The 70438-nt window shown below is 33.7% G+C and overlaps 9 protein-coding genes and 1 pseudogene across 10 annotated transcripts in view; 7 read left to right on the forward strand and 3 right to left on the reverse strand.

The window, feature by feature from the left end:
- Positions 1 to 8992: 8992 nt before the first annotated feature.
- LOC145617823 (DEAD-box ATP-dependent RNA helicase 41-like) lies at positions 8993 to 12086 on the forward strand. The gene is made up of 2 exons (XM_081672575.1): positions 8993 to 9153; positions 9534 to 12086. The coding sequence occupies exons 1-2, from the start codon at positions 9084 to 9086 to the stop codon at positions 11081 to 11083; spliced, it is 1620 nt and encodes a 539-aa protein (XP_081528701.1). The 5' UTR covers positions 8993 to 9083; the 3' UTR covers positions 11084 to 12086.
- A 214-nt stretch (positions 12087 to 12300) lies between these two features.
- On the reverse strand, positions 12301 to 12891 carry LOC145616762 (putative ripening-related protein 1; the record flags this gene model as incomplete). The annotated part of the gene is made up of 1 exon (XM_081671492.1): positions 12301 to 12891. A coding segment is annotated over one exon (570 nt), but the record flags the coding sequence as incomplete, so codon positions are not given.
- Positions 12892 to 16408: 3517 nt separating this feature from the next.
- LOC145617596 (UV-B-induced protein At3g17800, chloroplastic-like) lies at positions 16409 to 20372 on the forward strand. Its single transcript, XM_081672311.1, has 2 exons — positions 16409 to 16867; positions 19337 to 20372. Exons 1-2 carry the CDS (start codon positions 16542 to 16544, stop codon positions 20121 to 20123), a joined length of 1113 nt encoding a protein of 370 aa, XP_081528437.1. The 5' UTR covers positions 16409 to 16541; the 3' UTR covers positions 20124 to 20372.
- Positions 20373 to 27159: 6787 nt separating this feature from the next.
- Positions 27160 to 30388, forward strand: LOC145616365 (quinone-oxidoreductase homolog, chloroplastic-like). The gene is made up of 4 exons (XM_081671075.1): positions 27160 to 27571; positions 28532 to 28673; positions 29204 to 29295; positions 29408 to 30388. Exons 1-4 carry the CDS (start codon positions 27506 to 27508, stop codon positions 30092 to 30094), a joined length of 987 nt encoding a protein of 328 aa, XP_081527201.1. The 5' UTR covers positions 27160 to 27505; the 3' UTR covers positions 30095 to 30388.
- Positions 30389 to 30517: 129 nt separating this feature from the next.
- Positions 30518 to 34138, forward strand: LOC145616364 (quinone-oxidoreductase homolog, chloroplastic-like). The gene is made up of 4 exons (XM_081671074.1): positions 30518 to 30785; positions 32002 to 32143; positions 33024 to 33115; positions 33298 to 34138. The coding sequence occupies exons 1-4, from the start codon at positions 30720 to 30722 to the stop codon at positions 33985 to 33987; spliced, it is 990 nt and encodes a 329-aa protein (XP_081527200.1). The 5' UTR covers positions 30518 to 30719; the 3' UTR covers positions 33988 to 34138.
- A 2212-nt stretch (positions 34139 to 36350) lies between these two features.
- LOC145617983 (quinone-oxidoreductase homolog, chloroplastic pseudogene) lies at positions 36351 to 37380 on the forward strand (annotated as a pseudogene).
- Positions 37381 to 38383: 1003 nt separating this feature from the next.
- Positions 38384 to 42743, forward strand: LOC145616440 (quinone-oxidoreductase homolog, chloroplastic-like). The gene is made up of 4 exons (XM_081671154.1): positions 38384 to 38628; positions 40123 to 40264; positions 41609 to 41700; positions 41885 to 42743. The coding sequence occupies exons 1-4, from the start codon at positions 38563 to 38565 to the stop codon at positions 42572 to 42574; spliced, it is 990 nt and encodes a 329-aa protein (XP_081527280.1). The 5' UTR covers positions 38384 to 38562; the 3' UTR covers positions 42575 to 42743.
- Positions 42744 to 43160: 417 nt separating this feature from the next.
- Positions 43161 to 45181, reverse strand: LOC145616763 (uncharacterized). The gene is made up of 5 exons (XM_081671493.1): positions 44605 to 45181; positions 44223 to 44518; positions 43829 to 44107; positions 43551 to 43742; positions 43161 to 43436 (listed from the first exon to the last, which is right to left on the reverse strand). Exons 1-5 carry the CDS (start codon positions 45179 to 45181, stop codon positions 43161 to 43163), a joined length of 1620 nt encoding a protein of 539 aa, XP_081527619.1.
- Positions 45182 to 52464: 7283 nt separating this feature from the next.
- Positions 52465 to 54513, reverse strand: LOC145616764 (putative F-box/FBD/LRR-repeat protein At5g56810). The gene is made up of 4 exons (XM_081671494.1): positions 53737 to 54513; positions 53126 to 53641; positions 52844 to 53035; positions 52465 to 52728 (listed from the first exon to the last, which is right to left on the reverse strand). Exons 1-4 carry the CDS (start codon positions 54511 to 54513, stop codon positions 52465 to 52467), a joined length of 1749 nt encoding a protein of 582 aa, XP_081527620.1.
- A 9400-nt stretch (positions 54514 to 63913) lies between these two features.
- Positions 63914 to 70438, forward strand: part of LOC145618678 (serine/threonine-protein kinase MHK-like) — a 6581-nt gene continuing 56 nt past the window's right edge. Inside the window, exons 1-17 of one of the 2 annotated variants that reach the window (XM_081673455.1) lie at positions 63914 to 64178; positions 65085 to 65468; positions 65566 to 65644; positions 65757 to 65825; positions 65944 to 66033; positions 66430 to 66568; positions 66713 to 66815; positions 67004 to 67056; positions 67484 to 67550; positions 68568 to 68676; positions 68765 to 68830; positions 68961 to 69029; positions 69105 to 69165; positions 69250 to 69354; positions 69780 to 69814; positions 69916 to 70037; positions 70161 to 70438. The exon at positions 70161 to 70438 is cut by the window's right edge and continues 56 nt beyond it. In XM_081673455.1, the coding sequence (XP_081529581.1) occupies positions 65461 to 65468; positions 65566 to 65644; positions 65757 to 65825; positions 65944 to 66033; positions 66430 to 66568; positions 66713 to 66815; positions 67004 to 67056; positions 67484 to 67550; positions 68568 to 68676; positions 68765 to 68830; positions 68961 to 69029; positions 69105 to 69165; positions 69250 to 69354; positions 69780 to 69814; positions 69916 to 70037; positions 70161 to 70236 (1251 nt within the window). In that variant the 5' untranslated portion in view covers positions 63914 to 64178; positions 65085 to 65460 and the 3' untranslated portion in view covers positions 70237 to 70438. The remainder of the gene's footprint in view (positions 64179 to 65084; positions 65469 to 65565; positions 65645 to 65756; positions 65826 to 65943; positions 66034 to 66429; positions 66569 to 66712; positions 66816 to 67003; positions 67057 to 67483; positions 67551 to 68567; positions 68677 to 68764; positions 68831 to 68960; positions 69030 to 69104; positions 69166 to 69249; positions 69355 to 69779; positions 69815 to 69915; positions 70038 to 70160) is intronic. The other variant, XM_081673456.1, reaches the window with a different exon arrangement.

The raw sequence follows: 70438 nt of genomic DNA on the forward strand, positions 1-70438 counted from the left end.
TAAATTTAACATTTTATTGGGAGAAACACCATTATCAAAGCTTTACAGGTATTAGCTACCTCTAAACTTGTTTATTAATTAATTTTATTTATTTATTAAGTGCGTAATTAATTTGTAAATGACTATTAGTATAAGTGTTTTCATGTCAACATTATACGTATAAATGTTCATGTTCTACTCTTATTATAAAATTTTCCATTGAAACAAAAAAAAAAAAAAAAAAAAAAAAAAAAAAAAAAAAAAAACATTATGTTTGTATATTAACGTGGGATACTTCATTCTTCAAACTCTAATTAAAATCTGATTGTTGGGCATTCGATCTTAAGGATTGGTAGACAAAGATTTTCTAAACATTGCATCTTAATTATCTATCTATTTTTTTGACAAATTATTGCTAATCATAGGCAATAAAATATTACAAAATATATTAATGAATTAATATGTTTGACATATTTAGATTCTCAAATATTACGGGCAGCGGGTAGATAATTTGCCTTGGAAATAGTTTTTTTTGCCTTGGCAATATCAGCACCCTATAAATTATAGATGTTAATTTGAATTTTGTTTCTTATAAGTGTTTATCAAGAAACAGTTTATAGAAAACAATTTTATTTTAAGGAATGTACGTTGTATTCCAGAAGGTTAGCTAAACAATTGGTTAAGTGGCCATATATCAGTACGCAAATAGCCTTATATCAATACATAAATACCAACAATGTGTTAGCTCATTTGGTAGATTTTAAATGTATGGGTATTACTTGGATATGTTGGGTTAGGAATTTTCTTGCTCTCCCCTCTACTCTCAAGTGCTTGGCTCGATGAGGGTTGATGTTTAGTTAGGAATTTAGGATCCTCCTTAAAAAATAAAAAATAAAAAAAACGCTAATGACAAGTTACCTTCAGATATTGGATTTTTCTGCAGTACTAATTTTTTTTATGTGATAAAATTGGAGGGAAAAGGGGTGCAAATAGGAGAAATAGGTGTCACGTGCAGCTAACGTGGAAGTCAACGCCGGATTCCGGTGGGTCAATGCCTGAAAGTGGGGGTTTGTCGTCCTCAACAAAAAAATAATTTATTAGGGTCTGACTTTGTCAAAAAAAATTTAAAAGGTTGTTCCAGATAAAAATTGTCTTTAAAAAGATTGTAGTGTGCTGGCGCGAAGAGCGGGGCATGCCAACCAATGGAACAGTGACAAGAAGCAAGGAGGATGAAACAAATGCAACACAGTGGGATGTCTGCAATGACCTGGAAGGATTCTAAATCTTCCCTTCTACTGCCTCGCAGAGGACTAAGGTCGACAGATAGGGATAGGCCAGCAAATGCAATGACAAAATTTCCTAATTTTTTTTGTCAACTTATACCTTGAAATAAATTTTGTTTTAAAAATGACACCTTAATGACATATTTTGGCCAAAAAGTTAAGTTTTCGGCGTTTGACTTTCAATCTCCCTCTGTCTTTCTGTGAGTGTAATGTACTCTATTGAATGAGGAGAGGGTAAAATTAAGGTATAAATGATTTGAATTTCCTATTTTACTTGGATGACTCTCACAAGCTACATTTTTGGTCGGAGGGATTTATAATCAGTGGAAAGATGAAAATCAAGCGCCGAAAACTTGACTTATTGGCTAGAATCTAGCATTAAGGTGTCATTTGATACTTGTTTCTACAATCTATCAAATAACTTGAATAGTCTAAAGTTTCTCTTCTCTCGTGAGGTAAATTATGCTGCAATGTTGTACCTTTACGTAGCATAGTACTTCGTATATTTATCTCTCATAGGAAATTATGGCTCTGTAGACTCTGAAGCAGTAGTGCGCATGTTAGGAGAGGAAAGTTCTCCTAATTCCCTTTATATTCATGTAATCAAGCAATATCAAAACACTTATTTCTCGGATCAAGATTGTGAGGTAATCATACAACATTGTATAGAGAAGCTAACAAGGCGGCTAATTGGCTAGCGAATTATGGTGTTTTCTCTAACCAAAAAGTTGGTGTTACTTGAGGCGGTCCCAAAGGACCTTTGTGTTATTTTATTGGAAGATATAAGTGGGGGTGGCCTGGGCTCGTAGGGTGCTGGATGAAGCTTGAGAAGGTCCTGCTGTGGCTAGCTGGGTCTGTTGTTTGCGGTGCCTTTTCTCTTTTGCTTTTCTGTTTGTTTTATTTCTGTGTATCTCTTTCTAGCTTTAGTAGCTTGTAGTTCTTATGTTCTTTGGGCCTTGCCCCTCTCGTTCACCAAAAACCCAAAGAAATAAAAATAAAATGCAATTATACCGTAATAATTCACATATTACTTCCCTCTATTAATATAATGCAACAATTTAAAATGTACTTTTACGCGATTCATATGATAACCTTAATTGATTATTACTTTGACTTTAGATAAATAAAATAAAACTCATTTTATTACGTACTCTGTATTGTTATATTCTTTTTTTTTATTATTATTTTATTTATTTATTTTATTTATTTATTTATTTTTTTTTTTTTTTGTGTTTGAAGAGCCACAAGGGCGGGGGTGAGAATCGATCTTAGGATCTCTTGGAACCGAGAGAAAAACTCTAACCACTTGAGCTATCCCTCACTCTCATTATATTCTTATATTAGTCACTAACTCACTGTATATATGTACAATATCAACCTATTACATATTACTATATTAGAGATATTAATAGGAATTATTATCATCAATTTCTTTCATCTTTCATATAATACGATATTATGTTATGTGAATATTTTTGATACGGAGTATGATATTTTGCAATCACTTATTACATTATTTGATATCGAATCATAGAGATTGTATTAGGATTACTCACATATTTTTATTGATTAACTGATATTTGATATTATATATTGTAATTACTTGTTATATTATTTGATATTAAATTTATAATCACATATTGATATATTATATTATTTGATTCTAAGAATCACAAAGATTGTATTATATCAAAGATAAAAGGGTATGATAATAATACTGATATCAAGAGAAATTCTCTTAATATCTCTAATATTATGATATCTAATATGAATAAGATACCATTGCGGCTTTACACACATATGTTAAAGGTTATTATGTATTGATAGAAGTCTTGATATAGAATTAATGGGGGTTAATTCTCTAATTTTATGCTATCTCTTTCATAAAGGTTGTCAACTTTAAGGATTGACGGATCATTATCTTTCTTATCCTATCTAATTTATCGAGTTTAGAATCCTTCATTTTGCACCAATAAATTAAAAATAGAAATTCACCTAATGTTTGACTATCTAAAACGTTGGTGGATTAAAAACAGCCAACTTATACCTCTTATTAAAATCTTTCATTGCACTAATATATAAAGCTTATAAATAATAATAATTGTTCCATTATCTTCACAACATTAATTTAAGCTGAAAAAAAGATTCAAACTTATTATTTGAATCTCACTCTCTTATTTCATTACACCAAAAGAAATGAAGCCAATATTCACATTGTTTTTATATTTAATTATTAGCATGGTGCTAATAACAGATAGCCAATCTATTCCAAATTCAAATTTACAGACTGATAAAGTAGACTACATTAATATGGATCCATGCAAAAGAGCCAATCCACCTGTGGAGTGCCAGGCTAACCCAAAAGGCAGGCTGACTGATAGCCAGGCTAACCCTTATACTCGCGGTTGTTTAAAAGCTACTAGGTGCTCTAGAGGTGGCTAATCAATCGAGCTAGCTACACTACTGGCCATTGAAAGGCCCTAACTAGCTTAGGCTTCATGTAACAAAATAACTGATGTGATGAAATTAAATGTTGTGTGTATTTTGAAATAATGGGATTTTAAATTTATGATTCAAAGCATGTATGTGTACCTTAACTTGCATAATAGGCGTCGTATGAGTTCGTATGTACATCCGCTTAAGCATGAATATTGATTTTAATTTGCAAATGTTTTAATGTATGGTTGTTTTCTGGTATATATAGCTAGCCACTCCGCACAAATTAAATTACATACACTATGGAATGTTGTTAAAGACGGTTTGGTTGATTATTTCGAATGATTAGATTGTGCAATAAACTTTTATCTATATGCCAAATGTTGAAATATATAATTGATACAAAATTAGATAGGAATTGATGTGCTTTTTGTGACAATTTAAATAATGTTGTAGGTATGTAATGAATAATAATAATACTGGTGAAAATGTTCGAGTTAAAGAATTATTTTAAAAAAAGGCAAAGTAGGCTTGAAATATTAAAAATTTCTAAAATTGATGAGCCAAAAATAAAATAAATTAAAAATATTCTAAGCCTGTTGGGTTGATCCGAACCCAAAATTTTAGGTTAGGGTTGAACAATTCTTGACCCGTGACCTGTCGTAGTGACCCGACTCGTAATGCCCCGTGACCGACCCGATTGACAGGTCTACGTATAGGAACAAAATTATATTATATTTTGAGGTATTTTATTTCAATCGTTTAGAATAGATTATAATATCCTCAAAAACAAAAAGAATATATTATAAATGGATGTGGCATTTTGAATTACTTTAGTCGCTACGCTTGTTTAGGGTAAAAATACCCCTAACACGTGGTCCAATTCCATAGTGACAAGTGGCCCAATTAAAACACGTGTCTCTATAGGAAGATGAAGGCTAAAAAAGAGCACCTGAAATGAGAGGAAAAGGGTCTTTCTTACATCAGGCCTAAATCCCGAAAAATACCGAAGAATGCCGCAAAACGGCGCCCCCATCTGACCCATGTCGTCACCTGATTGCTTAGCCAATCAAAAATCTAGGGTAAAAACCCTAAAGGGACACAGATCTCCACTCCTATAAATACCCCAATCATTTATGATGGGAGGGGTGGATTGTGAATTTGTGACATAACATTCAATAGAGCACTAAATAGCTCCAACTTTTCCCTACTTTCTCTCTCTAGCTTTTCCGTTTTCGGTCACTAACTTGATCGTCGGAGGCGAATATTCCGGTAAAGGAATATTCGTTCATTTTGCAGGTGTTCGAGGCTACTTGCCTGAAGAGCGCGACCAGTGTCCGAGAGATTCCAAAAATCACCCGAATCAACGCTTATAACAATATTTATTGAGAGTTATAATTTAATATATTTTTTGAATAAAATTATACCTTAATTTGTACATATATTGATATTTTATCGAAAATGAAACTCTAAACTAACATCCAAAAATTGTCTCCAATAAATTTTATTGAATATTAAATTTTTATACTAACTTTTTTTATTCTAAAAAGTCTATCTAAATCTATCTAATTTTTTATTAAACAAACAAATCATATGTGTCAAAGTAATCTTTATACATCACAAACGTGGCATGACACTTGTCGAAAAGTTAGAACGCCAAGTGACGTTGTTTCATGGTCTGACTAAAAATTTAGCTTTATATATTAGTTATATGATGTGATAATTATCTTTTAACTTATACGTGCAAGTCGTTTGAACAATAATAATCAAGAAAATTCCTGACATTGGAAGAAATTAGAAGATAATTCATGATAACTCTAATACATTATAGAATTATGGCTACAAGAGTGATGTAGCTAGGGAGTTGAAATCTTCCAGTTATTTCTTTCAACCTTCATCTCAAGTATAAATATTAGTCATGGCGGCCTCATGGGCATTCAGCCGAGAAACACAAGAGAAGTCCTACTCGTATTATTATAGCCTTCCAACATATTCGCTCCTGTATTATTTTAGGTACCATTTCTGTTTTTCATATAGTGGATTACTTTGAGTGCTCCTCGTCTGTAGATTTATGTAATTTTTTAACTATTTTTCTCATGTTAAATATAGTGGGCCCCTTTTATCTTTTACTATTAATACTCTTCTCAATCTCTACCACGTTAATTTTCTTTCGCAAAGGATCACTTTAACAAAATAATATAAATATTTATATAATGAATGAACCTTGGACTTTTGCTAAAATAGAACTTTTAAAGGCATGCAACCTACTTTCATTCAATAATATGAAGAATAACTTTTGAAGGTGGTCATATATACTATCATTAATACAAAACTCTCAAGAACAATTTGTATTTCGAAACATGTTCTTGTCTACTTGATTCATAATTTTAAGTATCAATTTCTTTCAAATTCATCCAAACATTTTTGTTAGATCTAAAAGTAATTTAATATTAGTATTGTAGTATTTGATTATGTAATTAAGAATTACTTAATTTTTACATATTTTGTTGATTATTTTCTTCTTTTTAAATTGTCAAAGTTGTGATAATGTGGAAAGTTTTATTATTTAGTTTAGTTTTTTTTTTTTTATTTGATTTTAGTGCCTTTATTAATTATTTTTTGTATTTAATTTTATTTTTTCTTGTATTTTAATAATCACATTTTGATTTTATTTATTATAAGCTTACAACCTTGAAATTTCATTTACATGTATCTTTTTTTCCCTACATGCGTGTCCTTATAAAAAATGTCAAAATGGAAACATTTTTTTTTTTTTTTGCACGGGAAACTTATTCTTAGAGCAGCATCCATTGAGACGAATCCATCGAGAATCCATTTGAATATGTTTTATCTATATTGAGAATAATTTAAACACAAATTCTTCAAAAAGGCATTAATACATTAATTTATTATAAAACGGGTTAACTTTAGCTTAAAAGTATTTAAACTTAACCTTTAGGTTACAAAATTTTAATTTTATTAATAATGAATTTTATCATTACTAAATATTTATAATGTATTCGATTAATTATAGTATGTAATCATGAATCTATAAGAAGTTATAGATTAAATAAAATTTAAACCAACGACAAATTAAAGTTACGCTTTAAGGGATACGGTTAAAGTTACTATAAAGATAGTTAAAGTTATCCTCAAATTAATCGCCTTCAACAAAATTAATGTACCTGCCTTACATAAGAGTTATTGTAATTTAGAAGATTTTTTTAATTCCGTATATAATATCAAAATTCTGCACTAAACAATATATTATTCGTGATGTCAACTTTTAATAGTCATAATTTTACTAATATACAATTATAAATATCAAATTAGTGATCAAAGTTATTATGCCTTGGCATTAATCTGGTCATCTCTTTCTAATCCTAGCTAATAGCTCGATTAGGATTTTTCAACCCTTCATTTTGCACCAATCTATTAACTATTACTAAAACAAAAGTTGCTGACGTCACTATTGTCCATGTGTCGCTTTCTCAACGAAAATTTTCCTGCCTAAATGCAATGATGATGTCATCTCCTTTTTTTTTATCAATTTATCTTAGGAAATTGAAACAATTTTAAATAATACACTAATAAATGACCTCCTTCATTGAACTATGAATTAGACAACGTTGAGCAGATACTATATCATAATTTTAATGAAAATGAAAAATTTTAAAATTACAAAATATACGTAATTCACTAATTCTTATTTATATTCATGTATAATAGCGATTTATTTTTAAAATGTACAAATTAAAAATAGGTTTTATATAAACCGTGCATCGCTCGGGTTATAACTTAGTAAATTAATAATATATAACAAGTCAATCATTCTAAATTTTGACCTTTTAAAACTTTGGTGGTTAAAAATCAACCATTGTGTACCTAAATCTATTATTAGTTACGGAGCATTACAATCAATCAATGATCTACCCTAATCAGAAAACATATTTATAAATAGAGAATTTATTGATGATGGTCCTAGAAAATAATCTTCAAAGATTAAAAGTTGAGAAAAATCAAACTTATTTGAATCTCATATTCTCATTCTCTAATTTCATTACCAAAAAAGAAAATGAAGCCAATAATCGCGATGTACCTAGGTTTGATTATTAGCATGGTGCTTTTAACAAATAGCCAATCCCTTCCAAATACACAATTAGAGACTAATAATGCAAATTTCATTAATATAGATCCATGTAAAAGCGCGAATCCACCTCCGGACTGCCAGTCAGACCCTAACGCCAAGCTAACCGATAGCCAGGCTAACCCGTATATGCGTGGATGCTCGGCAACTAATGGGTGCAAAAGGGGCGACTAATCGATCGAGCTAGCTACATTACTTGCTATCGAAAGGCGCTACACAAAACCTGGCGTGTGTGTTGAAATAATGAAATTTTGATGAAATCAAATAAAACATGCATGTGTATGACGACCTTGCGTGTGTACGTCCTCTTAAGCATAATATTTTGATTTAAATAAATTTGCAAATATTTTAATGTATCAATTTTAATTATTTGTGGTACTGCCAATTTGCCACTGCAAATAATTTACACTTGTATTCAATGTTATATACATTTGGTTGATCATCCCAATTATGAATGTATGATTTGATTTTCCATGAATTCAACTACCCTATTATCGATGCGTTGGTAAAGATTTATGCGAGACCATACGATTGTCAAATTTTCAAATACGTTCAAAAGAATTAGATGAAAATCATCTTCGCGTCTACAACGAATTGTTAAAACCATCTTTAAAAAAAAGCTACATATTTCAGTAATGTGTGTGAGGGATGTATCATAGTGCAAGAACTATTCAACAGCTTTGATTGAGGAAACCTTTATTTGATTCTAATTTGCGTATGTATTGGTAAAGTTTAGATTTAATTAGTAGATATCATATGATTTCTTATTAATGAATTGATTTAAATAAAAAAAGTTAAATTAGACCATATTAAATTGAATTAGTTTTAAAAAAATAAATTAGATTATGTGAATGTGAACATAAAGTACTTCGTAGTATGGAGCAATTTCAAAGTTAGAAAGAAAATGGAGCAAATAAATTCTATTTCAAAGACTATTGCGGAACACGCCCAACATAATACTTGTACTCCTTTTATGGAGTACTCATTGGTGTTGATTTCTTGAGAGAGAAGCTTTAACCACTTAAGCTAACCTTCATTCTCAGTAGTCATGTTTGTGTAATTATGTAGGTCAGTAGGTGGATATGGATAAACCGATAAAGTCGGAGTTTGTAACACGCCCAAATGCCCAATTACGGGTCGGGTCGTTTTCTAATTGGTACTCAACCCACCAATAATTCAGGAGTTGCCGAATTCGATTGAATGGGAAGTGAGAGAATTCTTGATTCGAATTTCCAGCTATGAATTTGACGAATCATCAATCGGAATGTACAAACCCTAATTTTAGAAATGATGATGATGACGATTCAGGTAAATATTTTATTATGCATTATTCTTGTTCATCATAAGATCCATGCTTTCCTGTTTTGTGAATTTTTGCTGTAATTTGATTAATCTCTATTGATAAAACTAAGAGTTTGTTGATAATTACAATATTCAAAGTTTGATTTTTTCTGGAATTTTGACCACAAAACTGAATATTTTAGATACATTTCTGGTAATTTGTTGAGTTATTTAGATGAATGTTCATAAAACTGAGTATATAAGATGAATTCTGGTAATTCGTGGAATAATTTTGATGAACTTTCTTGTAATTTAACCACAAAACTCAGTTAAGATTAAATTTTGGTAAATTGTGGAGTAGTTTAGATGAATTTTGTGGTAATTTGATCACAAATCAATTATTATAGATGAAGTGAAAGTAAGATGCTGGGATCAAAGAGAAGCAGAACCAGGGGAACCTCGTTGTGTAATTTGTGGTAGGTATGGGGAGTACATTTGTGATGAGACAGATGATGATGTTTGTAGCTTGGAATGTAAGAAGAATCTTCTAGAAAGGATTGCCAAGGCAAAGTTGCCCTCCACTCTTCCTGTGCCGAATCCAATACGATTGCCTGTTACTGATGAGTGCATCTATGTTAAAGGTTCGGGGTCCGAAAATGGGCTGAACTCTTGTGGTCTGTCTGATAAACAGACTGCAGTGCTGAGGGAAAGACTTGATGTTTCGGTTAAGTGTGGCTCTGTCCCTCCACCTGTTTTGTCATTTTCGTCGTGTGATCTTCCGGTAAAGCTACTTCAGAACATTGAATCTGTTGGGTATGAAGTTCCGACACCGGTACAAATGCAAGCGATACCTGCTGCATTGGATGGGGGTAGCCTTCTTGTTTCTGCTGAGACAGGTTCTGGGAAAACTGCTTCGTATTTGATTCCAATTATTGCTCGTTGTGTGAATTCGTCGTGTGATGGATTGACTGAGAAGAAGCCGTTGGCAATGGTTCTTACTCCGACTAGGGAGCTGTGTGTGCAAGTTGAGGAAGAAGCAAAGCTGCTTGGAAAGGGTTTGCCTTTTAAGACTGCACTTGTGATTGGGGGTGATGCTATGGCAGGTCAGGTTTACCGCATTCAACAAGGTGTTGAACTGATTGTAGGAACGCCGGGTAGGCTGGTTGATCTGCTAACGAAGCATGATATGGAGCTGGATAGTATATCTATCTTTGTGGTTGATGAAGTAGACTGTATGCTTCAGAGAGGCTTCCGTGATCAGGTGATGGAGCTCTTTAGGGCTCTATCATCCCCTCAGGTTCTGATGTTTTCTGCTACAATGTCTGCTGAAGTTGAGAAGACGGCACACTCAATGGCAAAGGCCTTGGCGATTGTCTTTGTTGGAAAGCCAAATAAGCCAAACGTTGCTGTAAAGCAGATAGCTATATGGGTGGAATCAAAACACAAAAAGCAAAAGCTTTTTGACGTATTGATGAGCAAGCAGCATTTTAGGCCCCCTGTGGTTGTATTTGTGGCTTCAAGGCTGGGTGCAGATCTCTTAGCTGAGGCAATCAGCGTTACAACTAAGATCAAAGCTCTCTCCATCCATGGGGAGAAATCCATGAATGAAAGGAGAAAGATAATAAGAAGTTTTTTAATGGGTGAGGTATCTGTGCTAGTAGCAACAGGGTTATTGGGCCGTGGGGTGGATCTCGTGAGCGTGAGGCAGGTCATAGTGTTTGACTTGCCAAATTCAATCAAGGAGTATGTCCACTTAATAGGCAGGGCCTCTCGACATGGAGGGGAGGGGAATGCAATCGTGTTCATAAATGAGGAAAACAAGAAATTGTTCCCAGAAATTGTTGATGTGTTTAAATCAGCTGGAACTGTTGTCCCAAAGGAGCTTGCCAATTCAAAGTACACAGCGCGTCCTGTTTCCATTAGCAAGAACCTGAAGAAAAGGAAATATGGTGGTTGAGATTTGTATATTTGGTCCAAAGGCCTTATTTGGCAACTTACAATGATCTTGGTGGCTGAGATACAATAGTTGCCCATCACCTGGCCAGATGTACATCAATGTGGTACTCTAAAAATTTGGAGTTCCAGAAATGCAATTTTGCAATGTAAATACTGCAAGTATGGCTTCTACCTTTGAGCTTTCAGTACTGATTGTCTATTTGACATACTACACATTGTAGAAGTCATTTCCCCTTTGGGGTGCATGCCATTAGGCTATTCTTTGGGAAATCTGAAATGTGAAGCTGATTGTGGCGCACCATGGAGACAAGGTTGATAATTGCTGGTCAAGCATCTGCCTTTCACTCTTTCCTGGAGTGGGTCAAGATGGAGATGCAGCGCATAAATGCCACTGCTTTGCTAAACTTTAATTCTATACGGAGTAATTTTTATCAGCGCTGTTGCGACTTGTGAGCCTCAAAATCAATGGATTTTTTATGTGAGTGCTATATATCAGTAAGATGGTCTGTAGACAATTTTGGATGTGAGTTGCAAGGCTGATGGGTCCCTAACAGCCGTCGATGATACTTGAAGAAGATGTTAATGCTTCATAAATCATCTAGGTGTCCAAGGAATTGCTGATTTTAAGTTCGATGAAGAATCCATAAATGGAAGCAAACTTCATCATCTTCAACCTTGTTGTTTCCGGTATCTATCAGTAGATTTGACTGTTGGCAAGAAAATTGTAGTTGATTTCTTTCTGCTAGTTTTGAGAGCTTATGTCTATTTGTCTAGTTTAAGCTGTTTGCTTGGTCATGGGCTCATGGCAATGTAGGTAATGTTAAGATTGTTTAGTTAACATTCAATGCCTTGAGTTATCGTTGACACAGCGACCTTATACCATACCCGCCTGCTAGTTATGTTTGTAAAGAGAGCATGATTTTGCTGGTGCTTGCAACAGCTACCACATACTACTTGTCTATTACATCTGTAATATTCGGAACTTGACTTTACTAAATCTGAGCTACACGGAGGTATTATATGCATTCATAGTTTGGTTCTTCAGGAAGAGTTTATTGCTTTAACTTACTAGTGCTCTTGTTTATTGCCAGTTTGGATGGAATTGGAGTAGTGGAAATACATGATAATTTGTTTTGTGATGAAATTGAGCTTTCTAGCCATATTTACTACTTTATTTTAGCTCACATGTTCCGTTACAATTATAATTTTCAATATAGATTGCCACAAATCATAATAGATCTAATTTATCATCCCAAGTTCAGTCCATTTGATATTAATCGGGGCGCCCCATAGTCTCTGTGGGATTCCCAGAGCCTGCCAAACGGCCACAGATGCAGCAACAATGTCACGCCCACAAGGAGGATGATAACCCTCTTCTGCATTACATCCCTTTGTAGAATCACACTCATCAACTACTTTAGCTACCACAATCTGCCTATTGCCCATTATCACGATCCGGTTCCCACATCGAGCCCCACCTTTGTACCACCCAGTTGATAGTGCAACCACCAGTGACCTGTCCGAGTGGTTGTTAGTGTTGTTGCACTTCGACTGGCTATTCTGAAAGCTTTTCAAAGCGAGGATTCCCTCTGTTTGAGGGGTTACTACCAGGGAACATTCAAAGGTGAAGTAAACATTGTTTTCGACACAGCACTTGTGTGTGCATTCCCCTGGTGGAGGGCTTTGAGCCCTAAAGTGGCCTGTTGATCTGCAATCTTGCCCTTCAACTTGTACACTAAAAATTATGAGTAACAATACAAATGAAAACCATTTGCTAATACAAGTGTTATTTAACATGGCAGTCAGTATTGATTTTTAGTCAATGCTTTGATGTTTGATACAAAGGGATATACCCATATACATATATATACTCCTCAAAGGAGTGGACTTGAAATAATTTGCTACATTTGCACATTACTTCACTTCTTATTACTGTATTATACTACTCCCTCCGTCCCAAAAAGAACGATCCATTTGGCCAAAATTTTGTCCCAAAAAAAATGACCCATTTGCATTAAAACACCCACCAATTTGCTACAATATTTGTGCAAAATTAGCTTCCCATATAAAAATTTGATTTTTCATGTTATTTTATTACTTTCTCTCTCTATTTTTTTACAAACCCCATGTAAATTTATCTTTCCAATATACTTTTACTTCTTTTTACTTAACTTCCTTAATACCCGCGTAATCAACCTAAATGGGTCGTTCTTTTTGGGACGGAGGGAGTATGATTAATGGGTAGTCTTTAGTATTATTGCACATTATAGTCAACTTTTGGGGAGCTGCGTTACATTACTCCAGAGTCAGATCTTGATGAAATAAAACAATGTGTGTTCAGGGCCAAAACACCCTTTCTTTTCGATTTAGGAGTATGTTATAATTCTGTAGGCATGAAAAGTTTATATAAGTGCCACATCAGATATTATACGGGTCAAAAGTCAAATCATTGACTTAATGGTTTGACTATTATTTTAAATTATTCAATTTGGGTGAAATATATTGAAATAGCCAATTTTATTTAATTAAATTATAAAATCCAATATATAAGCTAGACCATCATAAATGGGTTATATGGTCAAACCCAATCTCCAATGTACATCTAACCCTAACCCTAGGGGTGTCTCACCCTCTCTACTTCATTTGAAAGAGAAGAAAACTTAGAGATAAAAAGGAGAATCAAAATACAGAGAAAGCCTCTCATATACTCTAAACCTCTCCAGAGAAAAACATCTCATATACTCTAAACCTCTCCAACCTTTCATCAAATACTCCAATCAAAGCATCAACCTAAAAGAAGAACAACAAGCATTTGACGTGTCGTTCTACTCTAGAAAATCACCCGTGGAAGAGATCAAGTCTCATGGCCCTCAACACGAAGAAAAGAAGGAATTCAAATCATCAAGAACACCAGTTCAACCTCTACATCAAATAGTCATTGATCGAGATCAAGCCTCGTCGTCGGTCCTCGAATCAAGAATTCAAATCAAAGGTCTACATCAACATAAGTCAAATATCTGCATCAAATCTTCGATCAAGATCAAGCTTCGACGACCCTCATTCGAAAATCAAGTCAATATGTGAATTACGTCAAAGTCAAAGTGGAGATCGAATCAGAGGAGCACATTAGAGGTTGTATCCAAAATTATTAAATTAATAAAATTAATACTTTGTTGCACTTGTTTTGAATCTATATATTTGCAGAGTTAAAACTTGTGTTTACAAATTCATATCTCAATAAAAATTAAATACAAATATGCCCTCTAAACTCCATATCACAATCCTCCGTAAGGTTTATCCCAATAATTCATAAACTTAATAACTGATTATCCGGCCTGAAATATAATCCATTTTAAGTACACAAACTACACATTAAAGTTTTGAAATATAATCCATTCAAACCAAAACCAATTAACTTCTTATCAACACTTAAATTTGACTTTGGGTTTGTTATTATATTACTCGGTATTATGTAAGAATGTGATTGGTCACTCCGTCACTGTCTCAAGTTGAACACAACTGAAAAAAAGAGTTATAGTTTTAAAATCATCCAGCATGACTTGCACAGGCGAATGATAAGTCATGAATCATGATGTATACCGGGGGCATAATTCAAGGTGCAAGCCCACAGGTTGAATTTTGGGGATTACTTGTCAAATTATACTTTTGACTTTACTATTAGACCCTCTTCAATTGTGAGACTCAAGTGAGTATTTTTAGGAGAGAGAGAATTTTTTATAATGTATATCAATAAATTTCTAAGTTTAGATACTCAGGATTGAGTCTCATTTGACAAAAAGTGTGGGCCCTTGTCAATAATATATTTTGTAATTTGTATTTAAGTTTTGCCTTTCGTTTTATTATTTTTAATCTTATAATAATTGATGAGTCATAAATTGAAAGTGACATTTATATATTTTTAGAGTCTCACCATTGAGAATTTAGACTTCATATGAGTTGCTAATTGAAAAGTGGATATGGTATCATCATTGAAGGTAAAAAAATAACTCATTTTGTATTTCAATACTCAAACTTGAGTCTCACTATTGAAGATGGTCTTATCAAAATAACACGTTGACATGTATCACCAAATTTTACAATCTTACTAAGAATTCTAATTAAAATACAACTTTGAACATAGAATAGTAGATGTAGACGACGGGTTAACGTGGTTAATAATTTAGAGACGAGAAAAGTGATCCGCTAACTACGAGTAACGGAGTAAGATAAGTGGTAATCATTGATGATAGACTGATAGTGAAAAGCAGAATTGTAGATCACTTATCCACTTATCCTTGCGCCCACAATAACCTATGCTATGACCGTCTTAGGCGTCTATTGTGCATCTTGTCTATTATTCCCCAAATATCCTTTGTGCTTTTTTTTTTTTATTTTTATTTATTTTTATTTATTTAGCAAATATCCTTTGTGCATTTTTTTTTTTTTTTTAGCAAATATCCTTTGTGCTTTGGATGTTCTCATATTTTATTTATTTGTATAATTAATTTTGTTTTGAATAAAATTCAATGAATTGTTTAAATTTTTTGTTTCCGTAATAAGGAAAAGAGACTAAATATAGGTAAGAAGAAGGATTTTATAAGCCCAAAATCTTTCATATGTAAACCTAATCCTGATTAGGTCTTTTGAAAGTAGGGGGAATGTAGAAGGATAAGGGAATCCTAACGTTAAGGTGCCTCTAAAAGGACTTAAGGAGTTTAATTTAGGTTGTGACTCTTGTGAGATGACAAACCCTTTTACTAGACTAAGCTTTGCTTGGTAATAAATTATTTATTATTTTTCTTAGTTTTGTTATTTTGATTTTGAGAAATACAAGTTTAGAAAAATTCAATAATTCATGTTATTCAAGTACGCATTAAAACTAAAATATTCTGTAAATTTTTATGAGCTTTAATAACTTCAGATATTTCATGAAAATCAGGTGAATAGAACACACCCTAAAAAACTCATTTGATATTACATACTCGTCCGATTTTTTAGGGAGAATTTGTATTACTAATTATTTATAAATTTATTATTAATTTTAAATTTCCGTCAATTTTTTTTAAATTGTATGTCATAATTTTATATTGCAAGTAACTTGTCAACCTTACCTAATATTCCTTGTTGACACACAAACCTCATCATAAAACCAAATCACATCATATCTATACTAACCTATAGTTATCCATTAAAAACTAAAAGCATAAAATAAATTATCATCGATTCAATTATCTCTAGAATCTCTTAAAAATAGCTCCCACAACCTACTCCTAATAATAAAAATATATCATCAATCATTGAAATAATTTAAGATAAATTTCACCTCTTTAAAACCAACACAAATCCTATCACCTTACGACACTTATTCACTCTCATCCCCCACCTCCACCAAACCCCTTTAAATCCCCCACTAAATTTCCTCCTTTTATTATCCTTTTAAAAAAATTAAACATTAATTAATGGCAACTTCAATTTCTCAAACTAAACCCAATTTCTCTCTCCTCTCTTCTTCTTCTTCGTCTCGTAAACCTCTCAGTTTTAATAATCAATGTTTTCCGGTTAATCGGCGCCGGAAAACGCAGGGTTTTCCGGTGAAGTGTTGCCTGAACTTGCCTTTAGAGCCTCAATCGGAGTTAGGAAGATCGTTGAGTAGTGTTGTTCTGAATCAACCTCATTCTTTCTACGACGTCGTTTCGGTTGAGTTGAATCGTGTTGTTGAAGATCGTGATGCTGCTTTTGCTCGTTTTAATCTTAGCTTGGGCTCTTCTGAGGCTTCGCTTCATAGGTTTCTCTCTCCTCTCTTTATTTAATTTTAGTGTTATTTAATTAATGAATTTTGCTTGGATTTTTGTTAATTATGATATGATAATTGATAAGTGATAAGTAATTATCTAAATTTTGGTTGATAAATTAATGCTTATTTGATGTTGTTAATTTATTGGTCAAAATATAGCTTGACTTGACCTTATCCTTTTTTCGTGTTTTCTCTTTCCTATTGTTTAATTGAGGGTTTTGTCGTACTGTACTCTCTCTTTTCAAATTAATTTGTGCGACGCTTTATGATATGGAACGTGAGATATTTTGTGACCTTTAAGGTCCTTAACTTTTTCGTAGTGGGAATTCGATATTATTAATCAATAGTGGAAGTGTCAAACCTGAGTAGACCAATACTCCGTATATGGATAACTTTGGGGACAAGTGTCCACATGTTGCAATTAATATGAAATAACGGGTGCAATTAATATGAAATAGAGAAATTAAATGTTAACAAGTTATCTTTGCGTTTTGTAATTGATAAGTATATGCTCTTTTCAACTAGTTTTGGTTGAATTAAACTAATTTTTTGTTTTTAATGGAACTGTTTTGTCGTTTTCATATTTTAAAATTAAACTTGTGTTTGTTGAAATTTACAACATTATTTTGGTAAAGTATTTTATTTCAAGTTGAACTATTTAGTGTTGAATCTCTCCGTTCCCAAGGCTTTTTCACATGGAAGTTATCTTGAATGAAGAAAACAAGAAGTGTTGAGTTAGGGCCTGTTCTCTTACGTTGAAATTCAGTTCAGTTCAGCCGAGTTCAGCTCAATTCAGTTCAGTTTAGCTCCTAATTTCCTTCTCTTATAAAATATTCATTTCAGTTCAGCTGAGTTCAGCTCAATTCAGCTGAGTTCAGTCAATGAGAACAGGCCCTTAATACGAATTACTCCATTAATTATGATTTATTATTACTTATTGATAAATGGTATCGAATCAAGAAAGCAACCTGAGTTATAGAGGGAGTTGATTTCAAATTTTGATGCGTCTCCACATGGAAGCGCATTAAGGCAAGCTCAAGCCAGGAAACTTCTTATTTACTTATTTAGGTATTAAAACACTAAAAGACTCTATATTACAAGAGTGGTTGTTGAACACGCCCTGCATCTAAATTATGACCAACCTATACAAATTTATCTAATCTTTTGCTTCTTTCTATCCTCGAAAGTTTTGTATGTGGTATGACTCATGACATAGAGGGCTTAAGATAGTCTTTTCTTAGCCACCAAAGCAATGGAGGGTTAGCAGGAGTAGTAGTAGGGATTTGAGGTAGGGTTATGTATTCTAATGTCCTAAAATTTGTGTAGTTTCATTCGGCTTGAATTTAAGTCAAATTTTATTGATGCACAAGACGTACACAAGCCACTCTCTGCACCTTAAGTACTTGGTATTACATGCCATTCCATTCCCTAATCAGCATTTGTAATGATCTATAAAGACTCGTGAATTTAACCTTTTTTAGAATTTCCCTCGTCTTCATTGATTGCGACTAGCAAGGTAGTTACAGAGGAGATGAAATTTTAATTTTGATTGCTTGCAAGTGATATTTACAATTACAACACTGACGTAATCAACTCAAGTCACCTGAATGAAATCAAATGATCAAGCATATTTGTTTCATTCTTCTACATTCATATTAGTGATATTATTTGATTGATTCTTGAATGCTGCATAACTCTTGTATTTGCCATCTTGATATTCTGTCATGATGTGTTGGTTCATCTTACCTGGAAGATATCAACAAAGTTGTCCATCAAATATTTGCATGATGGAATAATTTTGTATGAATAATATGTTGTTACTTACAATGAACTTTATTCGCAGAGTTTTGTACTGGAATTTTTCATATTTATTAACCCATCGTTGATATCATGAAATCAACAACTTCAATAGTTCTTTGCTGGACGCTAAATCTGAGCAATCCAGTAGAGTGAAGTGGCTGATAAGGATTAATAGCCAATATGATGTTGTGCCCGCTGTAGATTCACATGTCTGTTAAAAGGTATCAAAGGTAAGGTGATTACGAAATGGGGGTAATGTTATTAGGGCCCTATAATCTTGTCCACCATGGATTGCATTAATAATTCAAAGCCTTGAACAGAGTGCAATATGCGACAACTGTCAGCCGTTGTCACATATCCCTTCTTGGCGTTATGGAGGTGTGATTGGAGTTGAGCATCAAGATTGTTCAATTTATCTTTAGCATGGGAAATTTTCAATCAGCTTCACTTTGGGCCTCTATAACACAATGCTTCAATGGTCAACAAAAATCCCAGCCTTGATAAGTTGCCAGCTATTCTCTAGCTTGATGAATCTATGTTTACCTGTGAATGTGCTTTAAATTGCTATTTCAGATTGTGCTAATGCTTCTGTGTCTTTTCATTCCAAGTACATTTTGATTATATATATCTGATACCATTCATTATTTTTTGAATTATCAGGAGGATCGCGAAATTGAAAAAGGACGAGTGTCAACTTGCTGTTGAAGATGTCTTGTACATGATAATCTTGTACAAATTCTCTCAGATTAGAGTGCCTCTTGTTCCTAGTCTCTCTGAATGCCTCTACAATGGAAGACTGGAGATTCTACCTTCCAAGGACTGGGAGCTAGAGTCTATTCATAACCCAGAGGTCTTGGAGATGGTTAGGGAACATTTGAGTACCGCCCTTGGATGGAAGGCAGGCTCCAGTGTTGCTGTCAACTGGTCCCCAACTAAAATCCGGAGACAACATCTTAGCCAAATTTATGCAACATCAATCGTGTATGGCTACTTCTTGAAATCTGCTTCTCTGAGGCTTGATTTGGAGCAAAGCATATCACCAACCTACCAAAATGTTCCTTTTGGCAGTTGGACTCCTCCAGAATTTGAGTCATACGGCTCTGAGAATGTCATGCTTGGTCAACTGGTTACCCCAAGTTCCACTACATTAAGCCAGGTCACTAGAAGACCCAGGAAGAAAGAGTCGAATTTAAGGGGCTATGTGACAGGTTTTGACACGCTGACTACGGAGCAATGTGCAAAACTGAAATCAGAGGAGTCTTCTGAACTTATTGTCAAGCATTGTCGGGCACTATTTGGGAATACTAATGCTGAAAACAATGATATGATCTTAACTTCTTTGTCAAGCATGAAGCGATTGGTGTTGGAGGCAGTAGCTTTTGGGTGTTTCTTATGGGATGCAGAAGAGTGTGTCAACAGGATATATACTCTCAATTCTCAAGGATAGATGTAGAAGTGCTTTTAGGCTGATTTTGTATATATGGAGCTGTTTGGCTTTCGCTCTTAGCCCACTATTAGACATACAATGACTTGAACAAGCAGCGTTCTGCTGCTTCAGCTTCTTTTGTTCTGCTCTGCTCGCTTCGGGGTGTATAGTATGACAGTTATGTACTAGATAAAATATGTGTTGTTGGGTGATGTAAATATTCTCCTTCATCTTCCACTTTGGCAATCCATTGAACAGTTTTAAATCGTATGTGATCAGAATTGAGTAAATATCTTTTGTTTGTTTGGGCCACCCTTTTTTTTTTTTGGTCTCGTTAGCCCATACTTCAAGACTGGCCCAAATATAAAGCATTAGTAACGTACTGACGCACTTATGCTTGTGATTTTTTGACGTAAAGAGTTGGGACTTGGGACTTGGGACTTGGGACTTGGGACTTGGGAGTAGCATGAACTCATGAAGTATTATCTTCATTCTTTACACAATTACACCATATTCAAGTCGTTCACTATACCAATCGCAAACCTAGGTGGGCTAGGTCATGAGTTGGAGCCTCGTAAATTACATAACTGGTCAAACTGGACTGACTTGTGAAACTCTACTTGTAGAAGATATCAATTTATTTTATTGATGCACACACTACAAGGTTCATTTTTTTTGGCGATTATTGCAACATAAAATACTAATTATAATTGTGATGAAAACATTCACAACAAAATCTTCATTCCGTACAAGATCCATTGTTGCCATAGCTTTGGTGTTGATTACTAGGTTAAACACTACGAAAAGTTACCTAATAATCTGATAATCTCCTATTATAGAGATAATTTTCTCCATACATTCTTAATAATGACAACTTGTACATAAACTAGTTAATGTGGCAAATGAATTGATGCGAAAGCTTCGTTATGGTATTGTCGTATTGAATATAGTCGATATCATTAGTTGATTATGGCAGATTGGCAGCATATGTAAACAATACTATGGAGTGTTTGATTCTCTTTTTTTTCATAGCAAAATTAATTTATCCTATTGGTCATAAAATCAACTCAAATACTGGACACAATAGCAAGGATAGGATAATTGAGAGTTTATAGCGCCAATTATAATCACAACCATAAAGTCAAATAGTTTGTTGCATTAATTACAATTACAATCACAATTATGGAGTCAATTTAATTGTAGCATTTAGTGTAATAGTGCTTTACATGGTAATTGCAAAGTGACAGTGTAATGTACAATATTTCACTAATAATACTCTATACACAGATACACTTAATGTCACGAATAAGAAATCGCTATGAAATACTTGCACTAAAAAAAGCTTAAGCATAGTTTGTTATAAAATACTCCGTACTGTACTAATTTAAAATTGATTTTTTTTACTATGTATAAATACAATAATACAATCAATTTAAAGTGAAAATAATAAGACTTTAATTACGAGATTTTAAAAGTGAAAAACTCACTCCTTATCATCATAACAACATTACGGGCCTTGAAGATTTGCATCATTTTTGGTGTACAAAGGAGACAATGTTGCACCTACATTCAACCGTAATTGGGGTCCCCTGAATACATGCCAGTTTTGGTGCATCTGTAGTCAGTAGCTCACACTACTCAAGTAGTGTAATGTCCTTTTTTATTGGATTCTTTGGATTTTATCAATTTACTCGTATCACCGTGCATGTACCAAATGTGCAATGATTTTTCATTCAGAATGTTAAATTCAATTTCAGATGTCAAAAATGAATAAGAAAATAATTAAATAGGATGAATTTCTATTTAAGTACTCCAAATCTCCCATCTATTTGGAGGTATTGTTCATGTATAAACACCAAGTAGGCTACATCTATGTGCCACATGCATCACACGTAAGCGACATAATACAAAGAAGATTTTATTTTCATAGTATTCCCTCAAGGTAAGCGACATATAATTAAGGTTAACTCAAGGTTGGAAGTTACCAAACATGTGTCATGCATGTTACTAACAATGTTGCTATGTGTATGTGTGGCACTGTGGCACACATAGAAATCAAATTCTACTTCGTAATTTTTAAACATGGTTTATTTTCTAACACAAACAATCAATAAAAACTTGTCAAAATGACCAAGTAAAACATCCAATAGGCAAATCAAACAAATACATAGTTTTACAATTATATCAAAATCTTGATTGTGTTAAATGGTTAATATTGACTTTTAAACTCAAGGGATTGTTGCCTTAACATAACTTAAATTAATAATAATCCCGAACATAATAGTTGGTTCGTGGAGGCGGATGCACGATCCACATGGTGCATCCGCTCCAAAATACAAAAACGCGGAAAGAACATTCAGATATATACTAATGAACATGGTCATATAAAAGAACATAGTAGTCATTTATAATGTACATGGACATATACATAAAAGAACATAGTGTTCATTTATAATGTACATCAGTTTTTTATGTAACAATTTTGTATATTTTTTTTTAAATGAAATTTTGTATAATGAAATAGATAAATAGTACTAATTATTATTTTTTACCATATATTAATTACAAATCATTTCAATTTTTTTTTTTTACCAAAATTTCACTTTCTCTCTCCAAACAAAACTTCAAACCCATTTAAATTCCTCAAACCTCAAACAAAATTTCAAGAAATTCGAAATTTTGAGCCCAAAACTGTTCAAGATGACAAATAAAAACCAAAGGTAAGACCAAATTCGACATTTATACTTGTTTATTTGACATTCATACTTGTTTATTTTGAGTTTGAGTGTTTGTTTTTTATAAATTTGATTGAAAATTGTAATATTTGATTTTATTGAAAATTAATTGCGATTTTGATATAATTTTGTTGTTGCAATGAGAAGTAAAATGAAATTCTTGAAGAAGATCAACCGATTAATATATTTTGGAAGAAGAAAGCAAGCAAATAGACAAATTTAGAAAAAGTTGTAGATCCAAATAATACAATGTACATTAAAATACAGTAAAATGTTCTTTTTTCATATACTTATATGATGCAAATAATACAATGTATATAAAACATGTAACCAACATTATAACATATATGTTCATTAGAATATAATACAATGTACATTATAATACAGTAAAATGTACATTTTCATATATATACATGATCATTTATACCAAATGTACATTTACTATATGAATAACATTCTTTAATATTATCATGTTCTTTACTAAAATTACAAATGTTCTTTAGATTTACAAAAAAACATATAAAACTGGATGTTCTTTATAAAATAGCTATATGTTCTTTACAAAACAACTATATGTTCTTTACTGAATAGCTGAATGTTCATTCCGCCTTTTATTAAAGAACATTGGTTGCACCAAGTATGGTGCATCCGCCTCCATAGAAAAAATTTCATCCCGAACATGCCCTAAAATAAAATGATACTCTCCTCGCTTCACTTTTTATAATACAAGTAGTATATTTTATTACGAAGTATACATACAAATATTTATTTTACAATTTAAAAAAAAAATAATTAAAAGAAGTTGAAAGGAACAGAAAGAAAACCTGATGAATTGAAAATGACTGGACTTGGGTGTCAAATTCAGGGACCAACTAGAAAACTTTCACGGCAAGACAAAAATAGATGGAGATGGAGTGTATTTAGCTATGTTGCTTTGGCGTGTTAACTTGGCATCATGCTCATTGGCCCCAAACATTCACTACTCCACTACACTTATAAACCATTAATACATTCATCTATATTGTTATCCGACTTTCTTTCATTTTTATGTAGAAATTCTACAAAGATTTAATACTCATAGAGTCATACGGCAATTAAACATTAAAATGGGACAAATAATTTGAGACGGCGAGAAAGTTGAAATAAATTTACAAAAGTATTGAAACCTTCAATAAGGATCAAATTATAATTAGAATATTAATCTCCTTTTTAGATTGTGAGTTGAATTTAATTGGTACTATGATTATTATCTGATGACACAATGTTATAAAGTATTAATTGGTCCGACTGGCATCTTTTTGTGGGTGACTCAACTCTGTATTGAGTATTTAATCAATTTTCTTTTGTATATGGCAAATTGGCATGCATGCCAAAATGATTCAACTACTCTTCAAGAGATTACAAAATCTAATACTTTTGCTGAGATCAGCTAACTAATACTCAAACTTCTATAAACTGAGGATAATTAAGAGTTAAGGCTTGTTTTGCTCCGTATAATATTGTATACTTAGCTTCCTCCTACCAATTCAATGCAATTCGATCAATCTTAAAAGTTGTAAATGTTTATGTCAATAATAATGAAGGTAAGATTTTGATTGTAATTCATTGACCTTAAACCCCATATTTTGTTAATATTATATATACATCAATAAAAATTACCTATAGTGGTTGAGGTAATGAAGTAGTGACATCGCTCTCCACCTTAAATCCTCGAAGTTCAAATCTTATGTGACTCGTTTGAGGTATTTCAATTCCTTTTTCTCCCTCTCAAGTGAGTCAACCATCCATAATTTATAAATTAATTAAGAGAAATTTACAAGTAATACCGAGTACACTAAAAAAATAAAATAAAAAAATTAGTCACTTGTATATAGCTATCACAATAAAACCTACCCTTAAATTAAAAAAGACCATTATCACCACCAAAACCAAACTACCATATCTTTCAACGGTTTAAACTATACTTAAAATACAGTATTTGTACCTATCTATGAATCACCCTTATTACTTTCTTCCAAAAACAAACTACATTTTCCTTCATTTTACAAACAAACCAAATATAAATATTGCATTATTCTTCTCAAAACTTCTTCCTTTATTTCTCTCCCACTTCTCAAACAAATTAAAAAAAAAAAAGTTCCTTCATTTACTTGAATTAAAGTAAATTAAAGATACTAATCTAACATGTTAACTCCCTTAATAAAGCTAATCTTCTTAATAATAAACACCTTTTGCAACGTAATTACCAAAGTAATATTCTCAACAACAGCCTATTTCGTCGTTCTCATAATCCATGCATTAAAGGTTCCAGGAGAGGCCACCAAGGGGATCCTAGAGCAAGCAGCCGACGCCTTCCGTTCCGTCCTCGAGTCCGTGTTCGGGTTTATAATAGAGGTGATCATAACCATAATTTCTACCATTTTTGATAAGATTAAAGATGGGATTATTGAGTCTATTGTTTCGGGTTCGTCTGCTATAGGAGAAATGATTGATCAAACAAAGAATTCTTTTGAAGGTTTGTTAAATGATGTTCCTGAGATTATTCAAGGGTTTTCTGAGATGATTGTTACTATGATTACTGATTTGTTGAATAATTGTATGGGAGCTTTAGGAATTGTTCAAGAAAATGCTTGAATTAATGCAATGTATTACGTACGTATGTACATTTTTTTTTAATTAGTTTTTGGATGTCATGTAATTAATTATGTGATTAATTTGGTGGTGGAAAGTAACATTTTTGTCTAATTAGATTTATTACCAGCTCACACGTATAATCAAGTAAATTAACCATTTCATTAATTAATTAATTGGTTGCTTGGAAGCTTCGTTACGTTCATTTATAAACAACCATATGCATGAAATAATAATATACATGAGGTTTGGTTTGACCAACTCTTATATTAATGTTTGTCTTCTAATTTTTAATTTCTTGGTCATTTTAGTCTTGACTTGCTTCCCCAACTTTGGGGAAATTGTTCGATATAATTGTTGAATAGCTTGTGAGACACGGGTGCAGAACCAATTATTAATTACTTACTCTGTTTCATAATATTTTCTGATCTAATTAGTACTCCGTAATTTGGGTATTATGAAAAAGATTTATCGATCTTTATATGATTTTAATTGATTTAATTTTATGTAAAATGTTTGGTTTTAAACCAATTACCATTGGATTTAATCTAGGAAAAGTTAATGCATGTTTCTATGTTAGTTATAATATTTTAAATCTGACAAATGGCATTGACGATTGACCCCATCGGATTAATCTAGGAGAAATTAATGCATTAGTAGTGTAATTATGTAAAATCTGACTATGAAAATTATTGTGTACGGAGTACACATTAAATAGATGAACCTTGCAGAATAGCAAGGGGATGTATATGTTGATAAAACAAAGTAGTATCACTAGTATGTAGAAGTGTTTCAATTCAATGTGCATGTAAATGTGTAATCATGCATTCGTGCATGGCATGTATGAAGTCAAACTCTGCTCCAAGGCGGGTGTTCTTAGCGCAAAGCAATAATGAAGTATTATCATTGTCCATGCTTTTAATTATTGCCACTTTTTTATCAATCACACATTGTGTATTTCATCTATCTCAATAAGCCGGTTTCATGAGCAAATTACACAATTTTTACTATAAGAGAAATTTGGATGATTGGATTTGGGACCTGATATAAATATAGAATAGATAGAGTGATACAATATAATTGATCCTATGCTATAGAATAAATAGAGTGATACAATATAATTGAGCCTCTTCATTGAAGAGATATTTTTTAATTATTACTTCGTATTAACTATCTCTCACATTTCATGTTTTTAAATAACTAATTATCTTTCTCGGTACTATGAAGTACAAGGACAATATAAGAATTTGTGCTTATATATTACAAAGTATTTTATTTCAGCAAATTTAACTTAAATTTCTACTCCACATGAATACATGTCGACCATAAATGACTTGATAGAACCCTAAATCCTAAATGCTCAAATATACAAAGATTTATCCAATGCAATAATCCGAAATAACTTGATCATGTATTGGCTTAAAGCCCTAACACAATACTGCTCCCAAGAGTCCCAACCCAAAATTCATGGAAGCTATCAAACCTGAATAAACTCAACCTAAAATTGAAATGATCAAACCTGGAGCGAGAGTCACTTTGAAACTATTACCTAAACTTTTTCAATAACACGAATTAATTATCGTATTATTCATATCATTCTAAATTTCTAATGTGCTTAGTAATATATCAATTAAACTTTCAAAAACTAATGCATCAGTCACAAACACAAACACAAAGTCTCAAAACAACACACCAAAATAGAGCTAACCAAAGGTGGCTCAGCCCGATTTAAACGGGTTTTGGTCAGATTGTTCCAACCCGAACCTATTTTTGAGCGAGTTTGCACACTGTCTTTTGGCCCGAAGTTTGACCCGAACTGAGAAATGGGCTGATTATTTGGCCTTGGCCCGGCCCGCCCAATGATCGCAACTACACCAAAATGGTTGCGCGCCTTGATCCTGAAACTTCCAGTGATTGTCAATGTTCTTCTATGGCGGCAGAGACGACTGAACATTCCACTTTGAAATTTCATATCGCAAATTGCAGTCATTTTCTGAATAAATACCCAATTAATCCTCTTCCAAGTGCAGTGGAGCAATGGCACCCAAATTAATGAATGTTATTCAGTATTTTGGCTATGGTGGTGGAGCTGCTGCATTAAAGGTATATTTTTTCCCTTTTTTGGGTTTATTATAGTAATTAATTTTGCAATTTCTGTAATTTAAATGATTTTGCACTTGGGTTTTTATCATACTTTATTAATCTCTGATTTTCTATCTGGGTTTTTGATTCCTAGGTAAGGAGATTCTCCCCTTTTTTGGGGGGTTTCTTATTGTAATTAATTTTGCAATTTCTGTAATTTATAGTATGATTTTGCACTTGGGTTCTTATAATACTTTGTTAATCTCTGATTTTTTATCTGGGTTTGTAATTCTTATATGTAAGGAGATGAATTGGAGTTAGAATAAAGATGCTAATTTTATGATTTTTAGGAGTAGAGAATTAGCAAACTACAATTTCAATTGTGTGCTGTTGTATTAATGGAGAGATGATAGAAAAACTTGGAAAAATAGAATGTTCTTGGTTTGTAAGGTTGAAGCCCGGGATTTGTTTATAAATTATAATTATGTACTATATCAATTTGAATACTGGAATGAATATATCACTATATTCGCAAAGTATCTGTATATTGAACATATCATCAATTAGCTATATTAAAGATAAGTGTGATGGTTATTTTTTGATCTTAGCTTACAACATTTTTGATGTTATTTATGTATAAATTAATGCTCGAATATACAATAAAAACAATGGTACAAATGATTCTTGTCCCTCTTATGAATAGGTCACCCTCGAATAAGTGTTGTACAAAACTACAAAGTATAATCTGAAAAGATATGGTTAGGAGCTTTAGGACTAAGGAGTAAAGGATCATTAACGCTTGTCTGTTCTAATCTCATTTTTGGACCGAAAGTTTCTGATATATGAGCTTGAAAATGTGGTGATTAGAGCTCAGAACAATTGTTACTTGTCTGTTGGGTTAATTCCTTATGATGTAGGTTTTTAACTTCTTATACCTGCCTTCAGCAAGTCTTCTCATGGGGGTTGTTATTTATGTTTCAGCGTGTTAAGGTTGCTGTTCCTGATCCTAAGGCTGATGAGGTTTTGTTAAAAGTTGAGGCTGTATCTTTAAATGCATTTGATTGGAAGATACAAGAGGGTATACCTCGGCCCATATTACCCCGAAAGTTCCCTTATATACCAGGTTTGTCATACTGCATTGCTTTCTTAATTAAATTCTTTCCTTGAGGTTTACCTTAATGCTGTTAAGATTGCTTACTTATTATACAGTTTAATTGTCATCTTCGTGCGCCTCTTATTTTTCCGTTGACATAACTAATTGTTTTGTTCTCAAACCCCCCTCTTTCCTTTGAGAAAGCTGTGGAGGATGTGATTCAATGACTTTTAATGGAGATCTCAAGGTTTGAACCATATAATCTTATAGTATTAAATAAGTGTCTAAATGTTCAGATTTCAGAACAATAAATACTTAATTCAGGACACACATTTAGTTTTGAATTGCTATGTTATTGTCCATATCATTATTATTCTCCTGGAAACGCCATGGCCACACCCAATTTCTTAAAAAAATGCTCTCATTGCATGGTGTAAAACTTTGAAAAGCTTATAACTGTCACTACCTTTACGAAATAATGATTTTTATTTAAGACAAGATGATAACCTTGCAAGATTCTTCAATATATTGCTGAAGACCATTTCTTTTCGTGGGTTCAGGAACTGATGTTGCAGGGGAGGTAGTCCAGGCTGGATCTTCTGTAAAGAAGTTTAAAGTTGGTGACAATGTCCTGGCCCTGTTTAGCCACGCTGTAAGTTTATTGCTGAGTTGCTTCTAATATCCTTGTGCTTTCAATTGGAAATAGTTTCTTAAACGATGTGGGGAAAACTAAAGTTGTGACTGATTTTTGTTGCGACTGACAGACTGGTGGTGCACTGGCTGAATATGCTGTGGCAAAGGAGAACATGGCAGTTGCTAGACCCTCAGAATTATCAGTACCTGAAGGTGCAGGCTTGCCTCTGTCTGCCCTTACTGCTCACCTAGCACTTACCCATGCTGGCATCAAGTTTGATGGAAGTGGTGAAAGGAAGAACATATTGATCACGGCTGCATCAGGGGGTGTGGGTCACTATGCACTGCAGATGGCAAAACTTGGAAACACGCATGTAACGGCAACATGTGGGGCCCGTAATCTAGATTTAGTTAAGGGCTTGGGCGCTGATGAAGTTCTTGATTATAAGACCTCAGAAGGAGCTTCCTTGAAAAGCCCATCAGGAAAGAAATACGACTATGTGATCCATTGTGCTATGGGCATCCCTTGGGCCACATTTGAGCCTAATTTGAGTGCAACTGGTAAGGTGATAGACTTGACTCCTGGCCTTGGTGCGATGATGATGTTTGCTATGCAGAAACTAACATTCTCTAAGAAGCAATTGGTGCCTCTAATTCTGTCTCCAAAGATAGAGAACTTTGAATATGTTGTGAATTTGGCAAAGGATAGAAAGATTAAAACAGTCATAGACTCAAAACATCCCTGGAGTAAAGCTGAAGATGCTTGGAGTAGGATAATGAGTGGACATGCCACGGGAAAGGTTATAATAGAGCTTTGAATAGAAATTACATATAGACAGATACTACTACTGGCTTAAAGATTTCAGAGCTTTAGGTATGTAATACGAAGCACTTCATACTGCCATACTAGTATATATTCCTCTACTTGGGTTTGTGTGAATTCCCTCAATAACTCCGATTAGGGTTCATGTCGTTTCATAAGTCACCAGCTCTAGTTCTTTAAGTCTATGTTACGCATATCATTGTTCTAAGTATATACACGTATGTAGCAACTTATCAAACTAATAAATGGTTTTTTTTTTTTCTTTCTAATATTCAACTTATTTCTATCATTGGACTAAGATTATTTTTTATCTTAAGATTTTTTTATTGTCCGTATCACCTCCAAAACTGTAAATCGTCGAATAGGCTGACATTTAATTTCTTACCAATGTGGCCATCCTGTAAACTATGTATTCAGTCCTTGTCAAACGTCAATAACGTTGAATTAGTGATTTTATATTACGAATGCGATAATTTTATAATAATGTGTTCATATTCATCAATAGTATAAAGGAAAGAAACTCTTCCAAGAATAAGCCAAATACCAAAAACTCAGAAAGGCCTCTCAAACTGTGGTAAGAAGACTGAGACTTGAAAGAGGGAGTATCATCTGACGCGCAAATGGCTTCCAAACTTATGCACGCACTTCAATATTCTGGCTATGGTGGTGGAGCTGATGCCTTGAAGGTCCTTTCTTTTCCTGATATTTTTCTTTTTTTACAAAAATAAAAAAATTGTCATGTAAACTTTAATTTCCATCTATTTTGATTGGGGTTTTTTGTGTGTGTTTTTTTCCTTTTTTTTTTTTTTTTTTTTGGGGGGGGGGGGGGTATTAAATGGGTGTTTTTATAATTTTATATGTATATTTCTTGTAATGCATGGCAATTGAAAATGTAAAATTGGGGAATGATAGTATATAGATAACCAAGTTGTTGATTTTATATACTACTGTAAAATGGATAGATTAGAGTAATTAAGGTAGAATAACTAATGGGGTTTTGTTTTCTTTTTATATGTTTTTACTTGTATAATAATTTGACTGTTTGATGGACTTGAAATTTGATAAGAATGTACAAATTCAATTGCTTTAGGAATTGAAAAATAGAGCAAATTAGGAATATAATTGATTGAAAAGGTTGAAGAATGATGTATATTCCATTAGGTTGTGGCTAGGAGCATCTAATAGTCTATTAATAAACTAAATTTTGGGCTCAAATGTTGCTATAATAATGCTTCTAATTTACCAACCAATATGATGTTTTTGAACTTGCTAATCCTGCATTGGAAGGATGCCCACCCTGTGGATTGAAGATACAGAATTTGGGAAATGTGAAATCAATTACATGAATAATGCTTGTATTTTTACTTTTGTGTTTTGCTCATCCTTAAGATATCTTTAGATAACTTTGAGATCATTGGAACTAAATTTAGATAGATCAATAGTTTTTTTATTCGAGGTTCTATGGTTATTAATTAAACGTTAAGATAATGCGGAAACACATGTGAATTAGTTCATCTTCTAGATCTAGTAAATTTAGTATGCATGCTGGTTGTCCATCCCCCATCCTTTGGAATTGAAAGTTTTTATTGGTTGGAAATTTCGACCTTCCTTTGCCATTTTATTTGATGTTCCATATGATTTTTGTTGAACTTTAGCTTTGTTTATCCAAGTGTACATATCATACCAAGTGAGCTGACTTTTGTAATCATTTACAAGTAAAAAAAAGGAGAGATACTTTCGAACTTTTGTTCATAGTCTCTAATTTATTGGTATATGCCGTGTGTTTAAATTATAATGCAATTATTGATAGGTAAAAGTAACTTAAACAACAAACAGGTGAATAATTCTTGAACCAAATAATGTTATCTTGAAGTCTTCTCATTAATTTTGTTTATGTTGCAGCATGTTGAGGTTGCTGTTCCTGATCCAAAGGCTGATGAGGTATTGGTTAAGATTGAGGCAGCAACACTGAATCCGGTTGATTGGAAGATACAAGCGGGTGTTCTTCGGCCCTTCTTACCCCACAAGTTCCCCACAATACCTGGTATGTCATACTCTCATACTAGCAATGTTGCTATAGTTTTATTTACACTCTTTGCTCGTGGCTTAACTTATTGCAACTAATATTGTATACTCTTCAAGCAGCTTGATCTTCATCCTCTGTGTTATTTCAAATTTGTGAATGTGTGATTTTAGAATGCACTTAGCTTTTCTTGTTGAGCATTATGTTTGGGGTTTGTGGATGACACTGCACAATGCACTAGATGGGTGGATGGCACTGCACCTATGAACCCCAATATTTTGGGTCCATTTAACACTCATCTCCTTGCAGGAGTTTATTTCCCTCCCCACTCCTGCTGATGCATAACCTTCAAAAAGAAAAGTTCAGTTCTTGGTTTTCACTTGACATGTACGAGTAGATTTGTTTATCCGCTCTCTGCCCTTGCTCTTTCCTATGAGAAGACTGTGGATGGTGGTAATCGGTGGCAGGAGTTAACCCCCTCTGTGGTGAATTGTGTTTGAACTTGGAAATGTCAAATGTTTGGAGTAGATCAATGCTAGTTTCTTTAGGATGCAGATAATGCTGTTGTATTATACCAGTGTGTTATATCATATATGCTCAAGAATTGACGCTCTCTATATTGTTTTATTAAGCTGCTATATCAACATTTAATTCATTACAGGGTGTACATCAAGTTCGGAATTTGTTATAACCATTTTTATTCTTCTGGAAGAGCTGTGGCTGCAACCATTTTCCTTAAAATGTTCTCAATGTGTAGTGTAAAAGCATAAGAAGGCATAGTACAAATGGTAGCTTATTGAATTAATGTTTATGAGTCTAGCTAATCAATTCTTTGCATGGAAGATGATTATATCTTGCATGATCCCTTTGTATCTAAAGATCGCCTTTTGTGTTGGTTCAGGAACTGATGTTGCTGGGGAGGTAGTCCAAGTTGGATCTGCTGTAAAAAGGTTCAAAACTGGTGACAAGGTCGTGGCCCTTCTTAGCCATGCTGTAAGTTGCTTGCTACCCCAATCTAATTCTTTCAATCAGAATAGATTTTTTTTTAACTCTATGAGCGAGGGGCATGCCGCACCAGCTATTTTGATCATATTGGCCCTATCCCGTCAAACAAATAAATGAGCTTTCTGTGGGGAAAAATCAAAGTTGTGACTGATTAACATTATGACTGACAGACTGGGGGTGGACTGGCTGAATACGCCGTGGCAAAGGAGAACCTGACTGTTACCCGACCACCAGAAGTATCAGCACCCGAAGGTGCAGCCCTACCAGTTGCTGCCCTTGCAGCTCATGCAGCTCTTACCCAATTTGCAAACATCAAGCTTGATGGAAGTGGTGAAAGAAAGAACATATTGATCACAGCTGCATCCGGGGGAGTGGGTCACTATGCAGTCCAACTGGCCAAGCTTGGAAACACACATGTAACAGCTACATGTGGAGCTCGCAACCTAGAATTTGTCAAAGGCTTAGGGGCAGATGAGGTTCTCGATTACAAAACCCCAGAAGGGGCGTCTTTGAATAGTCCATCAGGAACCAAATATGACTACGTGATCCATGGTGCAAACGGAATCCCTTGGTCCACCTTTGAACGCAATTTGAGCACAACAGGCAAGGTGATAGATTTGACTCCCACCCCAAGTGCATTTATAACTTTTGCTTTGAAGAAGCTGACATTCTCTAAGAAGCAGCTGATTCCTCTTCTTGGGAATCCAAAGATAGAGAACTTTGATTATGTGGTGAATTTGGTGAAGGAAGGGAAGCTTAAAACAGTCATAGATTCGAAACATCCCTTGACGAAAGCTGAAGAAGCTTGGAGTAGGATAGTGAGCGGTCATGCTACAGGAAAGGTTATCATAGAGCCTTGAACAGATTATTTTGATGCAGTCATGCAGACACCATAACTTGGTTGACAGTATAATGGTATATTTTCTTATATTGTGTTTGCATATATTGAAGTTACACTTCCTTATGAGATGTTATTAGGTTTTGGGCATATAATATTTTCGTCAATCAATTTCTTGGCTATAAACATGTAACTTGTAATCTTGTAAAATTAATCACTTTTTGTGTGTGTTTAATTTGCGTGTGATGAGAGGCGAGGGGGTGTTATAAAACATAATCCACTCTCCAGTCATTGTACTACGACGTATATTTGTAGCAACTTATCAATATGTCATAATTAAAACTTAATCTTGTAAACTTGTAATTTTGCAACTAGAACGAGTAGCAAGTTTTGTTAGTTTATCATTAGCTGTAAAGTTTGAATTGTATACCAGTATATGATTATCATTGTTACAGCAGATATTCAAATTTTCAAATTTTTTTCCCCCTTTTTTCAAAGTAATTGCAACATTTTTTTTTTTTGCTATCTAAGCTGTTGGCAATAGGAGGGGAAGGGCCTAATGAATTAAAATCATTTTAATCATAATATTTGACTCATTGAATTCAATACAAATTTATTTATATATCTGTTAATTATCAATTTCAAAACATTGAATCATTGAATAGGCTGACATTTTCAATTTCGTACAAATGTGGGCATCCTGTAAACTATGTATTCAATCCTTGTCAAGTGTAAAAAATGTCATCATAGTGATCAACTGATCATACTTATAGATGATTTTATAACGAAAATATACTCTCAAATAAGCCCATATTGAAGCATAAATGGCTTCCAAACTTATGCATGCGCTTCAATATTCTGGCTATGGTGGTGGAGCTGATGCTTTGAAGGTCCTTTTTCCTTTTTTTTTTTTTTTTTTTCTTTCTCTCTTTTTTTTCTTCCTTATTTTATGAACTGAATGTTATCTAAATTTTTATTTCCGTCGAATTTGATTGATGTTTTTGGTTGGTTTTTCAATTCTTGATTAATTTGGTTATTTTCTTATTTTGTATATGTATGTTTTGGGCTACTGCAAATGAGAATATAGATTTGGGGAATGATAGTTAGTATAATAAACACAAAGTTGTGGATTTTATATAATAGAAATAATAACAAATTAGAGAATTAAATTATATTCTTTTTTTTTTTTGTTGAAACCTGTTAAACTATATTCTTAGTAGTATAATCACAAAAATTTGACTAGTTGATGGACTTGAAATTTGAAAAGGAAGTATGAAACCAATAGTTTTAGAAATGAATATAACAGCTAATTAGGAAGTTAATTGATTGAAAGGGTTGAAGAATGAGAATTATTCCATGAGGTTATGGTTAGGTGTATCTACTGGTCTGTAACAGAGTATAAACTAAAAATATGCAGTCTAATATAATGTTTTAGATATAATATGAAGCTTAGAATCTAATAGAGTCTCTACTACAGTCAATTTGTTAAGGGTGATCAGTAACACGACGTAGGAATTTGAGTTTTGAACTTGTTAATCCCGCCTTTGGCTGGATGATCACAGAGTATTTTTAGGGTCAATGCAGTTCGAAGATTGAGAGTTTGGGAGTTATGAAATCTATTTGATGATTTATGCTTGTACTTTCATTTATTTAAGTCCTGTCATTAGGTTAAGGTCTTCTCAAAAAGTGACTGATTCATGAACCAAAATGTAATTTTTAGGCCTTCTAATTAGGTTTGTCTGAGTTGCAGCATGTTGAGGTTGCTGTTCCTGACCCAAAGGCTGATGAGGTATTGGTTAAGATTGAGGCAGCAACGCTGAATCCAATTGATTTGAAGATACAGAATGGTATTCTTCGGCCCTTCTTACCCCGCAAGTTCCCTACAATACCTGGTATATCATACTCTCATACTGGCGATGCTGCTGTAGTTTATTTTCTCTGTTTACACGAGCAGCTTACTCGTCATCTTCTATGTTTTGTCAAACTTGTAATCATGTGAATTTAGATTGCACTTAGTTCTTCCTTTTGGGAATGAAGTTGAGGGGTGGGTGGAAGGCACTTAGTTCAACTCTCATATATTGCATGAGTTTACCCCCACACCCCCTCACCCCCACCCCCCCCCCCCCCCCCCCCCCCCCTCTCCCCACTCCTGCTGATGTATTCACTTCATAAAGAAAAGTGCAGTTCTTGGCTTTCACTTATGTACGTCAAGTTTGACAGAACACAGAAGATTTGCTAACTATCATTGTTATTCTTTTAGAAGTGTCGTAGCTGCAACCATTTTCCTTTAATTGTTCTCAATGTGTAGTGTAAAAGCTTAAGAAGGCATAGTATATTAGTGATATTTACTCTAGCTAGCAATTCTTTGAATGGACGACAATGATTATGTCTTGCATAATCCCTCTTCAGCTTAAGACCATTTTTCACGTTGGTTCAGGAACTGATGTTGCTGGGGAGGTAGTTCAGATCGGGTCTGCTGTAAAAAGGTTTAAAACTGGTGACAAGGTCGTGGCCTTTCTTAGCTACGCTGTAAGCTGCTTGCTTCCCCATTCTCATTATTCAATCCAAATCGTTTTTTATTTTTATTTTTTTAGTAGAGGGATATGCTTAACCTCAGTCACCTGCTATTTTGGTCACTGAGGCCCTATCTCATAAAACAAAAAAGTGAGCTTTCTGAGGGTTGTGATTGATTTATATTACAACTGACAGACTGGGGGTGCACTGGCTGAATACGCCGTGGCAAAGGAGAATCTGACAGTTACCAGACCACCAGAAGTATCAGCACCTGAAGTTGCAGCCCTACCTGTTGCTGCCCTTGCTGCTCACCAAGCTCTTACCCAATTTGCAAACATCAAGCTTGATGGAAGTGGTGAAAGAAAGAACATATTGATCACAGCTGCATCCGGGGGAGTGGGCCACTATGCAGTCCAACTTGCCAAGCTTGGAAACACACATGTTACAGCTACATGTGGAGCTCGCAACCTAGAGTTTATCAAAGGCTTAGGGGCTGATGAGGTTCTCGACTACAAAACCCCAGAAGGGGCATCCTTGAATAGTCCTTCAGGGACAAAATATGACTACGTGATCCATGGTGCAAGCGGAATCCCTTGGTCCACCTTCGAACCAAATTTGAGTGCAACTGGTAAGGTGATAGATTTGACTCCGACCCCAAGTGCAATGATGACTTTTGCTCTGAAGAAGCTGACATTCTCTAAGAAGCAGCTGGTTCCTCTGCTTGGGAATCCAAAGACAGAGAACTTTGATTATGTGGTGAATTTGGTGAAGGAAGGGAAGCTTAAAACAGTCATAGACTCGAAACATCCCTTGACTAAAGCTGAAGAAGCTTGGAGTAGGATAATGAGCGGTCATGCTACAGGAAAGGTTATCATAGAGCCTTGAACAGATTATATTGATGCAGACACCATAAATTGCTTGACAGTATAATGATACTCCATTTTCTTATACAGTATTTGTAAATATTGAAGTTACACTTCCTAATGAGAAGTTATCAGGTTTTGGGCATAGAATATTTTGGTTAGCCAATTTCTTGGTTATAAACATGTAAATTGTAATCTTGTTAAATTGATCACTTTTTGTGTGTATTATTTGTGTGTGATGAGAGGCAAGGAAAGGGTGTTGTTAAAATAATCCACTCTCCTAAGGCCAACTTATCATTTGTGTTTCTTGTTAACCTCATTAAGCTAATGGTTATAGTTACGTATTGATAGATATGCCAATCAAACTCTTGCATTTAAAAAGTGGGAGTGTCTGTTTGGAGCCATGATAAAATTGGAAAAGGTGGGAGTATTGCCAATCAAATCATCGTATTGCAAAAGTGGAAATATTTCTATAAGATAAGCAAATCCAAGAGTGACACTTCTCAACCATGCATCAGTTTGCTTGCGTTTATACAAAATACAAAGTACTTCATATGGTAAATATTGATAAATTAAAGTCTTGTTTTGTTTGTCTATATATTTATTATTCTAATAATTGACCAATCAACAATAATACTTCATACTCTCTTTGTTTCATAATGATCTTCCCACTTTGATTGTGTTACTCTCCAATTGAGACAAAATGATCAAACTATTGCATAACAATAACATGTTTTATGTATCAAGAGTAATTGAATATTAATAAACTATTCATTAAGACGAATTAAAATAAAATCTAACAAGATTATACTTTGTATTATGTTTTATAGATCAAGAACATTTAAAAAAATTCTCCTACTCTATGAAAATTATCAAGATTCCAAATGAAAACATCATTATAAACACATAAAAAAGTATCCACAGCATTTATAAATGAAATTTGATACTTCGTACTTCGTATTCTATAATTCAAATTACCACCTCTAAAACTTTAATCAAGCCACAATGGGGTGCTAACATCCATGATTTTGTACAAATGTGGTCACCCTATTAACCACGTATTCCCTTTCAAATGCCAATAATTTGATTCATGTATTCATATCATATTCATTAACTAAAAGAAATTCACCCCAAAAAAAAGCCAGATTCCAAAACTTAGAAAGGCAAAGACTGAGACTTGAAAGAGAAAGAGAGAGTATCATCTGACATCTGAAGCTCAAATGGCTTCCAAACTTATGCACGCGCTTCAGTATTCTGGCTATGGTGGTGGAGCTCAGGCCTTGAAGGTCCTTTTTTTCCTCATATTTTTATATTAAAAAAATAGTTTGTTATCTAAATTTCAGTTTCCATCGATTTTAATTGATTTTTTTTTTATGGTATTAATTGAGTATTTTTTATATTTTGTGTATGTATTTCTTGTAATGCATGGCAATTGAAAATGTAAATTTGGGGATGAATGGATGATAGTAATAGTATATAGAAGATGGAAGTTGTTGACTTTATATATATAAATGAATTAATTAGAGAAATTAAGGTGGATTAACAAATGGGGTTTTGTTTAAAGGATATACAGTATAAGCTTAATTGTTTTAGGAATTGAAAATTAGAGTGAATTAGGAATTAAATTGACTGAAAGTGTTGAAGAATGCTGTATATTCCATTAAATTATGTCCAGGAGCATCAACAGTCTATTATAAGCAGAAGTTTGGGCCCAAATGTTGCTAAAATAATGCATCAAATTTAGCAACTACAAGTCTACAATTTGATGATCAGAGATTCTCTTCTGAGTCAATTGATTAAAGGGTAATTGCCCTAATTGGTAACACACTAACGCTTTGTAGGATTTTAAATTTGAACTTGCTAATCCCGGCATTGGAAGGATGTACACCGAAGATTCAGAATATGGGAGTTGTGAAATTAATTACATGAATAATGCTTGTGTTAAAGTTGTATGTTTTGCTCATCCTAAGATATCTTTATGTAGCTTTGAGATCATTGGAACTAGGATTAATAAAGTGTTTGGCAATGTAGTGATTGATGTAGTGTTTAGTAGTGAAGGTAGCTTTTGTCAAAATCTAAATTATTATGGAGTAGCTTTTGAATAGTAGAGGTTGTTGTTGGTTTCTTTTCCAATAATTTTAAAGATAACAACTAGTCAGTTGCTACTTTACTAAATACTCATACTAATGGTCTATCATTACAGCTAACATCATGTTAACAACTAATTGTTACTACCTCAGCTAACGACTACAACCAGAACTAACAACCACTTCAACAGCTACATTTTGCTGAACATGCCCTTAAAATTAGTCGATCAATAGAATTTTGTTTGAGGTTTTATGGTTATTTAATTATTAAATGTGAATTAGTTCATCATCTCGATCTAGTCCATTTTGTATATATGTTGGTTGTCTGTCCTCTGTCCCCCATCCTAGGGAATTGAAAGTTTTTCTTTTATTGGTTGGAAATTTCGACCTCCCTTTGCCATTGATGTTTCATATGTTTTTTTGTTGAACCTTAGCTCTGCTTATCCAAGTACCCATATTGTACAAAGTGGCCCGACTTTTGTAATCAGTTAGGTAAAAAGGAGAGTATAATGATATTAACTTTGGAACTTTTGCTCATAACTACTACAGAGTAATTTATTGGTATATGCCGTGTGTTTAAAATTATGATGCATTTATTGAGTAGGTAAAAGTAACTTAAACAAGAAACCAGCCAATATTCTTGAACCAAAATGTTATCTTGAAGTCTTCTCAATAGTGTTGTTTATGTTGCAGCATGTTGAGGTTGCTGTTCCTGATCCAAAGGCTGATGAGGTATTGGTTAAGATTGAGGCAGCAACTCTGAATCCGATTGATTGGAAGATACAGTCAGGTGCTCTGCGACCCTTCTTACCCCGCAAGTTCCCCACGATACCTGGTATGTCATACACTCTTACTGGCGATGCTGCTGTAGTTTTATTTACACTCTTTGCTCGAGGCTTATATTGCAACTAAAATTGTATACTCTTCAAGCAGCTTGATCATCATCTTCTGTGATATGTCAAATTTATGAAACGTGTGATTTTAGAATGCATTTAGCTTTTCTTGTTGAGCATGAGGTTTGAGGTGGGTGGATGGCTCTGTGCAATGCACTTAGCTTTTCTTGTTGAGCATGAGGTTTGGGGTGGGTAGGTGCCTGGGTGGCACTACACCTAAGAAATCCAATATTTTGGATCCATTTAACACTCATTTCCTGCAAAAGTTTATCCCCTTCGCTCCCCCCTCCTGCTAATGCATAACTGCAAGGGCTTGGCCCAAGCCTGCTATACTCATCACCTGTGCTTGAAGGAAGCCCAAACCAGCAGCAACTTGATGCAACTTGATTAGCTGATGTGGAATTCTGTAACTGAAGTTTGTTAGAGGAAGGGTAATTAAGTAATCTGAGGGGAGTTTGTTATTTTTGTTATCTGAACTGATAGTTTGCTACAGGGGAAGATTGTAATAAATAGAAGGGAGGGAAGGGAAGAAGAGTCATTCAGAAAAGTTGAAGAGTTGTAATTTTGGAGAGAATTCCTTCCTCTCGAAAGAAGGGAGTTGTATTGAGATTACACTGATCATCAATACAATCTATCTTGGGCTATTGTTTACTCTGTTAATTGCTTGAATTTATGGCTTGATTCTAATTCTTTGCAATAACCTTTAAAAACAAAAGTTCAGTTCTTGGTTTTTAGTTGACATATACAAGTAGTTTTGTGTTATCCACTCTCTGCCCTCCTCTTTCCTGTGAGAAGACTGTGGATGGTAGTAATCAGTGGCAGAAGTTAACCATCTCTGTGGCGAATTGTGTTGGAACTTGGAATCTCATATGTTTGAAGCAGATCAATGCTATTTTTTTAGGATGTAGATAATGCTGTTGTATTATACCAGTGTGTTATATCATATATGCTCAAGAATTAATCTCTCTATATTGCTGTTTAAGCTATTATATCGACATTGTAATTCATTACAGGTTGTACATTAAGTTAGGAATTTGTTTTTACTATTTTCATTCTTCTGAAAGGGCTGTGGCTGCGACCATTTTCCTCAAAATATACTCAGTTCAGTCAGTTGTGTAGTGTAAGAGCATAAGAAGGTATAGTACAAATGGTAGCTTGTAATGATTATGATTTTAGCTGGTCAATTCTTTGTATGGAAGATGATTAATCTTGCCTTTTTTTCTTTTCTTTTTTTTTCTTTTTTTTTTTTTTTTTGTAGCTGAAGATTGCCTTTTGTGTTGGTTCAGGAACTGATGTTGCTGGGGAGGTAGTCCAGGCTGGATCTGCTGTACAGAGGTTCAAAACTGGTGACAAGGTCGTGGCCATTCTTAGCCATGCTGTAAGTTGCTTGCTTCCCCAATCTAATTCTTTTAATCAGAATACATTTTTTTGAACTCTCTACAAGTGAGGGGCATGCCGCACCTGCTATTTTGATCATAGAGGCCCTATCTCGTCAAACAAATAACTGAGATTTCTGTGGGCAAAAATCAAAGTTGTGACTGATTAATATTTTTGACTGACAGAATGGGGGTGGACTTGCTGAATACGCCGTGGCAAAGGAGAACCTGACTGTTACCAGACCACCAGAAGTGTCAGCACCCGACGGTGCAGCCCTACCTGTTGCTGCCCTTACTGCTCACCAAGCTCTTACCCAGGCTGCAAACATCAAGCTTGATGGAAGTGGTGAAAGAAAGAACATTTTGATCACAGCTGCATCAGGGGGTGTGGGCCACTATGCAGTCCAACTGGCAAAGATGGGAAATACGCATGTAACGGCAACATGTGGAGCTCGCAACCTAGACTTTGTCAAGGGCTTAGGGGCCGATGAGGTTCTTGACTACAAGACCCCGGAAGGGGCGTCCTTAAATAGTCCATCAGGAAAGAAATATGACTATGTGATCCATGGTGCAAGCGGTATCCCTTGGTCCACCTTTGAACCCAATTTGAGTGCAACTGGTAAAGTGATAGATTTAACTCCTACCCCAAGTGCAATGATGACTTTTGCTTTGAAGAAGCTGACATTCTCTAAGAAGCAGCTGGTTCCCCTGCTTTTGATTCCAAAGACAGAAAACTTTGATTATGTGGTGAATTTGGTGAAGGAAGGAAAGCTTAAAACAGTCATAGACTCAAAACATCCCTTGAAGAAAGCTGAAGAAGCTTGGAGTAGGATAATGAGTGGTCATGCTACTGGGAAGATTATCATAGAGCCTTGAATAGAGTTTATTGATGCAGACAACACAGCTTGCTTGACTGTAATAAATATGTAAGTTTATAATGGTATATTTTCTTATACTCTGTACTTTGTTTATAAACATAAAAGTTATACAGAGTGCTTCCTAATGGAGAAATTATCAGGTTTTGGGCATATACTATTTTTGTCAACTTTTTTCTTGGTTATAAAATTGTATCCTGTAATCCTGTATAATTAACCTCTTTTTGAGTTTGATGAGAGCCTGAGAGGCAAGGAGGCCAAAACAAGTATATGGTGTATGGTGGCTGAATCCACGCCATGGGATGTTAAGATGGTCTCAATATGAGGTTGCTGACGAAGTTGCCCCAGATTTTGATACGCTTTGCAGCAAATTCAAGGGAGGAGAAGCACAGCAATGAAGACATCTCAAATGGGCTTCCGCCCATCTCAAGTACGTTCAATCACTTTTCTCTGATTTTTCAAGTTTAAAAGACAACTCCTTGAACACTTAACACCAAAATAAAATTACATGTAAATAATGCTTAAATTCAATACCCAAAAAAAAAAAAAAAAAAAAAAAAAAAAGAAGAAGAGAGGAAGTACTATAATCATGATTTATGCATAGCCACCAAAAACCTTGCTAAGGTTTCTTCAATGGTGCACCATTCAAATCTGAAGTCAGAGCTACTCTTTTGGTATTTTGTTTGTTCCATTTCTTCCATCTCCAGATTCTCCACCAAAGACGCCAAGTTCTCTGTCATGTTTTTATTTCCCTTAGTAACTTCAAAATCTTCCATGTTATGCCACCAATATTTATTGCATAATTGCAGCTCGCAACAAGATTCATTTCGAGGTTTCGTGTCTGCTAATCTTCCACACAAATACTGAAAACCAAAAAAAGAAACATATGCATAGTTATATCAAGTTTCTCAACTATTTCAGAAACTTTATAATCCGTTTTTACAGTTGAACATTCAAATAGGAATGAATCGGCGTACCTTAACAACATCAAAACAATGATAACCTTGTATAGTCAAGGTGTTTGGATAGGTAGCCCAAAAGAAACCATCCACAATAGCCGCTATACGGCCTATATGTTTCCTGTTAGTACTTTGAATTTCCAGTTCTAGGTGGACATGTTTAAGTTGAGAAATTGGAGTTGCTTCAAATTCATCTAGAACAAATTGAACCTTGCAAAAGCAAACAAACAGTACAATGAATAATGTTTTTCTAACACATGTATTGCAAAAGTGAAAACAAAGATTGTTGCACCTACCATCTTTGAGCTAACTCTTAGAGATAGCCAAATGCTTTTGTGTCCTCCGATCTGTTCTATGAACTTCTTTAAGCTGATGAACCACGACGTGTCATGATCACTATCCACATAAAAATTGAATCTATACCATAAGGCAGTCGGAAGGTTAACAGAAACAACCTTTGGGATGTTACCATTAGCATCGGCTGAATATTGAAAAGTCCTTAGTTTTGGACAGTTGATATAAACCTCCTCTGAAACACCACCATAAAACTCGAAATACTTCAGGTTTTGGACAATCTACATAAAGCTTCTGAAGAATTAGAAAATTATAGTGTATATCTAAACTCCTTAGATGATAATTAGTAGTAGCTTTGAACCAATCTACACCTTCAAAACTTTCGCTGATACGTACATTCTCAATAAGTGGAAAAGCTGTTGTAAAGTCTTCAAACAGATTAGGCGCGGTTACATGGGAATTATACAGGTGGAGTTGCCTGATATTACGACAAGCAGCTGGACTCGTCACCCAATTGTTTTCAATACTTTCATAATAAAAATTCTCTAGGTTAGTTTCTGTAGTGTCAACATTGCTGAGAAAACCAAATTCGCCTGCTGTTAGGATGGAAGCCTTCTTTAGCTTAGGAAACTTCGAAAGCTCAAGGGTTTCAAACAAAAATGAGCAATAATCAAAATCTATTGACTCGATCCCTGGACAACAACTCCCAAAGTGCTTAATGAATCTTCACTGAACATAACTTGTTCTAGCCACAGTTGTCGCAGGGATGAAAACGTGCCTGCAGCTGTCGCAGGGAACTTGCACCATCGAATAGAAAGAGATTCAAGCCAGTTTGAAGCTAGTACAGTTGGATAGGGAAACTCGTAATATACATCTCCCAACGTCTTTTCCCACTCTGTATGTACCGGAGAGTTAATTGTTTGCACGGTAACACACAATTCTTCAACCTTAGTTTTACCAACCACATGCATCAACTCATCTAAACTAGAAAACTCGGCGTTAAATACAGCCACATCTAAAGATAGTCTTAGTACCGGTGACTTTTGTTGGCTTATTCTTCCTAAGTTACCTACCACAAAATCCACGAATTTGTCCCTTATTTCACACACATCGAATGCATCAGAAGAAAGTAGTAACTGTAAGGCAAAAGAGTTGTGATCATAACTCAAACATGTGTAAATGTTGTAAGAAGTGCATACTCTATTCCACTCCTTTGACAAAGTAGAAGTTCGAGTTGTGTCTTTAATGGGAATAAATGATAGAATGTGGTGGAGGATGTGTTCCGGCAACTGCGAAATCCGATCATCTGCATCTATACATCCACTCTTTTTGGGATTATCCACTGTTCTCACCATATCTGTGTAATTTTTACAAGAAAACAGCATCATGCTATATATACATTGAAAAAAAAACACATGAAAGCTACCAACGAGGCCTTACTTGGCCTAATAGTTAATACTAATATATATAGATCACAGGTTCAAATCCCCCAAGTAATTTATAATGCCCTAGTGATTCATTAACACCAAGAGAAAATAAATAAATAAATAAAATAAAATAAAAATCATTTAAAGTATAATGCGAGTATTATTGTTTATTTGTTTTTCTTTGGTGTGAATCAATCAGTAGGTTTTATAAATTACAATCACAAAGTATAATTCAACCAAAAACTATATACATGACTCAACACGACAAGATACTTTGAAACGAGAATATAGTATATGCATCTCTAAAACACATAAACGTATATAATACTGTTTGAGGCATGAATGTGGAGTAACAATTTATTTTCAACATATACTCGTATATAATTTTTAAAATCTTAAATGCTTAGAGGTAAGGGAAGGGTTACATGAATCAGAATTGAATGATAGAAAAAATACTGTAAATAATACTCGTACTCCGTAATAAGGATCGTCAAGAAACTTACCTAGAAAAGTGAAATTGAAATTGAAATTTTCTGCTGTAGTGCATTGAACGAGTGAGCAATTGAGAATTACGGAATTTTAGTTTTGTTACCTCCGTTATTCCGTATATAATTGAACACTTAATTACTTAAACAGCCAATCCTAGATTTATTTTTTACAGTATTTTTTTTTTTAAAATAATTGCTACTTGTATTGATTTTGATGGGTTGGGCCAGACCCTCCTACCATCGACCAGCCCCACTTCAAACAAACATATGTTTTTTTTTTTTGATTCCATCAAACAAACATATGTAGAAAAACAAATTTCATGTCTTCCAATATGTTGAGTGTTAGGTGTTACACTTATTAAATACAAAGGTTTTTTTTTTTTTTTTTTTTTTTGAAGACAAGATACAACGTTTATTAAATACAATACAACTATTCCATCTTAATATTATACTTGTATGACTCTTAGACTTGTAGCTCTCATCTCTTATATTAGGGTTTCTTTACCTTTTTTTTATTATTTATTTCCTTCTCACGTCACATTCCTTACTTTCAATGAGAATGAGGGTCAAATTAAGTGGTTAGGCCATCTATCCCGATTCCAGGAGATCAACAAGTTATTAGAGATTAATAAAAGCGAATTATTCTCAAAGGTTGGATTGGCTATAAATTGGACTAAGGAAGCTTCTATACTTCTCTCTCTTATTATAGAGCATCTCCAATGGTAAGCTAATTCTCAAATAAGCTTGACATGCCACATAGGATTTTAAGCTAAATTTTTGTGTAGCTACTTTGTGCGCCAATGGTTAGCTAATGGCTTGCTATTTAAATGAGCTTAACTTTCTCAATTATCTTTAAAAGGTTAAATATATTAGTATATAAATCTATAAAATTTTAGAAACTTTTTTTCTCAAACAAATTGTCAAGCTAATTTGTATTTTTTTAGCTCTAATGATCAAGCTAATAGCTAAAGACTTTTGAAAATTGCAAGCAAGTCCCTAGCAATTAAATGCTTCGTATATCATAAAATTTCTACTTAGTCCTTACTTATAATTTATTTAAAACTTTGTGTAATGCCAACTTAAATATTGTAATTTTTACGAAATGAATAGATATACGTAGTATATTATATCTCCATTTTTTAATCCCTGAAAGAGTGGAAATAAAGTTTTTAGATGGGCTTTACGGTAACTTCATCATTCCTCAGTCCGTCTTGTGTGTGGCAAGACTAAAACAAGTGCAACGATTAAATGTTCTTTAAGAGTTAAAAGGCTTGTTTACACTTCTCATCCCATTCAAACTAACTCTCTTTCATCAAGGTATATACAACAATCCTCAAAAGTCCTTCACAGCCCTCTTTAAACATCTAATCCCAATAAACTCCTTATATCGGTCACATTGTTAGGTGTAGACCACTTACTCACCACTTGAATTTTTTTGTCCCAAAATGAAACTTACTCTCATTAATAAAAATTCACACTTCGAAAACTGAGCATATTACAAGTCGTCCCTAAAATGTCACAGAATCCTCAAATGTCTATTATAATTCTCCTCACTCTTCAAGTATAGCAAGATATCATTAATAAAGCCATATATTTATCGAATTACTGTACTCATGGAAATACTCGATTCATTAAATCCATAATGATTGTTAATACATTTATTAACCCAAAAGGCCTGATTTATATTTCCATGTTTATGAATCCATGGGCTCCTCAAAATTTTCTTCTCTCCAACTTGGTTTTCAAATTCTCCCAACGAAAGTCAATTGTCTCACGAATCGTATCCCTATTCTCTTTCCACCAAAGTTATGCTCCTCAAATTCTCATGGCAATTCAAAACAACAAAAACTCATCTTTCACTACCTAGTTCTACAAAAATGCAGGGTCTCCACTCTCCTTAAAGTATGCGGCTTGACCAAAACAAAATTCATACACTCCTCTCGCGTAGTTTATCATCACCAAATAAATATATTTCATCAATAATTCTCCAAGTACATTCCTAATTTGATCATAAGGTTTCTCAAATAAACACTCATTGGTTGCAAAAATTGAAGGAGATATTAAATAATAAAAATATAGATCTTACCAATAACCTAAAACACCAAATAAATAATAAATAACATCATTAAATAAGCATAACCAAATAGTCACATAATTACATGCTTCATATAATGATCATCCATACATACACATTACATTGCACAAATCATCACAAATTAATCTATATTGTATTCTTTAATCCTTACACATGATTCTAGGTGATCACAACACCCAAATTTGCATGATTATATAAAACGTATACAATCAAATATAACTTGCATAAAAACTACATTCAAAATAAATGGCACCAAGAATTAAATTATAATGCACATAGAAAGAAATCATCTGTCCTATATGCCCTTCTTAAGACTACCCAAATCTCACACATAAAATAAAATAAATAATACTAAGGATTAAAGAATAAAATAAGTACGCAGATTCAACTAATTTCAAAAATAATTAATAACATAGTAATTTATAAAAATACATATATTTTATTTAAACTGCAGAATTATTTTAATTAAAATAAAATAATTTTTTTTTGAAATTAAAGTTTAACCTTAAATCACGTCATAAAATCCAGAATCATAAGATTTAAAATGTTAGGCGCCCAAAAACTTTTAAAGTAACTTTAGTGGTAATTAAATCGAACCTAAGCTCCCAGATACCACTTTGTAACACCCCAATAATTCTCTCTTTAAACCTGTGAGGACCCTGAACAATATTCAAGAGAATTACTGGCGTGCTACCGTCACGTGTTCAAACGTTAAGGCTTTATCAGAAAATAGCAGCGGAAAAACTAAATCAGTTATAAATAAGTTTCAAAACCAACGAATGAAACCAAATTAAGTCATACAACTTGGAACCATTAAGGCCCTTATTCAAAACCCAATAAAAGTAGTAAGTGATTAAATTCAGTGTTCAAATAAATTCAAACCCAAAAGAAATAGTGTCGAATAAAATCGAATTAAAAATAAATTCAAACTTGCAAAAGAAATAAAATGCAAACAACCAACTCTCTACTCAAGATCCCACAACCCTGATGAATGCTAGATGTGTAAGAACCTGTGATAATTCTGCTCCCCAATATTACAAGTGTAAAAATTGGATCGTCACAGGGTCATTGAAAGGCGAAGGCCATGACCAAAGAAAGACACACAAAGCACGCAATCAGCAAAGCTGAGTACATACAAGCTGCAAAATAAATTAAGAAATCCATAACATGCTACCAATAATCAATCATCATGCATCATTAAATTATAGACTCAACACACGACTCAACTATTTATATTGCTAAGACTCCATTAATTAATAATAGGTAAATCATTATTTTTATTCATTGGATTACGCAATAGACAAAATTGTCCAACCCATGCTCCATTTGGAACATCAATAAAAGAAAAACCCCATGCCTCCTTTCGGAAACATCAATAAACATCCAACGACCACGGGCGCGACTCCGTGACCGTAGTTAGTATGAGATCTCACCTAACTCCTAGTTTTGAAAAATATTTGAAATAAGAGACTCGTAGATCAGACGGCCTCGAGAAAAGTACACGGCTAATACCCCATGTACCCCAACCCCTGATTGTCATTACTCCAGAAGTGCACCAATCCAGAGTTTTATTGCTCATCCATCTTGCACTTTACGTGATTTACAGGTTTAGACTTGGTGATGACTCATATGCATAACAATTCAATCAATCCAATATCAATTCAATCAAGTAAAACAACTTTTCAATTTCAATTCTTGATTTATTAGTGGCAAGCAACATTTATTATTTATTCCTTTACTACCTCGGTGTATAAACACCTTGAGTGCATAAGGCACCCCAAAACCTCAACCTCGTCTTAGAAGACTTAAATTCTTCCTTTACTCATCCTGCTTGCATAATCATGAATGAGTAATAAATTAATAATTACACCAATCATATACCTTTGCCTCTAAGCGCACCTTGCATAATTAGAGCACAAATAATACTTGCAATATAAAATAGTGCACGTCATACGAAATTCACAATGTATAACCAAACAATTTAACTCAGTCATCCCTATACATGATACTAAGTTCTCGATCCGTCGTCCTTAAACATGCACCTAAAAGAAAGGTTTCGTAACTTGTACGTACCTTGAGCAAACGAATTGGTATGCCACTTTACTAACTAGAAATCACCTTCAATAAACTCCTCTCCTAAGCCAAATGATAACATCTCAATCAATACCCAATCAATCAAATTTACAGCAATACTAACTTACTTTAAAACCTTCAAAATCCAAATCAAACAACACTTTAAAACCTTCCCTTTTGTTAAAATTAAAGGCTTATATATAGTTCTTTAAATTTTTCTTCATAAAAACCTTAAAATACACTCTTATACATGAAATTACAGCAAGTTCAAAGTCTAATAAAAATCTGAAAATTATATAAAAAACCCTAAAAATCTCCCTTTTAATAGGTAATCACACCCTTTTATTAAAAATCACAATTATACTACTTTAAATAAAATTCCAGTATTTTAAACTAATCGAAAACCACTTCAAAACTTCATCAAAATACATCTTTATACTTAAGTTATCCATAGAAAAATTAAATTATCTCTTACCCTTTAAACTCAAGGATAAAATTTAAAAAAAAACTTCGTTAAAAACCAAAAACTGCCCGAAAATCACATTTAGAGGCTGAATTTGGCCACGAGAGGGCGGTGCTCACTACCAAAAGTAGTGAGTCTTTCTTAAAACGTTGTTTCCACATGGAAAACACTACTTTTTTGTCAAAATCGGATGAGTTTGGGATTAAAACGGGATTAATATTAACGAACGGAAATCTAAAAATTAAAACACGAATCTATGTGTTCAAAATAATCTGGAATTAAGTTAAACTAATCAGTAGTTATAATCACCAAAATTTCAAAACATCATTACTATAAAATCCCTAAATCAATTGTTCATAAAAACCCTAAAATCATGATTTTCAATAAATTGAAACCCTAGGTTTATAATTCATAAAATATGAAATTTATAACATAAATATAATCTGAAATTTATAATCTTTATACCATTAAAATATAATTTGATACTAAAAATATAATCTTTATACTAAAATCAAAACCTAAAACAATTAAATTAACATTAAGCAAAATAATGAAACAAAAGAGGATGAAAATAAGACTAACCTTTTTGTGTGGGAAATTTTTGGAGATTCATGGGGTATTTATAGGAAAGAATTATTATAGGGTAAAAAGAAAGATTGGGCCTCATAAAAATAATGGGTCGATTAAGTAAACAAATGGGTTAGGCTTGTGTGATTGGACATAAATTGTATAATAAAGGTGCATAAAATAATTTGTTCAAATAATTTTCGACCCAGATTAATAATTTGAAACTTTTGAAATTAAATTATGAAAAATAACAAATAAATATTATAAATAAAATAAATTTTCATTTATAAAATATTTAAAAATACGGGGGATTGCATGGGGTCCATCAAAACATATAGGAAAACCTCACAAGGACTATAATTTATCCAAGGAGTAGCAATTTAATGTTGATTGAACTTGCGATCAACCAAACAACTAGATTTTTCAATTTTTGTTCAAATAAAAAAAATCTAAACATTCTTATAACTTCGTTAGGGGTGTCCATAATTCAGATAAAAACTGAAATCCAATCTAATCCAAACCGAATTATCAATTCGGATCGGATCCGAACTTTAAATCGGATTGGATCGGGTTGAGATTTTTTGGAAATTCGGATTTTCGGATTGGATCGGATTTACCCTAATTGGATCCAATCCAAACCGAAAACCGAATTGTAAAATTAAGCTTGTATAAATATGGATTTCTTTAATTTTTGAAGTTTAGCTCAAATACTTACTACTACAAAAAAATAAATTAGGGAGACTTTGTATTAATTAATTAATGACTTGACGTTGAACTATTTATTTTACTCATTATTTTAAAGACTTTTATTTGTATTAAAGCTTTATTTTTATAATTGTATTAGGAGCTAAAAAATAATGCATTATAATTCGGATTTTCAGATCGGATCCAAATAACCGAATTTTAATTCGGATTGGATCGGATTGGATCAAGAGAGAAATTCGGATCGGATCGGATTGAAAAATTGAAAACCGAATTATATTTCGGATTGGATCGGAATTTGGACTAAATCCAAACCGAAAACCGAACGGACACCCCTAAACTTCGTATCACCTAAAACTTTCTTATTAAAAAAAAAAAAAAATTCAAAAACTTGTGCATAGAAGTATGTAAAATTTTCAGTGAAAATATTATCAAGCTGTAACCAAATTAACACATCAGATGAACCATATAAAATAAGATCAAACCATACCAGATAAAATTTGAAGGTAGCAATTTATTAATACATCCCTATATTGACTTTTTACATTGTTTCTATACTAATTTTAACCACATATTAAAACTATTATCCAACAAAGTATATTCACTACATAAATGATGCGTCTGTTAAGAAATGTAGGCACTATATACATATCAGTTTTAAAACATAACCAGTTGAGAGAGAGAAAAAAGCACAAGAGAAAAGGGTGCCTAGGGTGCAAGCCCAACCAGACATTGAGTCGCCTGCTTAAGCCAAGAATGCAAATACACCAGCTACTACTATCGCAAGTTCACCTTCTGATTGCATCCCAACCAAATGCTATAATCATGATTGCATCCCAACCAAATGCCTTGCTACGGTTTCTTCAATGGTACACCATTGAAATCTGAAGTCACACTTAATCTTTTGGTATTTTGTCTGTGCCATTTCTACCATCTCTACCACAGATGCCGAGTTTACTGTCATGCCTTTATTTTCCTGCATAACTTCAAAATCCTCCATGTTATGCCACCAATATTTATTGCATAATTGCAGCTCACAACAAGATTCATTTTGAGGTTTCATGTCTGCTAATCTTCCACACAAGTACTGAAAACCAAAATAAGAAACACATGCATAATTAGAACAAGTTATCAACTATTTCATAAACTTTTTAATCTGTTTTTAAAGTTTAATACACTCGAATAGGAATGAATCGGCGTACCTTAACAGCATCAAAACAATGATAACCTTGTATAGTCAAGGTGTTTGGATAGGTAGCCCAAAAGAGACCATCCACAAAAGCCGCTATACTGCCTATATCTTTCCTGTTACGATTTTCAATATCCAGTTCTAGGTGGACATGTTTAAGATGAGAAATCGGAGTTGCTTCAAATTCATCTAGAACAAATTGAACCTTGCAAAAGCAAACACACATAAGTACAATGAATAATGTTTTTCTAACACATATTGCAAAAGTTCAGAAAACAAAGATTGTTGCACTTACCATCTTTGAGCTAACTCTTAGAGATAGCCAAATGCTTTTGTGTCCTCCGATCTGTTCTATGAACTTCTTTAAGCTGATGAACCATGACGTGTCAAGATCACTATACACTTCAAAATCGAATCTAAACCATAAGGCAGTCGGAAGGTTAATAGAAATAACCTTTGGGATGTTACCAGGATCATGGACTAAAGATTGAAAATTCCTTAGTTTTGGACAATTGATATAAATTTCCTCTGAAACAGCACCATCTAATATGAAATCCCTCAGGTTTGGACAGTCTACATAAAGCTTCTGAAGAAATGAATTAAATATATGTAAACTCCTTAGATGATAATGAGTAGTAGCTTTGAAGCAATCTACAGATTCTACACCTTGAATACTTAAATGACTGAGGATATGTAGTTTCTCAATAAGTGGAAAAGCTGTTGTAAAGTCTTCAAACAGACTAGGTGGGGTTACAGGGCACTTATACAACTCGAGTTCCCTGATATTACGACAAGCAGCTGGACTTGTCAGCTACCAGCATAACTTTCATAAATAAATTCCTCTAGGTTAGTTTCTGTAGTGTCAACATTATTGAGCAAACCAAATTCGCTTTGTGATATGGCAACCTTCTTTAGCTTAGGAAACTTGGACAGCTTAAGGGTGTCAAACCAAAACGAGCAATAATCAAAATCTATTGACTCAATCCCTGGACAACAACTTCCCAAAGTGCTTAATGATTCTTCACTTAACATAACTTGTTCTAGCCACAGTTGTCGCAGGGATGAAAACGTGCCTGCAGCTGTTGCAGGGAACTTGCACCATCGAATAGTAAGAGATTCAAGCCAGTTTGAAGCTAGTACAGTTGGGTAGGGAAATTCGTAACATACATCTGGATGCATCAACTCATCTACACCCTCCAACGTCTTTTCCCATTCTGTACACACAGGAGAGTCAATTGCTTGCACAGTAATACACAATTCTTCAACCTTAATTTTTCCAACCAGATGCATCAACTCATCTACACCAGAGAACTCGTCGTTTAATACAGCCACATCTAAAGATAGTCTTAGTACTGGTGACTTTTGTTGGCTTATTCTTCGTAAGTTATCTAACACAAAATCCATGAATTTGTCCCTTATTTCACACACATCGGGCTCTTGCCCGATTGCATCAGAAGAAAGTAGTAACTGTAAGGCAAAAGAGTTGTGATCATAACTCAAACATGTGTAAATGTTGTAAGAAGTGCATACTCTCTTCCACTCCTTAGACAAAGTAGATGTTCGAACTGCATCTTTAATGGGAACATATGATAGAATGTGGTGGAGGATGTGTTCCAGCAACTGCGAAATCCGATCTGCATCTACACTTCTACTCTTTCTGGGATAATACATTGTTCTCACCATATCTGTGTAATTTTTACAAGAAAATATGTTAAGATTGATACTCAATTGCTTACCCTTCTCATTGATTATGATCAAATATTTATACAAGAGGACTCCTTGGGCTACAAGGAGAAGATAATACCAAATAATATCAAACTAGGAAACTAACAATAATTTCCTAAGATAAGATAATACTACCATAAGATAATTAATTAGATATTCTATCATATCTTTCCTAATACCCCCCCTCAAGTTGGAGCACTTGGGTCAAAGATGCCCAACTTGCTAAGAAGATAATCAAATTGTTGTTTACCCAAGGCCTTTGTAAAAACATCCGCTAGTTGCTCATTAGTACGCACATGAATAGGAGTAATTAGACCCTCTTGAATTGCATCCCGAACAAAATGACAATCAACTTCAATGTGTTTTGTTCGTTCATGGAACACCGGGTTTTGAGCTATATGAATCGCGGCTTGACTATCACAAAATATTGGAATAGCTTTAGGATGTTGAACCCCAAGGCTTAGAAGTAGACCCTTCAACCATTTCATTTCCATTGTTATAGCACACATTGAACGATACTCGGACTCACCAGACGAAGTGGCCACCGTGGGCTGCTTTTTACACTTCCAAGCAATCGGACTATGGCCAAGAAAAACCAGCCAGCCCGAGACTGACCTCCTCGTTAAAGGGCACGCGGCCCAGTCCGCATCACACCATCCTTCAAGAGTAAGATCTCCATCCGTCCTTAGCAATATACCATGACCCGGGGTACTCTTCAAATACCGTACTACACGTAAGGCTGCCTCCATATGAGCCTGTAGAGGGGCTTGCATGAATTGAGAAAGAACATGCACAGAGTAGGTTAGATCGGGCCGAGTCACAGCTAAGTACACAAGACGACCCACCAGCCTGCGGTACGGCTCTGGGTCAGCAAGAATAGGCCCAGTTGCACGGCCTAGGTGATGGTTTTGTTCCATAGGAGTCATTGCCGGCTTTGACCCCAAAAGACCTGTTTCGGAGATAATGTCAAGTGCATATTTTCGTTGACACAAAAACAACCCCGTACTACTTCTTGCTACTTCAATGCCAAGAAAATATTTTAGAACGCCCAAGTCCTTCATATGAAAGCAAGTGTTCAAATAATTTTTGAACAATTTTAAAGCTGTAGAATTGTTCCCTGCAACAATCAAATCATCAACATACACAAGCACATTTAATTGAATTGATCCCTGTGTGTAAGTAAACAAGGAATAATCCGAATATGATTGTATAAAACCATATTTCTTCAAGGCCGTAGTCAACTTGGCAAACCAACATCTAGGAGCTTGCTTGAGCCCATATAAAGATTTTCGAAGGCGACAAACAAGGCCCGGTTCATCAGTGGTAAAACCCGGAGGAAGTTTCATGTACACTTCTTCTTCTAAATCACCATGAAGAAACGCATTGTGAACATCCATTTGATGCAACTCCCAATTTTTAGAAGCGGCAATGGCAAGAAAAGCACGAACTGTAGTCATCTTCACAACCGGGGCAAAAGTCTCATCATAATCAATGCCTTCGGTTTGATGGTTACCATAGACAACTAACCTTGCCTTCAATCTTTCAATACTCCCATCAGAGTTGTATTTGATTTTATACAACCATTGACTCCCAAGGGCTTTCTTCCCGGGAGGAAGCTTCTCTAAAGTCCACGTGCCATTGGCTTCTAAGGCACGCATTTCTTCTTTCATGGCCATCTTCCAACCATGGTCTTGCATTGCCTCTTTGAAGGATCGTGGCTCCTTCCCACCTGTAATTGCTGCAACAAAATTTCGGTGTTTCGCAGAAAACTTATCACAACTAACATAATGTGCTATAGGATACGGCATACCTGAGGGAGGTGTAGCAATTGGATTAGGTGAAGCTTTAGATGGACTATTTCGAGCCACATGAGTGTGAGTAACATAATCATCTTTATATCTAGTAGAAGGAATTTTAGTACGATGACCACGCCCCATTAAGGTAGGTGGCGTGGCCTCGTCCGTTTCATCCTCCCTTCCTGCTGCCGTGACTGTAGCTTCGGGTGGAGCTGTACGGGCCGGACTATGGTGGTCAGCTGCCACCTGTGGTGTCGGCACTGCCACAGGTGGTGGCTGCCGGGGCTGCACCTCATCACTTTGATCAAGAGTGTGAAAGTAATCCGTACTTTCACCCAAATTAATAGTGGCATTCATACCATCGGTAGTAACATCAATGTTTGTACTTTCGGCATCCAAATAAGGGTAAACATCCTCAAAAAATCGTACATCACGAGACACAAAAAATTCCCTTTTATCAAGATCAAATAAATACCATCCCTTCTTCCCAAAAGGGTACCCAACAAATATACATTTACGACTACGACTTGCAAATTTATCACCTTTTGCCCTTTGATTATGAGCAAAACATAATGACCCAAACACACGTAGTTCACTAAAAAGAGGTGGGGAGCCAAATAACATCTCATAAGGTGTTTTATTGTTTAGAAGGACAGAAGGAGTACGATTGATAATGTGAGCCGCCGCTAAAGCACATTCTCCCCAAAAATAAATTGGTAACCCCCCCTGGAAACGAAGGGCACGGGCAACATTAAGTATGTGTTGGTGTTTTCTCTCTACCCTCCCATTTTGTTGTGGGGTTCCAACACAAGAGGTTTGAAATAAAATCCCTTGGGCAAGGAAATAATTTTTTAAACAAAAAAACTCGGTGCCATTGTCACTCCATACAATTTTTATTTTCTGAGAAAACTGCCTATCAATCATTGCAATAAAAGACATAAATATCTTAAAAACTTATGTTTTATCAATCAATAAATAAACCCAAACTGCACGAGAGTAATCATCTACTAAAGTCAAAAAATAATGAGCACCACAAGAAGAGGGTTCGGCATATGGCCCCCATAAATCACAATGTACTATCTCAAAAATACGGGAAGCTTTATTTTCACTTAAAGGAAATTTGTCTCTAGTGTGCTTAGAACGATGACACACTTCACAATTTTTATTTAAATGACCACTAGTACTACTAAGAAAAGGAAGTAATTTTACGACCTTCTCGGAAGGATGCCCCAACCTCCTATGCCATAGTTTCAAGGTGTCTTCAACGGAAATAGCCGCAATTGATGCCTCCTCCCGAAGATAATATAGTCCATCCTTGAGATCACCCGTTCCAATCACCTCCCTCGTGCGTTGGTCCTGTATAGTACATATTGTAGAGTTAGTTATGACTTCACAATTATTAGTAGAGCACAATTGTGAAACCGAAATCAAGTTACAATTTAATTTAGGAACAAAAAGAACATTATGAAGAGTTATTTTGTTCGTTAAATTCACGACCCCTTCTTTCATAGCAATTACAGTTTGGCCATCCGGGAGGCCTACATTGCAAGATGCAACATCACGCACTTCCAACAAACAAGATAGATCGCCGGTTACATGATGGGAGCAACCGGTATCGATAATCCACTTACCATTCACACGATGGGGTGGTGGTGGTGGTGGGGTGTCCCCCATTGTTTAAGGTATGATTGTAAAAAAATAAAAAATTTAGATAACCCGCTCCGATACCATGTTAAGATTGATACTCAATTGCTTACCCTTCTCATTGATTATGATCAAATATTTATACAAGAGGACTCCTTGGGCTACAAGGAGAAGATAATACCAAATAATATCAAACTAGGAAACTAACAATAATTTCCTAAGATAAGATAATACTACCATAAGATAATTAATTAGATATTCTATCATATCTTTCCTAATAAAATAACATCATGCTATTCATACATGTAAAAAAAACATCATGCTTTACATAATTACATACATGTAACAATAAAAAAAATACAAATATATAAAAAAATAAAAACACACGAGGAGGTCTTGGCCTAATAGTTAATACTAAGGGTTTGTGACTACGTGTATAACACAAGTTCAAATCCCACAGAATTTATAATTCCCTAATGGTTCGTTCATACCAAGAGGAAAAAAAAATGTAAAACAAAAAATTAATCGCAAAGTAAAATACGAGTATTTTTGTTTTTTTTTTTTTTTTGAAGACAAGTATTTATGTTTAATTGTTTTTCTTTTGGTGTGAATGAATTAGTAGGGCATTAAAAATTACAATTGCAAAATTATAATTCAACCAAAAATTACGTACTTGACTCAACATTACAAGATACTTTGAAACGAGAATATAGTATATGCATCTCCAAAATCTAATTATTGAAAGTAAAACACTAAAATAAACGTAAATAACACTGTTTGATGCATTAATATGGAGTGACAATTTATTTTCAATATGTACTCGTATATCGTAATGTTTAAAATCAAGTTATGAAATGTTGCATTTAGACTTTATAATACTGAACTTATTGACTTGCATCAACCGGTTTAAACATAATAAAAAATAAAATAAAATAAACTCTGACTAATTTAATGCCAAAGGTACTGAACTTACATACTGCAATGCTGATGATTGAACGATAGCTTTTTGGGTTGCAAAAATGGCAAGATGAAATTGAAGAATTGAAGTACCCGCAATGCCAAAGTTTAGCACGCTTTTGTGTATATAACTCGTTTAAAATCTTTATTATTTTCTTAACAAAAATAAAGATTGTTAAGAAAATACCTAGAAAAAGTGAAGTGAAATTTTCTGCTGTATCGAATTGAACGAGTGAGTAAATTGAGAAATACGGATTACGGAATTTGAGTTTTGTTACCTCCGTTACGCCGTTATATGTTTTTTTTTTTTTTTGGGATAAATAATTAAAAACTCCGTTATATAATTGCTACTGATTTTAATGGGTTGGACCAACCCCACTTCAAACAATTGGGCTTAAACGTATGCTGAAAAAAAAAAACTTGTATATCATATTCCTTACCATTTTTTTATTTTTTTTTTTTTTTATTTTTTTTTTGGACGGGAAGTGATATCATATAAGGAGTACAAGTAGCTTTTTTTTTTTTTTTTTCCAATTTTATCAAACAATTTCATTTTATATTATACTTCTATGAGTGGTATCTCTCATCTCTTACAGTCTATATTCAAATTCACTATTACTATATATTTAATTATTTCTTTCCTTCTCACATCCGTTATTTACTTATTGATCAATAAAAGTTATTAGTTGATCAAAAACACTTAAGAGGAAGTTACAAGATGCAAAGTATAAAATTTTTCATAATAGCTATGAATAGTGTAAAGTATATATCATGCATTTGGTCTCATACATTTTAGTTTCAAATAATTGTGTAGGAAATATAAAACACATACTCCCTCTAATCCTCCATTTTGTATTGCTACGCTTTTCTTTTTTATCTGTCTTGTATTAATTGCATCACTTTCTTATTTAATAAATACCTACCACGATTTTATTATTTCTCTCCCGCTAACTTACTTGCACAATAAGGGGAGGGGAGGTGGGAATGATGACGAAGGGAAGGAGGAGAGGAGGGTGGTGGCATATAATGACAATGGTCACGGTAAGGGGGGTAAACGGAAATCATTGAAGGGCTTTAGAGAGAAAAGGGGCAGAAGAGGGGAGGGAAAGAGAGATAAGGCGGGTAGGGAAGGGAAGAGCGAGACATTAGGTGTGTTCAACCTATTACTAAATTGATTACCAACAGACAACAAGTTAGAGATCAATAGTAGCGGATGATCCTCGAGCTGGATAGACTAAGAATTAGATTATGGAAGCAATTTTTTAATCACTATTTTTATCTCTTATTAGCAATTAACTTTATATATCATGAAATTTCCATTTAATCCTTAATCTATAATTTGTTTAAAATTTGTGTAATGCCTAATAATGTGACTATTACAATTAACAAAATCAATGGATATGCTCCATGATTTCTCCATTGTCTTAACCTTGAAAGAGTGGAAATAGTCTTCAGAGGGGTTTTACGGTAACTTCACCATTCCTACTTTTCCTTCTTTAGAAAAAAATTATGTAGTATATTAAATTAGCCAAACAAAAATATAAAATAAGGTCCACTATTATTTAAGGGACCACCAGGAATCAATAGTGTTTTGCCGTTTCGATTTCATACTCTACCTTTTCTTTTTTCTATTTTTCGTTTCTTTTGGGTCTCTTTGAAGTAAGTATCTGTATTATTTTTTCTAGGCAAAATTCTTTTTTAAAAAAAGGAAAAAAAAAAAAGAGTACACACCATATTTTTTCCCTTTCTTAGAAGGAATTCTTTTCTTTTATTCAAAATGTTACTCCCTCCGTCCCTAAATTACATTCCTCCTTTCTATTTTTGGTATTCCAAAATTACATTCCTCCTTTCTATCTTTGATAAGTTTTTTTTAGTAAATCAACTCTCTTTTTTTGTTTTATATTTAATGCTTTATCACTCATCCTTACCTAATCTCACTCATAATCCTTGTGCCAAATTATAATGAATATGATTGGTTAAAAATTTTCAATTAGAAGCATGTGATTGGTCCTTTTTCTTGCAAAGGATTGATGACATGTCATGAGTAATAACTATTCTATCTTTGTACTTCCCATTGCATTATCTAATTATTGTTATTTGTCTTATTCTTCTCTCCTTAATTCCCGTGTAAATTTCCAAAGAGGAATGTAATTTAGGGACGGAAGGAGTACGTATTTGTTAAATTCGAATATCTAATAGATATAATTATGAAATTGATGAATAGCTTAAGTGACGTTGTTAAAGTTTTTCTACTGATTCCAAGTGATTTTAGGATCGATTCCCCCTCAGGTCATTACATTCATTTTTTTGGAATCAAATTTTTTAGTAATTAAATTTGTTCATTCATATTGTCATTCATTGTATATTAATATTTTGCATTAAAATTTTTTAATAATATAAAATATAATATAGTTCGGTGATAAGACACTTTTTTTTTTTGAGGGAACGGTGGTAAGACACTTTAATTTGTTTTACAATTAGAAATTGCATGTTCGAATCTCGTGGGTAAAGACATGGAGTCTCAAAGCCATATGAGGGAATCTCACTTGTAATTTACCCAAAGCCATACAGTCTTGATAAAAACTAGCCATTGAGTCATGGTTGAACTTTACGATCAATTGAACAACTAGCTAGAAATCTAGAATGTTTAATATTTTCAAAAAAGGCATCTAATTAACATTCTTATAATTACCAAAAATTATTACTTAATATTTAAAAATGTCATTATATATTCCTAATTTTCTAATTTAAACTCCGTAGTTGGCATGATATTAAAAATAATAATAATAAAAAAAAATTGATAACCATTTGGTAGAATTAAGGTTGTCCAGTAGCATGTATTTCCTTTGGACTTAGAGTTTATTCACTTCAGCTTAATTTCAGTTCAGTTCAGTTGAGCTCCAATCAGTTCAATTTATTTTAGTTTAGCTCCAATCATTTCAGTTCAACTCCTAATTTTCTTCTCTCATAAAATATTCATTTCAGTTTAGTTCAGTTCAGCTCCAATCAGTTCAACTCAGCTCAGTAAATGTGAACAGACCCTTATTTCAAATACTTGTCACTTATTTTTCTTAAAATCTTATCAGATAAAATTAGACTAAGGGCCTGTTCACATTTACTGAACTGAGCTGAACTGAACTGAACTGATTGGAGCTAAACTGAACTGAACTGATTGGAACTGAAATGAACTGAACTAAACTGAACTAAGCTGAAATGAATATTTTATGAGGGATGGAAATTAAGAGCTGAACTGAACTGAACTGAACTGAACTGAACTAAACTGAACTGATTGGAGCTGAACTGAACTGAACTGAAATTAAGTAAATGTGAACAGGCCCTAAAAATATCTAAATCATACCCTTTTTTTTTTGGATAAAATCTGAACTTTTAAATCTCGTTTACTCATTGCTAAACATAATTCATTAATTCAATGAGCCAAATCTTACAAGACCCAATATAATGTTATTTCTTATATCTTAGTGTTAAAATGCAAAGGTTGTTATATACACTTAAGGTACGCGGTATTTTTTTTGCTTATTTTAATAATTAAATAAAATAGGTTTTTGCTCATTTAATCATCAAATGGGTTTGATCCACCTGTTTCGGCGCCCTTTGAATTGTTTCTATACTAATTTTGACCACATATTAATATAATTTATTTTATTGGGAAAATGTATTCACTACATAAATAATGTATTCATTAAGAAATGGAGGAACTATATATATATATATATATATATATATATATATATATATATATATATATATATATATATATATATATATATATATATATATATATATATATATATATATATATATATATATATATCAGTTAATATATAACCCGTTGAAAAGAAAGAATATAGCACAAGAGAAATGGGTGCTTAGGGGGCAAGCCAACCAAGACAACGAGTCTCTTACTTAAGCCAAGAATGCAAAGACATCAGCCACTACTATTGCGAGTTCACCTTCTCTCTTTACCGTTACTGCTTTAACGAAAGGAATAATTGACTATAACAGCCTAACTATGGCCGATCTTTAATAGGTATCAATTATCGATTAACTTAGGGCGGTTCCAACTTTGAAGTTATTTTCAAAACAACGTTAACATATTTTTAATTGGGTTGACTGGTTTATAATAATGTCACATATCTTGTTTTCATTAGGTGGTATGGAAACTTAAATACATCGATACATGGCTAGGGTGTGGTGGTTGCAGCGGTGGTAAGAGAGGGAAAGATGAGAGTTTATTTAGCTTTTTAAAAACAAACCACTAAGAATTCAATACATGACAAGTTTAACCAATTTACCCCTAATAAGAGCCAGAGTAAAGGCTATTTTAAGAAGGTACAACAAATTATTACCATTTGATCGGTAATTTAGACCTTTTTTTTTTTAAAAAAAAAAGATTAATTAGTTTTAGGCTCGGACAATGCCACAAGTTACTGAATTATTTCCATCATAAAATCTTTATTAATATTGAATAATATGTAATGTGGTAATAGCTTTATGGCTAATACATTGGAATTTAGGGTATGTTCACTTCAACTTAATTTCAGTTCAGTTCAGCTCCAATCAGTTCAATTCAGCTCCAATCAGTTCACTTCAGTCCAGTTCAGTTCAGTTCAGTTCAGCTCAGCTCCTGATTTTCTTCTCTCATAAAATATTCATTTCAGCTATGTTTAGTTCAGTTCAGTTCAATTCAGCTCCAATCAGTTTAGTTCAACTCATTTCAGTAAATATGAATAGACCCTAAAACTTAAGATTGTGGGTTTAAATCTTGTAAGGATCATATTAAGAACGCCTTTTAATCTATTTTATAGATAGACGTCTATAGGTAGGGCCAGTAGGATGGTAGCTCAATTTTAAAACAATTTTTTTTAGGGGCTTTTTAGAATTTTCATATATATTTATTTATCTTTATCTTTTTATTTTCTCAATATTTATTTTTAAAATTTATGATAAAATACTCCGTATAAATTTCTCTGGTTTCTTCTCCTTGAATTTCTTCTGTGAAATTTAAGCCAAACTCCATTAAAATTTTACCCCTTTCTCTCTCTATCTCTCTTACAAGTCTCTATCTCCTCACTTTCTCTCTCATCTCTTCAGCTTCTTTTCGAAGAAATCGCTGGTACATTGTTCATGATCCGAATATTCACATTCTTTTTCCTCTGAATTTTCCTTTTTTTTGGGGGCTAAAATTGCGAATTGTGAGATTTCTGGGTAAGCTCCAATGTTTCGATCTTAATCGTTATTTGATAATTAGGTTTTTTCTTGATTAATTTTGTTTCTAAATTTAGATTGTTAACGTGATTTGGGGATTTTTGGCTTTAATGTTTATAAAAATTTATTTAGTTTTGTTTGAATTGCATTATTTTATTGAATGAGAATTGCATTATTTTTCATTCTTCATAAATTCAATTGATTGATATATGTGATAATATATAATCTTTTTCGTGTTTAGTGTGTTATTGTTACGTTCTTGTTAAGCCTTTTTTATTTTTTTAATAAAATTTCATTAAAAGAAAGTTGTAAAATTCATTGAGTTTCGTTTGTTTGATCCCCTGATTTATTTTTGGGCTTTTCTCTGATAATCTGCATATTTCTTGCAATTCCCAGAAAATAAAATACAATTCTAGAATTAATTAATACAATTATATTGTTATATTATTTTTGGATTAGATTTTATTGGTTGGGTAGTGAAAATACATCCAGAATTTCGATGAACATATGGTAGAATTTCTTTGTTGTTCTTACCCTAGAGAGGGGATAATTGTAACAGATTTGGGGTTTCTGGATTAAATATTTTTGTTATTGTTATCTATATTCCGACCGACTATTCATTTCACCTCAAGTACCCCGGATAAATATACTTCATATTGGATAAAATCGCCCTTATTTTTCGTATGATGGCTGTATTTGATCCTCGTATTTTGACACTTGGGCACGTATCCATGTCTGAAACTTCTAACTGAGTCTGAGTAACATAAAAATCCTTGTTCCTGTAGAGTGTGTGATTGGATATCTATTTTTGTTTGTTGGGTAATTGCTCTTTTTGTTTCTTATTATGACGTGTTAATTTGATATAGATATACTCTGATTAACCGATTTCGATGTGTTATCATGCAGGTGTCCCGTATGGGAAAGATTAGAAGTAAATGGAAATGATACTTATTAAGTGGAGTATTTTCTTTTCTGTAAAGTGAACCAATTTTTTGTTTAAGCAACTTTTCTTTTCCTGCTGGTGGGTTTTAGATGGTACCAGTTGATTGAAGCAGTTTGCGGCGGCTGAAACTAAGCATGTTGATAGCGTTTTCGTTGGATTTTGTAAATCTAAATGATGAGAATCAGGTCTTCAACAAATTTTTTCATATTGTGGTGCAATTGAACACTAACCTCCGTCAACAAATAAGTAACAAAGACTTTGTCCCAAAAGAAAGTTATGTTTGGAGGCTATTAGAGGTCCATTGACAATTTTGTTCGGGTGTGTCCTCATTTTAGAATAATGGACAGGTTAGTACTGTGCCGTGTTGGATTCATTGCGGAAAAAATTAGCTAATAATTACCATATTATTCGATTTGTTCTTTATGCTCTTGTTGTTATGTGCAGATATAAACTTTTAAAAGAGCTTGGAGATGGAACTTGTGGAACTGTATATAAGGCTGTCAATAGAGAGAATTATGAGATTGTAAGTCATTCTATACATAAATCATGGTAGAGTCATTTTTGTTGTTGTTGTTGTTGTTGTTGTTAGACTTGGTTCATCAGATTGACAGATTGACTGTTCCTTTTATTTACAGGTTGCTGTCAAGAAAATGAAGAGGAAGTTCTATTTTTGGGAAGAATGTGTAAATTTGAGAGAAGTGAAGGTAATTTTTACGTTTATAATGGCTACTCTGAAACATTAATTACTGCAGGATTTGTTTGCAGCACTATTTTATTTCATGCTGTGATAATTCCTTGACAAGCTACCTACTTCTTTTGCAGTCCCTCCGCAGAATGAGTCATCCCAACATCATAAAGCTGAAAGAAGTTGTGCGAGAAAATAATGAGCTGTTTTTTATATTTGAATATATGGTAAGTTTCTCAGCGTCATGTTATTTGCAATCTTGGTAACATGTGTGATATCCAGATACTGATTTAACTTTGGGTTTTAACCTTAAAACTCCATAAATTAGCTATACTTATTGGTGTACGTCACTATGTCTTATAGATTGGTTCTATGTCCTAAATGGTAATTCTCATCATTGACATAAAACACAATGCATGATTGAGGCTGCAGAGTATATCCAGTCTCTTGCCTAGAGATGATGAAAGTCTTTTTAATTTTTACGATTCGGCTGTTGAGGAAATAAAGTTAGGCTACAGATTATGCCAATGAATTTTTTTAGACTTATTAACAGTTTAGTCAAACCATGCCTTTGCTTACTTGGTCACTTTTGAAGTTGCCATTTTAACCTGTATTTACCTCAGGAATGCAATCTATATCATTTAATGAAAGAACGGCAGAGACCTTTTTCGGAAGAAGAGATAAGAAACCTCTTGACTCAGGTTCTTCAAGGGCTGGCACACATGCATAGGAATGGATACTTTCATCGGGATCTAAAACCTGGTATGATGTTTAGATATGCCTTGAGATTTCAGCACATCAGAAGTTTCATTTAGTGACTGTCAAATATGTTGTGGGTTCTAAATGTGCCTTTTTTCACACTGCGGCTGACCTTTGAATTTTCTTGTGATTTTTTGCCTATTAAAGAGAATCTTTTGGTAACGAATGATGTGATCAAAATTGCTGATTTTGGACTCGCCAGGGAGCTTTCATCAATGCCTCCTTATACTGATTATGTTTCAACACGCTGGTGAGTGTATAAAATTCTTTCCCTCTGCTCAGTCTTTTCAATCCATATACAATATAGTTATGTACTATACTAAAGAGCTCCTGTAGTTATCATCAATTGTTTTATAAGCATCTGCATCTTCAATAGTGTGTAAAGCACTAAAGCTATCAAGTGCATCATCTCATATAGATTTTTGTATTGTCTTCCAGGTACCGGGCCCCTGAAGTTCTGTTAAAGTCTTCAACTTACACTCCTGCAATTGGTTTGTTCTCTTATTTTTTTTTTTATTTTTTTTTTTTCAGTGAGTGCCGGTCCTTTTTTTTCATCAAACAATGTCTTTCACTGCCTTGATAATGTCTTTTGTTAAGTGCTGTATTGTTTCCTTTATTTATTTGTTTATTTATTTAGTATAATATCCCTGCTGGTAGTATGTGAATTCTGGCATTCTTCTTCTACTCACTTGTTTATACTATATGTTTATCAAACAATGTCTTTCACTGCCTTGATAATGTCTTTTGTTAAGTGCTGTATTGTTTCCTTTATTTATTTGTTTATTTATTTAGTATAATATCCCTGCTGGTAGTATGTGAATTCTGGCATTCTTCTTCTACTCACTTGTTTATACTATATGTTTATGTTCCTTTGTCCTATATATAGGAGGTTATGCTAATGTTTATGTATTGTCGCAGATATGTGGGCAATTGGTGCAGTTATGGCTGAACTTTTTACCTTGTGTCCTATTTTCCCTGGAGAAAGGTAATGTTGGATTTAGTCCTGTTCTGTGGTGTAGTAATTATTTTATATAGAATAATTTGTAGACTTTCTTCATTTGGTTGATATGTCCTTTGGGGGTATGTGTTTTTGCTGATTTATTTTTACCATTGGAAAAACTTAAATTGTGTTCTGGTTTATGTTCTTTACCTCCTGCCCCTTGCTTCTTAGTGTTTGAGAGTTTGGAAAGTATAAACTTGCATAGACATCTTTTCCAAAGAAATCACAAATTATACGTGTATGACCTATACTATTTTCATGTTGCCTATCTCAGAATTTTTGGCTAGTATCATATTTCAGAACATGATGTCATATATGGCCAGAATAATTCGAATACTAGTTTGAGAAGAGTTCGGGCTTGTTTGGTAAATGGCTTTTCATTGGCTTTTTGATTAGCTTTTGGCTTTTTCATTTGGTTAAACATCTAAAAATTGTGTTTGGTAAATGGCTTTTTTAGCCAGCTGAAAAGCTGGCTTTTAAGCCAAAATGAAAAAGCTACTTGTAGTAGCTTTTGGCTTTTGGCTTTTGGCTATCTAAGTTATAAATAACATACAACAGCCAATTTTACCAAACATGTTTTTAAACTAATAAAAAGTCAAACAACTAATAAAAAAGCCAATACAAACAGCTAGTCAAACTAGCCAATCACACCAGCCGACAGCCAACAGCCAGCAGCCAATTGCCAAACAAGGCCTTCATATAAAAGCCGAATTTCCTTTAATATATAAAGACTCGTTTTTCTTTTGTACTAAACTATGAGACACATGACCTTGATTTGGCTCCGCTATAAAGTTCTTTTTCCTGGTTGCTTGTGAAGAGTACCCTTTTTTTTTAGCAGTGAATGTTATGCAATGTTATGCTTACCCTGCATGTTTTTATCTAGTTTATGCATATTAGCTGAGAACTGGATTGAAGCTTTTTTTTTTTTTTTTTTTTTTTTTTAACTATCATGATCTATATCTGTATCCGGTGATAGTATGCTAATATGGTTTCTATGAACAGTGAAATAGATCAGCTGTACAAAATATGCAGTATACTTGGTGCTCCTAATCCGTCTGTGTTTCCTGATGCAAATAATCACGTACAGTTGGTCAATATTTGTCATTCACAGGTTAGAAATATTCTAGTTATCTACCTATTATTTGCTACTGCTGACTTGCCGCATCTTCTAAATCATGGTTTTTTCCTTGCATCTCTAGATTTTGCCTGTGAATCTGTCGGACATCATCCCAAATGCTAGCTGGGAAGCTGTTGATCTTATCAGTGTATGTTTTCCTTTTGTAGAAAATTTATGCCTGTTAAATGTTTGTAATTATCCATGTTCATTCTTTCTAGTTATTTGCGTGACTGTGCGTGTAAATGACAGTATCAATTTCAATTTTTCTTGATTCTCAGCAACTATGTTCTTGGGATCCACTTAAGAGGCCAACAGCAGAGCAGGCGCTGCAGCATCCATTCTTCAATGTATGTAATAATGCAAATCTAAATTCTTAAGATCTTTCCTGTGCTTGATTGATAACTTTACATGAGCTATGGCAGGTTGCTTCATGGGTCCCTCGTCCAATTCACGATCCTTTACAGAGCAAACCAGAGTATACAAGTAAGCTTTTAACACCACATATAATGTCAGACCAGCTTTATACTAATTCTTCGATGATATTTAATTGCCCTTCTTGCTTAACAGAAACAAAGCCAAACCTTGAACTGAACCTGTGGGACTTCGACAGCAAGCCAGATGATTGTTTCCTTGGGCTGACATTGGCTGTGAACCCTGGTGTTTCAGCTTTAGGTGAGAGATCTATGTTGATTATGATCGCCATTTATTTAGAAGCAGTCAGTCAGTCACTATGAGTACTAGAATGTTGAAAACCATTTTGCTTTGGTGTGCTAGTCTAAACGGGTATGAAAATTAAGAGGCATAATGATGGGACTATTTCTAGATTTTTCTAGTTGTTTGCTTAAATTATTGATTTTTTTTGGCAAATAAAGCCCGTAAAGGTGCTTTTGGTTCCTTGCTCTTTTTCCTGTTTGGAAAGTCAATGACAACTATTTGCTTGACCATCAACTGCACTTGATTCTGTTTTCCATTGAAATTATAATCTCGAGGAGAACTTGTTTTTTGTCAATTTTTTTTTTTTTTTTTTGACATTTGCTGTAATAAGCCTTTAATCTTATATTTTACCTCCTGAATAATAATGTCATTGTTGTGTGCAGAGATGGGACCTAGTGTATCTGGAAGCACACAACAGGTTTGCACATAATGCTCAGTAAATTCTCGGAAGTGGCATATTTTGTTTTGAAATTAGCTGCCTTCTGCTGATCATCTAAAGTTGTATATTTGACCTTGCAGGATATATATTTTTGCTCTAATTTCCAGGATCGTCCAGAGCAGTCAGTTTTCTGGTCACTTTTTTCACCTTGCCGAAATGGAGCGACTCCTCCAGTTGATCCATCCTTGTCGCTTTCGTTCAGGTTGGTAAATTAACTCTGAAATTTTGTTATATGAAAACACCCTCAGAGAAGGTTTATCTCATCAATTATCAGTCTCAAATCACTTGTTATCAGATTTATGAACTAACTGAATTCTCGCTTTAGCAGTTCAATGACGCATCCCTCAATTGCAGTTCCTCATTCAGGATCGGCCTTGCAGCTTTGCAGCCAGGAATTTTAGATGGCCCATTGTTGGCTGTTTCCTCACCCCTACAGCAGAGTCACTATCTCTGAGTGACTAACTTTTATTTTTATTTAATCTGGAGGAATCATAGAGATGTAATTATTTCATTAATTTTTCTTATTTCTTATCCAACACAAAAACAATTATGGTAGGGATCACAGTGATTAACTGATTAAGCTATTTGTAGCTATTTGTAAAT

Source organism: Chenopodium album, chromosome 26 (assembly GCF_948465745.1).
Source record: "Chenopodium album chromosome 26, dcCheAlbu1.1, whole genome shotgun sequence".
NCBI classification, from domain to species: Eukaryota; Viridiplantae; Streptophyta; class Magnoliopsida; order Caryophyllales; family Amaranthaceae; genus Chenopodium; species Chenopodium album.

What these genes read in the sequence shown, in the direction of transcription:
- LOC145617596 (XM_081672311.1), top strand. Translation starts at nt 16,542, where the DNA reads ATGGCAACTTCAATTTCTCAAACTAAACCCAATTTCTCTCTCCTCTCT. An exon ending in TCTGAGGCTTCGCTTCATAG is followed by an intron (nt 16,868 to 19,336) that starts GTTTCTCTCTCC and finishes TTGAATTATCAG; the next exon opens with GAGGATCGCGAAATTGAAAA.
- LOC145616440 (XM_081671154.1), top strand. Translation starts at nt 38,563, where the DNA reads ATGGCTTCCAAACTTATGCACGCGCTTCAGTATTCTGGCTATGGTGGT. An exon ending in CAAGTTCCCCACGATACCTG is followed by an intron (nt 40,265 to 41,608) that starts GTATGTCATACA and finishes GTGTTGGTTCAG; the next exon opens with GAACTGATGTTGCTGGGGAG. An exon ending in TGGCCATTCTTAGCCATGCT is followed by an intron (nt 41,701 to 41,884) that starts GTAAGTTGCTTG and finishes TTTGACTGACAG; the next exon opens with AATGGGGGTGGACTTGCTGA.
- LOC145616364 (XM_081671074.1), top strand. Translation starts at nt 30,720, where the DNA reads ATGGCTTCCAAACTTATGCACGCACTTCAATATTCTGGCTATGGTGGT. An exon ending in GTGGAGCTGATGCCTTGAAG is followed by an intron (nt 30,786 to 32,001) that starts GTCCTTTCTTTT and finishes TTTATGTTGCAG; the next exon opens with CATGTTGAGGTTGCTGTTCC. An exon ending in TGGCCCTTCTTAGCCATGCT is followed by an intron (nt 33,116 to 33,297) that starts GTAAGTTGCTTG and finishes TATGACTGACAG; the next exon opens with ACTGGGGGTGGACTGGCTGA.
- LOC145617823 (XM_081672575.1), top strand. Translation starts at nt 9,084, where the DNA reads ATGAATTTGACGAATCATCAATCGGAATGTACAAACCCTAATTTTAGA. An exon ending in TGATGATGATGACGATTCAG is followed by an intron (nt 9,154 to 9,533) that starts GTAAATATTTTA and finishes CAATTATTATAG; the next exon opens with ATGAAGTGAAAGTAAGATGC.
- LOC145616763 (XM_081671493.1), bottom strand. Translation starts at nt 45,181, where the DNA reads ATGGTGAGAACAGTGGATAATCCCAAAAAGAGTGGATGTATAGATGCA. An exon ending in CTTTTCCACTTATTGAGAAT is followed by an intron (nt 44,108 to 44,222) that starts GTACGTATCAGC and finishes AGCTTTATGTAG; the next exon opens with ATTGTCCAAAACCTGAAGTA. An exon ending in TAAGAGTTAGCTCAAAGATG is followed by an intron (nt 43,743 to 43,828) that starts GTAGGTGCAACA and finishes TGCTTTTGCAAG; the next exon opens with GTTCAATTTGTTCTAGATGA.
- LOC145616764 (XM_081671494.1), bottom strand. Translation starts at nt 54,513, where the DNA reads ATGGTGAGAACAATGTATTATCCCAGAAAGAGTAGAAGTGTAGATGCA. An exon ending in TAAGAGTTAGCTCAAAGATG is followed by an intron (nt 53,036 to 53,125) that starts GTAAGTGCAACA and finishes TGCTTTTGCAAG; the next exon opens with GTTCAATTTGTTCTAGATGA. An exon ending in ATTGTTTTGATGCTGTTAAG is followed by an intron (nt 52,729 to 52,843) that starts GTACGCCGATTC and finishes TTTGGTTTTCAG; the next exon opens with TACTTGTGTGGAAGATTAGC.
- LOC145616365 (XM_081671075.1), top strand. Translation starts at nt 27,506, where the DNA reads ATGGCACCCAAATTAATGAATGTTATTCAGTATTTTGGCTATGGTGGT. An exon ending in AAAGTTCCCTTATATACCAG is followed by an intron (nt 28,674 to 29,203) that starts GTTTGTCATACT and finishes TCGTGGGTTCAG; the next exon opens with GAACTGATGTTGCAGGGGAG. An exon ending in TGGCCCTGTTTAGCCACGCT is followed by an intron (nt 29,296 to 29,407) that starts GTAAGTTTATTG and finishes TGCGACTGACAG; the next exon opens with ACTGGTGGTGCACTGGCTGA.